The 72,089-nt window shown below is 41.2% G+C and overlaps 2 protein-coding genes across 2 annotated transcripts; one reads left to right on the top strand and one right to left on the bottom strand.

Moving 5' to 3' along the window:
- Nucleotides 1–16,502: 16,502 nt before the first annotated feature.
- On the bottom strand, nt 16,503–50,387 carry LOC125431301 (1,4-alpha-glucan-branching enzyme-like). The gene is made up of 7 exons (XM_048494065.1): nt 50,332–50,387; nt 45,275–45,402; nt 44,312–44,496; nt 42,279–42,409; nt 31,758–31,875; nt 29,757–29,822; nt 16,503–18,683 (listed from the first exon to the last, which is right to left on the bottom strand). Exons 1-7 carry the CDS (start codon nt 50,385–50,387, stop codon nt 18,627–18,629), a joined length of 741 nt encoding a protein of 246 aa, XP_048350022.1. The 3' UTR covers nt 16,503–18,626.
- A 2,640-nt stretch (nt 50,388–53,027) lies between these two features.
- LOC125430813 (1,4-alpha-glucan-branching enzyme-like) lies at nt 53,028–57,456 on the top strand. The gene is made up of 3 exons (XM_048493055.1): nt 53,028–53,408; nt 54,065–54,175; nt 57,263–57,456. Exons 1-3 carry the CDS (start codon nt 53,322–53,324, stop codon nt 57,440–57,442), a joined length of 378 nt encoding a protein of 125 aa, XP_048349012.1. The 5' UTR covers nt 53,028–53,321; the 3' UTR covers nt 57,443–57,456.
- Nucleotides 57,457–72,089: the final 14,633 nt, after the last annotated feature.

The following is a 72,089-nucleotide window of genomic DNA, read 5'->3' as shown; positions in this document are numbered from 1 at the left end:
CCTCTGTGGCAAAGGAAAGAGATGTTTGGCAGCTGGAGAGCAGATAGGGCAAGGAGATACAGTGTGATAGATGGAGTTGAATTTCACAAATTGGACTTAAGTGACCAGAAAGACCTTTGGCTCCAGTTCTCTAATACACTGGTTTAAATAACTGCTGCATAGGGCTGTGTATCCTTTTAGTTATGGGCTCCTGCCATCTCCCAATTAACACTTTTTGGAGAAAAATTCAGTCAAGGCAAACAGCAGTAGTTTGACTTCATAACTGGATCCTTACTGCTTAAGGCATGACAGGAGAACTCACTGGGTTTTAAAGTGAGAGTAAAGGTTGACTGCAGCACAAAGCCCTCAGTGCTCTGACCTGCATATTGGAGAGACCTCCTTTCTTCCCTGCGGAGTCACTCAAGCAAGACCAGCTGTCTTTGTCAGAGAATGAATTGTTGGTAGCATGTTCTCCGTGAACAGCACTGAACATTTCAGCTATACTGTCTATTTCTTTTGTCTAAACTGTTGAAAAGTGAAAGCACCAAGGCATGCCTGAAAATGCATCCCATTTCTAAAGTTTTAACCTCAAAAGGCTGGGATACAAACAGTGAATGACTTGTTTTTCTTATTATTCACTTTTAAATTTCTATTTCTTTTTATATGGGGTAAACATGTTATGAATTTATTGGATTATTTTGCACATATATGAACAGGGGATTGTTTGATGGAAGCTGGAAATCAGCAGTATTAGCAGTTCATAGAAAGGGGAAAAATTATTAATGGTATCACTGGTTTGTATGTTGAAGGAAGAATGCAGACCAGAAAGCTATTGCTGACAAACTGCTTATTACTCCTATATATATATTTAGGGGACAAATGTGATACTTCTTGGCTGTCTTCCCGAGAGCCAATAGTGCCTTGCTTTCTTCTAGACTACCTCAACTCTTTCACAGGGCCTTTTTTATTTTCAAGGTCCCACTGAACACATAGGGCTCTTCTTCAGTGCTCTCATCTTGGCCTGGATCAAGGAAGCACTTTCAGAGTTTCAGGGTTCTGGTCTCGCTACTGTCCCCCCCTCCTCAGTCTTAGTGTTTGCCACTTGTCCTTAGTCATGTACAAGAAGTACAAAATACTTAACCCAGGATGTAAAAGACAAGGTCCCAAAAAAGTTTTTTCACATCCCAGTGAAGGGTTTAGCCATAATAGGCAGATGATCCAAAGCAGCTGGAAAAGGCAATCTAGGCAAAGCCTGTTAGCAATATGAGCATTCCCAAAAGAGCTTTGGCCCATTTTCTGTGACCGTGGGCCAGAAGGATTGCATGAAAACTGCATCTAATGTTTTCTCTGCCCATAAATGTTCAATTAGGCTTCCAGGTTTTCACTGCTGCTCTGTCAACTGGTGGGAGGGAAAAAACATTTTTTAAATTGCTGTTAGCCCACAACATTACATCACTTACAGGAAGAACCTAGAAGTGATGTCAGTCTGCTCTAGAATTGCCAGAAACTCTATGTTAAAACTGACAGTGCCCTCCATGTCTCTACCCACATGCACATATGCATGTACCCACATACACACACACAGAGTGCCAACTACTGTACAGCTCATGGCATATCATGTGGGGTCTTGAATTTCTGTGATCCTCCAAAACCCCTTCCTCTTTCAAATCTAGGTAATTTATGACCTCCCATGGTATTTTAAGCCATACATTCTCTTACCTTCTTCAGAATGTGGTTGGTGTCTTGTCATTCCTAGAAGTCTGGATCTTCTTCCTAGCTGGCTGGATTGCACATTAGATTGTGTGTGGTCTTGCCAACTTCTGTGACAAAGGTGTCTACTTTATGAATGGACTGTTCTGAGTTCTGTAAAAGTGTTTTTACTGGCCAGACATAAAACAAGCAACTCTCTAAGGCTCTTTAGGTGAAGGATATGAACAAAATTACTGGAAAGGTAGGAATGCCCAGGAAGGGCTGAGCGCACGTCCGATAATTGGCTGAAGGGGTACGCTGAATATATGGCTTTAATATCAGCGGTGTACCCTCTAAGGTCATGGCATCTAGTTGCTCACTGGGCCAATGTATTGAAAGCACGCTCCATGTCAGGGGACATTGCAGCTATTAGGTATGATGAGGCATTTAGAAAAAGTGCTTCCCACCGTCCAGGGCTGAGGTGGGACTTGATCCACGATCAGACATGGATGACATGTGCACTTAAGGTCTCCCCGAGCATAGGTGATAGGCAGAGGAAAAAAGGAGTTGGGCAGCGGGACCCTGCCCGGCTTATCTGCTGGGCTTATAACCAGGGCACTTGCAAGAGAGAAAAATGTCAGTATGAGCATAATTGCTCTAGATGTTTTGAAGCCCACCCCTGGACACAATGCCCTCCAGTCTGTTGCCCTCCCTTTCGGCGTGGCCGGAACCCTGGCTCCGGCGGCCCGAAGAAAGACAGTGGCAGCCAGGGAGGATCCTTCCCCGTCCAGAAGGCGTGATGTCCCGGAGGTACTGCAGTGCCTCGCCCCGTCCCCGGTGCATGTAACTGCTCTGTTACAAGTCTGTTACTGCTCTGTTACTAGTCAACTACTAGTCAGGTACCCACGTCACCAGGACACTTTATATTTGAAAGAAAGCTTCCAGTTGGGTTTCCGCATCCCATTCTCTGGAATCAGGTTGGCCACTTCAGCTCCTTTGGCACTCCAGCTGTTATGGACTACAATTCCCATTAGCCCCTGCCAGCATGGCCAATTGGCCATGCTGGCAGGGGCTGATGGGAATTGGCCAATTGGCCATGCTGGCAGGGGCTGATGGGAATTGTAGTCCATAACAGCTGGAGTGCCAAAGGTTCGCCAACACAGGTATAGGATGATTCAACACTTATCATACCTGAAATGGGGGGTCAGTGAATGACTTCATTGACCCGAGCATTTGCTCTGTGCGTTATGCCACTTTGGACAAAGTGGTGGGGCTCATTCGGAGCATAGGCTCAGCATCTCTATTGGCAAAGTGTGACATCCAGTTGGCATTCTGACTGTTACCCATACACCCTGAGGATTTTGAACTTTTAGGTTTTCACTTTGGAGGAAGTTGGTATGTGGATAAAGCTATGCCGATGGGATGCTCCATAGCTTGTGCTGCTTTTGAAAAGTTTAGCACTTTGGAAGTCCCTGGCCTACCGGGCGTATGTACGGCCTCACCTTTCGTTATGATTCTGTTTTATTTATAGTTCCGGCAAGATGCCATTACCAAGTATGGCTGGTGGGCCACAGCATTGTGTTCTGGGCTGGTCGATATGCAGCAAGATCGGGATCGGGTGCCAATTTGGGGCTGGGTGCTTCCATTACCACCTGATGGCTTGCAAGACGAGGCATGACTTGGCATGCTCTACTTCCCTGGTTGCGTGACAGTTCTTCGTTTCAGCTTCTCTGATGCAGTTGTTTTACAGTTAGGAGAAAATGACATTCCTGCCCTGAACGGAGTGGCATTGCAGAACCTTATGAAGGCTGACCTGAACCTGCTGCATTGGAAGATGCCGAAGACCAAGCTGTGCTGGTCCTGCTTATTGGAATGCAGGGCATGGAGAGATGCTGTTACTCCAGCCGAAGTAAATAAAGCCAGGGTGAAGGTTTGTCGGTCCGCAGCCCGGGTGGTTAAGGATATGGGAGGGGATGTTATTCCCCATAGTGACATATCCTATGAGCTGGAAACGCTGTTTGGGCCTAATGGGGTTCACTTGTCGGATTGGGGCCAGAATATTTGGCTTCATGATATTTGACACTCTCTGTTGCAGTGACTTCATGGCATGCACTGAGCCAGTGACTCCGGCCTTTTGAAGCTGGGGTGGGAGCTGGTGTTACCATCTCGGTGGTGTTGGGCATAAGAGCACATCCTATTGGGAAAGGCAGTAGCTTGTATGCTGGACCTTCCCGCATTGGGGGGGGCTCCTTAGGAGGTCCTAAGTAGTGATAGAGCTTGACAGGGCAAGCCTTGGGGCCGCACCAAGAGCTCGCTACCTGGCAGGAAGGGGTGTCACAATTTGGGTTTGCGTCCAAGTGGCAAGTAGTAACTTCCTGTTCCTGTTCCCCTTGGGGGGGATGTGCCGGATGGTGTTATCTGTCTGAAGGGCCTGAAGGGTCAGCTGGGGCTGCCCTATAACCAGGTTCAGCATTGCTGCCTGGGGGCCAGGATGTGCTCGGTTATGCTCGCCCAGCTTCATGGTTGTTATATTGTTAAATAAATTTGGGCTGCGGCTGATTTTATTTCCAACAAACAAATGGTTGTCTGTTTTTAATGCAGTGAGTATTCACACCTTTGCATGCAACCCCAGAGCAAAGGGCTTTCAATGCAAGTGAGAAGTAGAGGTCAGTTGCCATTGCTTTCCTCTGCAGATGCTTCCTTGGTAATCTCCGACAGAAGTACTGACCAGCCTGCTTTCCTTCCCAAATGTTTGTAACAATAGTAAAAGGATAAATTTCATATTAGAGAGTAACAAGAAAAGGGCTGAAAACAAAATAGTATTATAATGAGTTTACATAGATTTAGAATTGGAATAATGTGTGCATTTCCAGTAATCTCTAAAACTTTATGGCATTGCTGGAAAAAGTGTAGAAAAGAGCAATGCACATGGCAGAGGTGCCTTTTACTGACTTAGACCATTTGTCCATCACATTCAATATTGTTTACTCTCACTGGCAGTGGCTTTTTGTCATCTCAGGATGAGACCTTTCACACCATCTACTTACTACCTGACCCCTTTTAACTAGAGATGCCAGGAGTTGAACCTGGAACCTTATGCATGCAAATCAGTGCCCTACTACTGAGCCATGGCCAAAGGTTTATGTTTGGGGAATATGTTCCAGGCTGTGCATGCAATAAAGAATGTAGATGCAATGTTTTCTATCCTGCACTGAGGGGTATACAACAAAACTGATGAATGATAAATTCAGCATAGAATTTACTCCACTGGGAATTAACTTCTGCAGTTCAGTAGAGCAGGATATAGTGATGGCCAGTAGGCTAAGTTATCAATGCCTATTAGCCATGGTAGCAAAAGAGAACCTGCAAATTATGTCTCTGAACCTGAGTTCAAGCAGAGGGGTGGGGAACAGGACTATGGTGAACCTTTGACCTCTATGTTCTGCTTGTAGAACTTCCATGGACTGCTGAACTAGGTGCCCCACTCATCTGATCTAACAAGGCTGCTCATGATATTATTTCTCTTAGATCTTTTCTGGAAGAAACCAAATGTAACCTGCCACTCAAAGTCATACAAGTAATAATTACATTAATGTCTTTAAATTGTAAAACCTGTACTTCACATGAAAAAGTACAAAATCAAAGTTGACAACTTGGATCTTATAGATCTTGCCACTCTACAATTTCTGTCATATTAGATAAGCACATTATTTGCCTTAGCAAGCAAAGGAGCAATGAGTAAGCAAGGCTATTTAAATGAAATGTCACTAAGGAAACTAAAAATACTTGCAGATTTACATTAAGTTTATGTAAACATTTTAAGTACCATTGCTATGAATTTAACTGAAGTTTCAATGTTAAGTGTAGGGAAAAAAAGTAAATATACAGGCTGTGGATTAAGTCAAGAAAACACATGGAAGTTAAATGGCTATGCTGACAGAGACAGTGACTGGGCCTAGGTCACCAAGTGAGTTTCAGGCCAGGGAACAGATTTGAAGCTGAGCCTCCAGTTTTACACTTGAACACTCTCTAGTTAACCAATAAAAAGGGTGTGGTCTATGGACAGACTTGAACCAGGGTTCTACATATTGACAATATGTTTATCACATCTTTCAGTTTATTGATACAAACATGAGGTGGCTTAATGGCACTGAAAAACAAAACATGATTTTTTTTTCATTTCAATTATATTTGTACCCGCCCTATCACCGAAGGGCTCAGAGCGGCTAACAACATGATAAACAACACATTTCAACAATATAACAGTAATAAACAATAACAGTAATAAAATACATAAGACTAAATAGAACCAATTTCAGATGGCAACTTGGCACTTCAGGCTATACAACTTCTAAAAACAAAAACAGCAGGATTAACAGACAATTCAGGTATCAACTAAATCTATACAATATCTAATACATTAATAATAAATCAATACATTATTGAAAGCTGAAGTCAATACAATAATAAATCAATACAATCTTGAAAGCTGAAGTCCCAATTAAAATGCTTAAAATGCTTCATGTACTGTCTTTCCAAATCTCATTTCAGAGACTGGACTCGTTTTTAAATTCTTCAGCAAATAATCATTATTGGTAACATTGTTCCTGGAATAGCCACATGGGGGTGTCAGTTGAGTATGTGTAAATGATAATGTACAGTGATTTTGTATGCAGATGGCATACTCTGAGGATTTCTAATGCTGCCTAGTTACAAAACCTGGCTTTCCACAGAAGAGTATGAACAAAATACATAAAGATCTTCTCCTCTGTCAGGCGAGGCTTTAGTGGTCACGTCTTCTCTCTTAATCTTCTCACCTACCAGTCTCCACTGTGCTAAGTAGTGCCTGTGAGATGCAAATGGTAGGAGTACATGCTAAGCATGACATAAAATCTCTCCAAGTATTCAAAGGTGAATTGAGCTGAGTTGTTGAATTTACTGTGTGGCTCCAGATTAGGTTGTTTTTCACTGAGACCTGAGGCATTTTTCATCTCATATTTTACAGATCTCTGCTCATTTTTAAGGGAATAAACATACTAGGATGGAATTGGGGCCTGAACATCAGAGAAAGCAACACACCTTTTAACTCTGAACTGGCGAGAGGCAATGTCTCAGTGGTCAAACATCTGTTTAGACTACAGAAGGTCCCAGATCAATCCCCTGTGCTTAAAAGAGCCAGGTATTAGGAGATGTAAAATACCTTTGCTTGAGACGATGGAGAATCACTGCCAGTTTGAGTGTGTAATGCTGACCTGAATGGACTGAGGGTCTAATTCAGTATAGGGCAGTTTCATGTGTTCAGCTAATTAATCTATGGTCACTGTTTACTCTTTTTGTTGCCCCCCCCCCTAATAATTAGGGAATAATGAAACTACTGAAAAGGTGAATCAAATACTCTCTTTTCTTTAATATAATATTCTGTACCCACCTGCTAAACATTCCAACAGTTGGTAACCTATGAAAAACATTGAAAATTGATGCAATTCTGGTACCTTTCTCTCTGCTTTTCACACTTGTATGATGTCAGAGCAACTCCAGGGATGAAACGGAGTTGCCAGACCATGCCTGACAACTGGTGGGAGGGCTGGGGATTCCAAGTTATTGAACAAGTCCTGCTCTTAGGGAAAGGTCCTTTAAAAATTGCAGTTTCAATTACTGAAAGCACTGAGTTCTCTTTGTCACTGTAAAATGTGCCTGTTCATTGTTACTCTGCAGTTTGCTTGTGCATGGTGAGCAATATTCCAGTCTACAGCAGTTACTCAAAGTTTCAGCAGTAACACACAATTTCTATATCTGCTGCAAAATTGTATAAAACCCAACATACCTTATCTGATGTGTCGTTATCACTATTCACCAGCCTTTCCCATTTGGGTACTGTTACCCAAGATATGCCGGGGGGGGGGGTATGGTAACAGTGTAGCATACTTAATTCATTTTAAAATCCTTAATTTATATTAGCAAATGATTCCTCTGGGATTATTTAAAAAAACAGAAGTCTTGCCTTACATGTTGATTAGTTCAAAGGGTCCTTGTATATTACTACTCTCATCAAGTCATGACAGATTTTTTTTTAAATGTCCTGGAGGACTTTCAGGGAAATTAATGTGTACATGCAGTTTTAGAAGCGCTAGCAGAAAATTAATTTTTAATGATAAAATTGCTCTCAGTAGAGAATGTTTATTTGTAAAGACTACCAAAGAATTACAAAGGAGTTAAACTGTGGCAGTCTAATTGAAATTAATGGGAGTCCACACAGATAAAACTCTATACACTGCCCTGAATATTTTCAAGGAAGCAAACTAAAAGATTACATCATAGACATCTAAGGCTCATGATTATACATTTGGACCCAAGCCATTTTCAGGGTTTCTGTTCCTTGAAACAATATGCTAACAAACAATTGAGATCCAGTGAGTGGGTTGTTCTTGGGACATATATGTCAAATACATAGATTTTATACTGACACATATCCCAATAGAGACGTGTTTATTTATTTAGAAAATGTGAGTGGCCCATTCCGCACAGACCAGGAAACACAGGTGTGGGATGCTATATAACCTGTGTTTTTTTTGGGGGGGGGGGACACTTCACACGGGTTTTATTTCCCCCAATCCAGGTTTTTTTTAAAAAAATTGCTAAACGAGCAATCTTTTTGAAAAATCCCAGGGTGGAGCCGCTCCCGAGCAAACGGCCTGGCAGGAGGCACTTTATTTCCCTCCTTTCAACCTCATCCTCCATAGTCAGGGAGAAGCTGCCCACCATTGCCCGGCCATTGCAGGGAGGCCCCTTTTCCTTTTTAAAAATTCTGCAGCTTGCAGCTGTGTAGCTACGCAGATGCAGTCGGTCATATGGTGGGATATCGGTATGGCTGTGGAGGTTCATTTCAGCCTGCCTGCATAGCTATGCATGTGTTGCAGAACAATAAAAAAAAGATGAGTCTCTGTGTAAAGGCATGACAACAACCTGGATTGTTTCCATGGCCTTCAATCGCTGACTGCACGAAATGCATGTGAATGGGAAAACAGGAAAACGGGTTTCTTTATCAACTTCAATTGACTGTAACGACCCAAAGGACCCCCAGAATATTATTTATATATATTTCTGCTTTAAAATCATATTGGCAAAAGCCAGTTGCCAAAAGCACTCCTATGGGTGTAGGTAGCAGCATGTCAAAAGGTCAAAACTACTTTAACAAAAGCTAAGATAATGAGTTACTCCAGCATAACTTGGAGGCCTCATTTGAGTCACTAGAATGCTTGATTACCACACCTTGCTATAGAAACTGTTAAAGCCAACTTGCTATCAGATACTGTCATTTCCCTATCTCTTCTGGGAACCCAGGTCAACAACAAATAAGTTACTTCTCTGCATTTCCTTCCCTTTGTGATGACTCTCCTAAAACCACTTATCCCATCCTGAATCAATCAGCCTCATTCAAATCTGAATGCTGAAGGCAGAGACTGTAAGAGTTACTTTGCATAAAGCCATTAAGAGCAAATGGCCCCATTGTCACGGGTTTAGCAGTAGATGAGATGACTAATGACCTCAGCACCCCCAAAGTCCAGCATGGGAAATTCCAGAGGATTTAGAAAAATAAAACTTAAAACTCACTTATTCCCACCCCTTCCTGGGCAAAAGGGTATAAAAGTTCAGTTCACCCCAACACATGTGCTCAATTCTGGCCTGTGCCTCTCTTGGACTGGTTGGGTTGAGACATCTATATCGGCCTTCGCCTGGATTCAGATGCTGGTCATTTGAAATCCTTGCCTTCTACAAGATCTTCTTCAGCTGAATTTAGGTAACGTATTACCCTGAAAATCCCCCTCCATTTCTATCATCCAATCTATCTTTCAAACCTGTTTATATCCTAGGAAACTTGAATGTATGTGCCTTTGTGTCTTACTGAGTGTGTGTATTTTTAAACAAATTTATATAAAACATTTAAATTCAATTTGGACTCTTGCTTCTCTGTGGAATATTCATTGCCAGAATTCCTTCCCCGTATCATAAAGTCTAAAAGATCTCCTCTTGGCCCCTCTCCTGATCTGCCAATGTGAGTTCATTCCCCCTTGCTACTTTTAAAAACTATATGTGTGCTGTTACACTTTTTAGCAGCTGGTGGAGAATCCTATCCCAAATCCCCTTCCCCTGTTAAGGCCATAACATTTCCTTTATTAGGCATATCAGTAAAAATAAAACAAAATACAGGACAGAGTGGGTGTTAAAACAGGACATAAAACTGGACAAAGCATATAAGGTTGGTACAGAAGAGGTGATCAAGCTTCCATTATGTCTTTGACTTGAGCACTTCTAATAAAAATTCAGCGGTTTTTCCAGTTATCCCGCCGTCGCTATTATTCAGCAGGTGAATATTCTTTGTATGCTCCAAACAACTTTTTTTATTCCCTAGAGCCGGGACAAGTAGGGAGAGTCTAGGTTATGCATACCTTAGGCAAGAAAACATAATATGCTCGAGGGTCTCAACAATATCCTTACAATATGCACATGCTCTATCTTAAAGTGGAATATTCAACTGTGGGCCCTTAAGAATGGCAGAGGGGAATGTGTTACATCTAGCTCGAGCAATGATCCATCTCTGCCTGGGCTCTGACAGTTGGGATAGATATTTAGCTGTGAGGCTAATTTCAGGATAGATTCCAAATTGCAAGAGAGAGCAAGATGTCCTGGCTGCACTCAACAGCAACTGGTATTCCTGGTCCAGTAGCCCTCTTTTTAGGGACAGCCAAATTTCATTTGCAGATTGCATAAAGAAGGTTTCTAAGGAGAGACCTAAAGAGGTTATTTTGGCCTCTATACATTTCCACTATTCAGAGGATTAAAGTTCAGAGGGGGCTAAATGGGTGAGGCTTTCGGCCTCAATATTAAAGCAAAGATGAGACCAGAATTTTAAAGTTGTCATCCTTGCTCTGGTTTCCAACAAGTGCTGCCCTGATTTGAGACACAGAACAGCATATGGAACACAGTGGGGTACCCCAAAAATCTTGTAAAGAAATTTGGATTGGACTCTCTCTACAGATTTATTCCAAGCTCCAATCCAAAGGGGAACTCCATAAAGGGGAACTCCATAAAGGAGTTGATGTGTCACCTTTGCATTGAAGACATTTAAGGCCACAGGTATGAATTCATGTCCTTTAGAGAAAAAGAACTGCACAACTGCGTAAACAGAATTCTTACATCCCCTGATTGCTGCCTCTCTATGGTTTGCCCAATCTGCATTAAAGTGGAAGTGAATCCCCAGGTTTTTAAATATCTTAACTTGTTCTCTAGGCCAATGCTGTTAAGAAGCCAAGTGCTGGGATTAGGCCTACTGGAAATAACCATTACTGTTGATTTGGTTGTATTTACTTCAAGCAGGTTGTTGGAGCAGTATTCATTAAACTTAGTTAAAAGATGTTTTAGATCAACCTTAGATCTTGATAGCAGAACCACGTTGTCTGCATAAAGCAGAATTGGTAACTGGGTGTTGCCCAAACTGGGACAGTGCGAGTGTACTTTCTTGAGAGTGGGTGGTAAGTCATTTAAAAACAAATTGAATAGAACAGGGGGGTTTCTTTATCATGAATGCAACCCATTGTACATTTGCTATGTGGAAGGGACCTAGGGCTACTCGAAGCTGCTTACACTGAATAAAATGAGACCATTAAAATACAAGCCAAGGGATAACAACAACATAAAATACACACCAAACAGCTTAAAATGGTATAAATAAAATGATCCTTGGGGCAGAAGGCAATTATAAAATATTTGAAAGATAAAACCTCTTAGTGTCTTTACAAGTGATTGTAATGAACAGAGGCTGTATAGTTGGTAGCTGCCGAGCAACCATTCATATGTGTATGCCTAAACTGGTTTGAATGGGACTGCAATGTCCAGTCAGCTTGGAGAGGGCTGATAGAATGTTGAGGGAAGAGTTGGCATTGTGTGCAACTGGAATTCTGAACCTTTATGAAAGCAGATTGATAAGAGTTAAGAGCCATATCTGGGAGTGAGAAGATATGTTGGTTTAGTGGCTGACTCTTAGAGGAAGAGGGGGTGAATAAAATATAATGAAAGCCAGTGTCCAGACTTGAACTGACTAGATTAGAAGCCTAAGTGTTAGCTAGTCTTATCTGGTTCAAGCCAATCTTTTAGAAAAGTGGAAATTGGCTATGAAGTAGTCATCATTCAGTGCTGAAATATCACTGAGAGTCTCTGAAAATTGTTAATTTGTATAATTCATTCCCGTGTTCTGCACTTGGGAGGAAAATACTATTTTACCTCAGCCTGAGTGAAAGTGTTCCATTGTGACCTGCTCATCATTCTTATGGCAATTTAAACACTTACTGAAAACATATAGAAGAGCAAGTGTGCACTGTACATGGACTGTACTTCTGTTCACTGTAACTTTCACTCAACCTATCCTGCCTCCTGGAGCAAGTTTAGTCACCTGAATGTCCAGGGATGACTGATCTGCCCTTGCATTCACCTGGTGGAAGGAAGCTGAAAGAGGTGTGTCCCTGCAAAGGAAACAGTGGTGGAGAATGGCTGCAGTTGGTAAGGGAGAGACTGAGGGTGAGGCAAGTGCTGAGGATACAGCCAGACCCTGAAAAAATACTAGACGAGTTGCAGCAGCCAGTGGAGGCAGTGATGGAAGTGCAGCCCAACTTTTGGTTGCCACTGCAGAAGGAAGGTAGGCCCCAGGGAAATCAGCAGGGTGAGTGAGCTGACAGTCAGAGCAACAAGGAAGAGGTTGACATGGCAGGTCTGGCTTATAAATCTTGGTTTGGGGCTAAGTCTAGATGTGGGGAGGAGTGGTGGCATGGAGACTCATGGTAGCATAAAACACCAGGCCAATCATGCCAGTCCTAAAAGGTTCCTGGGTGGGGGGGGGCGAGGGAAGCTCAGAGGTCAAGGGACCCATCATTCTGAATTGGCCCCAAGTATCACCTATCAAGATTTTTAATGAAGGGGGATTGTGAGAGCCCAAGGTTGGGCTACCTTGGAAGCCCTTTTAAAAGGCCATCTTCTGCTGCCGCCTCCTCCTCCTCCTCCTTCTTTATTCGACTTAATAAACTGCTCTCCCCAAAGGGAGCTGGGGAAGATGATATTGGCAGTTTACTGCACAGAGATTAGCACTCTGATTAAAAGGATGACAGACGAAATGTTTATTAGGGAATTACATTTAGGATAGGTAAGAGGGGAGAGATAGTGTACTTGTACCTTGCTAGCTAAACAGAGTCTGGTACTCCCACTGAAGTCATTCTCTTCATGAAATGCTGCCCTCCTCAGGCTCCACACCCAAAATCTTCAGGTATTTCCCAACCCAGAGCCAGCATCCCCAAAATGTCTGAGTCATTGGGTGAACATCAGTTCAACATCAGAACATATCAAAGCTGTCCAGTATTAATCTGATTTCTGAGGTTACTGTAGCCAAAGAAATAATTATATGCAATTTAAAAAAACAAATAAAAATAACAAAATAGTATTCACAATGGTGTATTTACTAACAGTCCATAAATGGTCTTTCAACCTCCCTCCTTTGTTTGGGATGGGTGCATGTTGAAGCCAACTGTTTGACAAATACATTCTAATATTCCTTTTAAAACTTAAGTTGCTCATTATATCAAACTAGCAGGGCCTGGCCATGCGTTGCTGTGGCAATTGTCCTTCTCATCACAGTCCGCAACCCACACAGATGTCCATGCAGGTCCAATGATCCCCAGCATAGCTTTTTGGGAGCAGCAGTGGAGTAGTGGCTAAGAGCAGGTGCACTCTGATCTGGAGGAACTGGGTTTGATTTCCAGCTCTGCAGCTTGAGTTGTGGAGGCTTATCTGGGGAATTCAGATTAGCCTGTGCACTCCCACACACACCAGCTGTGTGACCTTGGGATAGTCACAGATTTTCGGAGCTCTCTCAGCCCCACCCACCTCACAAGGTGTCTGTTGTGAGGGGTGAAGGGCAAGGAGGTTGTAAGCCCTTTTGAGTCTCCTACAGGAGAGAAAGGGGGAATATAAATCCAAACTCCTCCTCCTCCTTTTCCTCCTCCTCCTCCTCCTCCTCTTCTTTTTCTTCTTTTGGGGTGGTCAAATGGAATCCCTCCTTCCCTTTTCAATTCACATTATTATATGGTGCTGTCTTGGTTTTTAGTATAAGGTAACCCTTTCCATTTCACAACAGAACTGTCCAGAGTGCGAATCCCGCTGTCCATGAGGCTGGTTGACACGCACAGTCCTGGCTTGGGTAAGGCAGAACTGGGGCAAGGAGGCTATCCTAGTCAAGCAGCAGAGGCAGGGTGGTGAGGCGCTCAGATCGAGGCCAGCTTCCTGGGTTCTTAAAGGGCCATGTGCAAAAGAAGCGGAGCCAGTAGTGTTGGTTCGCCCCCACCCCGCGGATTTTCTTAGAAGAAAAAGGCAAACTCCAGCTTGCTTTTAGTAAAAGAGAGCTGTGGCGAATATGGGTGAGAAAGTGGGTAAGTGGTGGTTGGATGTGAGGGAGGGCAGAGTGAGGTGTGTGAGGATGAGCTGGATGTGTGTTGTGTGGTAGCAGTGGGTGAGGCACAGAGAGTGAAAGTTACCTGCATGTGTGTGTAGGGGGGAACCCCACCTAACATCTCACATGGCAAAGTGTGTATGTGTTTCACTTCCACTCATATTACCTACCAGTATTACCTATTTACTGTTTTCACTGCTCATCTCTGGCCATCTCTGCAAACATTCTAAGGGCATACCAAGGCCTCAGGCCACAGACAGGCTGCACGAACATTCTAAGGGTGACAGTTAAACACAGCCAACTGCATGGCCTGGTGCGCCAGGAAAAAGAAGTTTTACCTGGCTCAGGTATGGACTTTTGGCAATTTGAAGGTCCGATTACCTGCCCGCAACAGGGAGGGACATCATGTGAAAATTTGGGGGCGATCCGTCCAGCTGTTTCAGCGTTAGGGAGTCACCAACAAACGGATGGTTAGCTTTTTATATATATAGATATTAACAAAAGTTTTGGGCCAAGCTAGAACTGCATATATGCTCTTCACATATGCTTATTTTAAATATCTAAATAATGCATCAACAATTAGTGCATTAATGGGCAAAACATTAAACAAAAACCTTTTAGTTTCCTGTACATTGATTTACAGGCACTAATTTTAGACATAAACCAAGAAGAAATATAAAGAGAAGGGTTTTAAATCTGATCATTTTTACATTACAAGCAAAAGAATTTAATGTATTTCCTGAGAGCAAAGCCTCCAGCAAATGGGCTGCCACAACTCTGAATTAATTTCAAAGGAAACACAGACTACAGTGCACTGGAGTAATCTATCCTGAACGTGATAGTGTCATGGAATACAGTGCGAAGATTTTGGTCACTGCCCAGTGTTATCTTAACAAGTATAATCACTCTTATTTGGAGGAAGAGTTTTCCATCTACCTGCATTACATACAATTTGCTGTGCCTTTACTACTAGTGGAAATGAATTCTACTGTCAGTTCCACTCAATGTCAGCTCCTACTTTCCTAAAAAGCTCTTGTCAAACAGAAGGTTGCCCCCTCTGTTCACGATAGCCATAATACATGTAGCATGCTTTTCTATGACAGAGGCTCCCCCTTATGAGCATTCCCACTTCTATCAGGCTCCAACTTGTGAGCATTCTGGAGATGTTTTGAAATACATGAGCACTTTTCAGACCTTATGCATATGTGGAAGTTGTGAAACTGTATAAAAGTACAGAATATCTGGTGTGACAGGCAGCCTTTACAACAGATGTTACTGTAGCTGGATTACATATGAATCAAACTGCTCTTACAAGATATCAGTGATGTGACAAATGTTACATAGTAACATCTTCTTCCATACTTACACAAGTAGATTACAAGTGACAACAGTTAAGTGGGGGTAGCTATTTAGGGATCAGTTGTCAAAGAATGTTTTTTTAAGCCAGCAGAGGGCACTATCTGATTATTTTGAACTTTATTAATTTATACCCCACAGTGGCTTACATCATTCTCCTTTCCTCCATTTTATTCTCACAACAAAACTGTGAGGTGTATTAGGATGACCATGTGTGACTGGCTCAAGTGAACTACCATGGCAGAGTGGGGTTTTGAACCTGGGTCACCCAGATTGACACTCTGACACTCAAAACCACTACTCTATGTTGACACCATGTTGAAGGATTCAAGCTTCTGTCACTGATTGACACTTGGAATCCAACACAAAATTGACTAGCAGCATCAATGCATGTTCTAAAATGGGGTAGGTAGCCTTGTTTGGCTCAAGCACTTAAGAGAATGCAAAATCTATGTATGAAGATGTTGGTGAACCATCACTTTTATGCACCACCCCCACCCCAGAAGGCTGAGAAGCTAACATTCCCTATCCCCCTAAAGATATTTAAAGTCAGAACAGCAAGTCACAGAGTGGGGCTTCCTCAATGCTTGAGTTTTGCTTGCTGTACTCTATTTAAAGAAGCCTTGGTAACAATGAGATAAGAAAGAGGAAGCAAGTGATGAGATGTGGCAGGTGGTGAGAGACAGACAGTAGTGGCAAGTGGCAAGGCGTGGCACTTCTTGTTAAGCTGCCGCTATCTATATATAAAAAGAAACATTGTACAAAGCAATAAATGTCAGTGTTACAGCACTGTGACATGAAATAAAGTTAGGATTTGTATGTGTCAATCGTGTGAATCTGACAGATGCATTCTTCTGTTGTTCGAAGCAGAAAAGAAATAACTATTTTACAATCTTGTGTTACTTCTGCAGATGCCAACAGTTCATTCTTGAAGTTTCTCTTATGCATCAGTAATGCACAGAATTAAATGATACCAAAACACCATAAGCAATTTCTTACATTGGAGTTTATTTGCAATCTTACAATCTTGTCGTTTGTAATCACATTACATATTTATTGCTTTTCTCACACAGAAGTTTTGATATGGACAGTTGCCTTGCACTGTATTCACAAGCCCAGAACAAGGTCAGCAACGTATTCATAACGTATTAATAAAACCATTAACATAAATATGCCACAGATGCAGTTCTGGGATTGAAATAATTTAACAACTGGTTGTTTACAAGCACCATTTTAACAATTGGTTCTGCTGCCAAATCCCACCACTGCACAGATGTTTAGAAATGTTTATCTCACCTCCATATTTAAAGGATGGAAAATAATTACTGATTGATTGTGGTTTAAAAGGTAGAAATAGTAAAGTATATAGCTCATAGTTAACAAAATGGTATATGAAAAACTGGGATATGACTCAATACTTGGCCACATGCTGTTCCCCAGATATCGTGAACTGATTACAACAGAAGAAGCTAAATGTATGGATACTCTGAATTGTTGAGAGCTTTAAAAGCTATTTGTGAGATCATGCAAGAGATTCTCACAGTTAATTAACACATTGTTACTGTTGCTTTGGTAACACCTCCTTGTATCTTCCACTTATACTACTCTGGTAATAGTTGTGTTGGCAGATTGAAGTTCTCCTGAGGAAGATACTACCATGGAAGAAGCCATTTGGCTCTGGTCTGGGAAGGAGGCTACAGGAAAGCAGGTCCCATGCTGCTATGCTAAAGCACAATTTGAGTACATAAGCTTGGTCTAAAATGACCATCATGGTAACAATTATAGCAAGGAAATTTGTATCACAAGTGTAAAGTGAATACTGGCCTATGTACTTTGAAGTTTACAAAATGAGATAAAGATGGATAATTAAAGAACTGCTCAATAGTAATTTCTTTTGTAGAGATTTTATTTGGTGTATACTTTTATTATGACTACATATCAAACACTGACCATATAACAAACTTAAAGAACTTTGTGATTCTAAACATAATTCCATACACAATGTGATTCCATACATAATCTTTCCACAACTGTGTAAAATTTTAATTCCATAATTTCAGAATCCAAAAAGAAATAATTTTCATGAAATGATATCACAGCTTGCAAACAATACATTGTTTAAACCATCATTCTAAGTCATTACCTAGCTTGATGAAAATACATTTTCATCACTATTTATTTCTAAATATCAAAATGTATGTTTTCCATTAAAATATGCAACATCATACCTTTTGCGATTATGGCAAATTTACATGTTTTGTGGTTCCATCTGAGCTATTTCCCATAGCACTAGTGAGATGGCATGATAACTTTTTATAATATTTCTAAGAAGTGTGGGGCCTTTATAATCCTAGATGACTTTGCCTTCATTGTCCAAGACCTCCCAGGACATTATTCTCAAGGTACTTAGTTTCATTTATTTTCAAAAATCTAATTTAGAAAACATAATTTTCAATGGAAATTCCAATATACTCTGTAGAACAAAAGTTAATGTTTACTGTAACATGCTTTTCATACAAACTTAGACACATTTTAAATGAATTATCTATGGCCTTACAGAATGACCTCAATAAAAGCCATTTCATTGCCAGTCTCTTCGATTTCACAGCTCCCAAAAACCTTAAGTGCAAAACCTTTTTCTTGTCATTGGTTTAAAGCAGAAAATCTCTAAGCACCTTTTAAATTTGGAATCCAGAGACTCCAAGAGGTTTATAAGGCTGCCCTGGTGGCAACAAAAAAACTAGTTATAAGTATTTGGAATATAAAATTATTGTCTAATGAAATACAAACTTATATACTGGATTGGAGCAAATTGTTGAAATGGGACATAATATTCAAGGATGGCAGCTTTTTTGAAGTCTGATTCTGTAATGTAAGAGCTAGAACAAGGAGTTTTCCAGTTAACTAATACATGTTTTTCCATCCTAAGTATTTCACAAAATGACAGCTTTTAATCATAAATAAATAATAAACACATATTTGAATATCTTTGAATTAACATATCTTCATATAGAAAATTTTCATATAGCCAAACGGTAAATCCGGATTACCTCTGTCACCAAATTCCTGCCTTGCACTTGAAGAGAAATATCTAGTCATGAGTTGGAAGTTTTCATTTTGTGAGATCCATATTCTCAAGAACAATGGCCACCCTGCTTGGAATGTATACCTACAAGAAGAATGAAAGCATTTTACAAACCATACTTAATAACCCTTTCAGTTTGGGCAAGTTGATAAATCTAAAGAACACACTGTTGATTCATCTGAGGATGACACAGGGACTTGTCAGCTTTGCTCTTGACATCTCCAGCTCTGGATTGGAAGACAAGCAGGTGGAATTACTTTTAGAACACTGTCTTATGTGTACTACCAATGTCTCGAAGACAGTCCTTAGATCATGGATGTCAAACATGTGGGCTGGGGGCTGTATCTAGCCACTTGAGAGAACTTATCAGGCTTGTGAACCAGTTGAGACAACTCCCACGCATTCCCAATCTGGTCTCCAGACTCGCCAGTCCAGGCACTCTTCTCCCTTTCTGGCCTGACGAGTTCACTATGGGCTCACCAGTCCAGGCATCTCTCCACCACACTCCCAATCTGGCCTGGTGAGCCTGTTGTGGGCTAGCCAGCCCAACAATTTACCCCACCCACTCCTGGTCTGTCCTGGTAAGCCACTCTCTTCCCTGTGCCAATCTGGGCTGGCAATCCTGCTGCGGGCTCATCAGCTGAGACGGCATATCATGAGTCAGTCCTTGGACACTGAGAACTCTGCTGCAGAGTCTGAAGGCATGGTGGAGCCAGAGCCGGCTCCTTACAAGGAGGTGCAGGCAGCAGAGTCAGCTCCAAGTCCTTCCCTGCAAGCCAAGACAGAGCCTGATGCCGTGCAGCTGGGAGAACCATCAGGAATCTCAGAGGAGCCGAGTGATGAGCCAGCTGCCTGCATGATCTCCTGCCTGTGCCTTGACTTTGAACTGTCTTGACTATATCTGTGCCTGCTGCCTGTCCTGACTCTGGACTGGTTTCAGCTATGCATTTGTCTGCTGCCTATCCTGACTCTGGACTGACTGACCACACCTCACATGTTACCTGCCTTGACTCTGGCTCACCCGGCCACATTGTAGACTTGCCTGCCAGCAGCACACAGTCACCCCTCTCTGGTACTCACCCTCCCCTCTCTGGTACTGACTGGTAACATGCGAGGTGTGGTCAGTTAGTCCAGAGTCAGGATAGGCAGCAGACAAATGCATAGCCTAAACCAGTTCAGAGTCCAGTGCTAATCTGGGCTGGCAAGCCTGGTGTGAGTTTACCAGCTGAGGCAGGCCCCCCAGTATTGACCCCCCCCCATGCTGTTCTGGGCTGGCCAGCGGAGGTAGCAACCCCCCCTCCCGGGCCTAGCCTGACCAAGTCACATTTATGTCATATTTGACCCTTGTAACAAATGAGTTTGACACCCTTGCTTAGATGGTCCCATTAAGAGTCATCCTGAGGAACAGAGACACTCTAGACTGGATATTTTTGACAGCTTTGTTTCTTCATTTTCCAGTAGCACTAAAATGACATTTTAAGGCCTCTGTAAGCCACTATTATAGGTGGATGATAAACACTAAATAAATGCACATCTGAACCCAACCCACAACCTACACATTGTAGCTGCACCAATGAATTTGAAACAGCACATATTTATGAACTATATCAACAATATGAACTGACTTTAGAGTGCAATTAAGGACTGTTCATCCTCTCCAGATTCCCACAAGGTAAATGAAATGCGGTACCTTCACCACTTTCCAAAGTTTGATACGGCAAAAGGGTTTAAATGCAATCACCACTAGAGGGTTCTGTGTGATTTACAATTATAGAATTCAGACAGTTGAGGACATCCAGGTCGATATACTGTACAGTGATAAATGACGAACTCTTACCACTGTATTTGAGCTCTATTGTGTTTTGAATTAAAGCTGCCCCAGGTCTGTGATGTCACTTTATGCAGGTAAACATAAGATATATGACACAGCAAGGCATTTGAGAGCCTATGTGTCTATACTGCAGAAAAGGGATTTATGGCATGAATCCTTGATCATGAGAAATGCGTTCATTTTCATTTGCAAATCATGATTATATCTTCTTACAAATAAACCTTGAATCTGATACACTGACATTTTTTGCTCTCTAAAGAAAAAACATTTTTTTCCTTAACAAGGGGAAATGATTCAGTGACAGCACATTCCACACAATGCTCCAAGCACAGATTAGACACACAACTCAAAACATGACAGATATGTTCTGTTTACCAATTACCTTGATATGTGGTGGTTTACACACTGCTGAATGCAATTGATCACGTAAGCTGAACTCAATAACAATGCAATTAGAAAAGAGTCAGCAGATGACTAAAGATTGCAGGCTTCCTTTCTGACAACGTCGGTGTTTAAGACTCCCTCTGTTCCTGGCATTCCTAATATAATGCTATTTTCAGCCATGTTATCTCCAAGCGAGAGCCTGACTGACGGCATGAAAAGCTTTTATAGTCGGCAACCAGAATGCAAGGTGTAAAGCAAACAGCTTTAGGAGAAAAGGAAAAGAACAGCTGATCTTCATCGAACCAGACTGTAGCATGTCCAATGCATCTCGGTTCTTGCAAGTGAACAGCATTTTTTCCCTAAGGTTTCTGTGATAAATAACTCCTACAAATCTGCTCAGCAGGAGAGGAAATACAAAATCCTGTTGGCTCAACTTAAATGCCTTCAAATTTATAGGGAAAGAAGTAAAAAATGATAGTTGTGGCTTTTTGTGCATATTTACCACTGTAGATTTATGTGCTTCAGAAATCATTTCTTAATCTTTTAGGTAAACAAGATTGCATGGATCTAAGCAGTCAGCAGATGAAAACAAAGGAATTAGAATCACAACGAAAACAGCTATACTAGAACTGAAATTTCAGGTTATAAACAAAAATAAAGAAGAGTTTTATCAATTAGAAGTGTAGATAGCTACTGAGATGCTTCATGGAAAATGAGTGAATGTTCTCAAAATTTGTTTGAAAAGTGGAAAATAGCACCTGCACTGCTTAAAGGAGAGGGCAGCACTCATGCATTTGTAATCTGTGACCACATATGTGGAAGTGGATGCATGGCTTATTAAGTCCTGCCGCATATACCCAGGATAGAAAATTTGTACTTAAAGAAACAACAACACTTTGCCTTACACAGTAAAAAAAAATAAACCACATTTATTTGTTTGGAATGTTCATGTACATGAGGTGCTTCTATTCTGAAAAGTACTGCGGCATAAAATTAAATCTTAACATCAAAGGCTTATAAAAATTCAACCCACAATCCTTTAAAATCCTTTATATAATATAAAAAAGGAAAATATCAGAGGAAGCAAGTATCCAACTTGAGGTCAAACACTGCGAGTTTCTACAAGTCACATAGACTTACAATTGAGTGGCCCATCTTTTCCAGCGCTTCCAAATTATCTAAAATTCTTAACTATTCCCACCTTTCAAAGATGTTTCTTCTTGGCCAGACATAATGCCTAACCTTTCAACAAATTATCCTGCAGATTTTTAGATAGTCCAATTGAACAGGGAGTCAGCCTGTGTGGAAAGGCAAAGGCCAAAACCCTTACATATTTTTTAATTCAGATGTGAGTTGCATTTCTCTATAAGATTTTCTTTTATTACTCCATTGATTTCACACTTGCCAGCATGTTCACATGATTATCATCTAATTCTAATATATTTGCTGACTGGTAAAGATAAGGCTGTTATCCTATCTGTAGCTCATTATTTAACAACTACTTTGAAGATGTGTCCAAAGTTATAATTAGCTTATGCCTAAATGCTTATTTGCATGCAAGGGCTCATATTGCACTGGAACTGGAATTGAACTAGAGTTATGGAAACTTATGAACAGTTATGACTACACCAAAGAGAAAGGATGGCAATTTGCTTTCAGTTTCATAGCTAAACACTATTCTAGGTAGCAAATATGTGCCCTTGAGCCTAGTGGTTGGGAAATTATCCCATGAGACAAAGGGAAAGGCTGCAGTTCAGTAGTAGAGAATCTGCTTTTTATGCAGGTCCCAGGCTCAGTCCATGATACCTCCAGTTAAAAGGATCAGGTAGTAGGTTATGTGAAAGACCTCTACCTAAGACCACAGAGAGCCAGTCTGAAGACCAGTCTGAGTCAGTCAGCACTGACCTTGATGGGCTGATAATGCGATTCAGTATAATGCAACTTCATGTGTTTATGTGATTAAAAACCTTCAGATCCTGATACAAAGCCCTCAGCTAACTGGACTGGAGAGAGCCAGTGTGGTGTAGTGGTTAAAAGGGGTGCACTCTAATCTGGAGAACCAGGTTTGATTCTCTGCTTCTCCACATGAAGCCTTTTGGGTGACCTTGGGCTAGTCATACTTCTTTCAGCCCACACAAAGGCAGGCAATGGCAAACTATCTCTGGCCCCTTCCGCACACGCAAAATAATGCGTTTTCAAACCACTTTCACAACTGTTTGCAAGTGGATTTTGCCATTCCGCACAGCTTCAAAGAGCACTGAAAGCAGTTTGAAAGTGCATTATTCTGCATGTGCGGAATGAGCCTCTGAATGTCTCTGACCTTGAAAGCCAAAAGGGTTGCCATAAGTCAGCTGTGACTTGATGGTGTGGGCGCACACACTCACTCGTGAATTGTGAATTTAAATCCCTAATAAATCAATCTATCCTGACCATGCCCCACTGAGTACGTTGAAGAGTAAAGACCAAACATAACACTGTCTAAAAACACCTAATCTTAACTGTGTTTATATTTGGGTTGGGGAAGGCGGAACCAGGATTGATCTCTCAAGGGGAAGATATGTTTATTTGGTATGACTATATCCAGCTATCCAATATATTCTCTCTTATTTTCTAGCATTCTGAATTATTCCACACGGCTATATATCTATTCCCAAATAACTTATTTTTAAAGTATGTAGTCTTAGCAAATAAAACAGATAAAACCTGATCTCTGTTCCAGAGAGAATTTCTGGAGAATTGCCAGCTGCTTAGTCACTCTACCTGGAAGTACTGAAGTAAAAGGCACTGGGAATACACAAGTCAACTGGGAGCAGTCTCTCCAATACTGAGACCTGTTTAAAGGTAGTAGGGGTGGCTAGTGTGGTGGCTAAGTTTGCAGATGATACCAAATTATGTAGGGTGGTGAGAACCACAAAGGATTGCAAAGAGCTCCAAGTGGACCTTGATAAATTAGGTGAGTGGGCTAAGAAATGGCAAATGCAGTTCAATGTAGCTAAATGTAAAGTGATGCACATAGGGGCAAAAAATCCAAACTTCACATACACGCTACAGGGGTCAGTGCTATCAGTCACAGACCAGGAAAGGGATTTGGGCGTCTTAGTTGATAGTTCCATGGGAATGTCAACTCAATGCATGGCAGCTGTGAAAAAAAAGGCAAACTCTATGGCTGGGGATAATTAGAGGGAAAGGAGTTGATAATAAAATCCTGCAAAAAAGGGGATTGTCAAGCTGCCCCTTTATATAAAGCAGTGGTGCGAATCAATCGCGACTTGAGTATCAGAAACCAGTGTTCTGGCTCGCTACTTTCACATCCTCAAAAAAAAAGCAAGCATATCAAGAGATAGAAAAAAGTGCAGAGAAGGGCAACGAGGGATGATTGAAGGATTGGAGCACCTTCCTTATGAGGAGAGTAGCTGCAGCCGCTTGGGACTCCTTTTTTAGCTCTGGGAGGAGATCGCCTGAGGGGGATATGATTGAAGTCTATAAAACCATATGGCGCATGGGGTAGAAAATGCTTACAGAGAGAAATTTTTTCTCTTCTCTACAATACTTAGGAAAACTAGGGGGCATTCATTGAAAAATGCTAGGGGAAGAATTAGGACTAATAAAAAGGGAAAACACTCTCTTCACGCAGAACGGTGTGATTGGTGGTTTGGAATATGCTGCCACAGGAGGTGGTGATGGCCACTAACCTGGATAGCTTTAAAAAGGGCTTGGACAGATTTATGGAGGAGAAGTCAGTCTATGGCTACCAATCTTGATCCTCCTTGATCTCAGATTGCAAATGCCTTAGAAGACCAGGTGCTCAGGAGCAGCAGTAGAAGGCCATTGCTTTCACATCCTGCATGTGAGCTCCCAAAGGCACCTGGTGGGCCACTGCGAGTAGCAGAATGCTGGACTAGATGGACTCTGGTCTGATCCAGCAGGCTAGTTCTTATGTTCTTATGTTCTTAAGGTACTGCCTGTTCAAATGTGAAATTGGCCAAATATTGATACCAGTTAATATCATCTCCCAGTGGTGGCAGAAACAAAACTGCCAAGGTTCATAGGATCAAACTCTGAGCACAGACAAAAGGGGAGTGGGGGCTAGCATTCGGATATTCACCTCACCTCTTCCATCAACAACTTTTTATTAGTTATAAAACATCTATCACTGCAGCAGTTGTTATAAAAATTACAATACAAAACTAAGTCCCTAACAATTGATTACAAACTAATAAAACTTGATCTTCTACAATGCTTCTAGCTGGTGTGAAGTTTGTTAACATTTTACTTGGAAGTTAGAATCTGGTACTCTACATGAGGCCTTACCTATGCAAAACTAAGATGTAGAACACAACTCCAGCACAATTATAATCCACTTATATAGATAACAATGGGAAATGAAAGTCACATTTATCTTTGATCAGGCATCAGCAAATAGAAACACTCTAATTAAAGATAATCTTTTATTATTATTTTTTAATAGCAAAAAAAAACCCTATGTGGTGGTAAGTGCTGCAGTGATGATTAACATAAGCATGACCTTGAAAAAGAAGCAGGGATAAAACAAAAATAGCAAGGAAAATATTATTTAGATTAGTGACAAGGGGATAGATATGGTACTTGTATAATCACCATGAATCTGGATTCCAGCTAGACTTCTTGGGATTTAAAGCTGTTAATGGCTTTGAAACCTGCTCCTGTACGACAGAATGCACGTGTGCCCATAAGCCATTATCCTAGCTACAGAAAGCAAATTCTCAGTGTAATGGACCTTACAACTTCAATTTACCACTACTTCTTGCTCACATATTTTAAAATGCATTGTACTTTCACCCTTTCCTTCTCTTCTTCCAGCATGCAAATTGGTGCTTCTGCATACCCTATATTGGCTCACATATACAGATTTGTGATTTTATACTTAAATTTTATGCAGGCTTGTGGATTTCACATTTATTCTAGTGCACGGAAACACATAAACGCCTAACAGACAGATGGGCTTTGATATATGAGGCCTTTCATATGGAGCCTTAGATTGAAATGCTGAAGGTATTTAGGAATGATAAAATCATTGCCAATGTTTAGACAGCCTTGTGAAGGATATGTGGTTCTGTTCTGTTTTGCCATTTCTGGAGCATTCAGAACTTGTTCAATGTGTGTGTGTGTGCGAGAGAGAAGAGCACTTATGTTCGTAATGCATATGCTGCCAAACATGGTTTCCTTGTGTGACTGGTTTTACTTGTTACATGCTAATATGTTCCATAACATCCAAACTAGAACAATCTAATGTAAGAGACAGGCTACATAAACGTTTCTGGCCTCTGATTGGCAATGTATCACTAAATATGAGTTATTGGGGGACAACAATGGGGGAGAGTCTGCTGGTGACTTTCTGGAGACAAATGGCTAGCCAATGTGGAAAACAGGATATTTTATAACTTAGTCTTTTGGTCAAATTCAGCTAGTGGTGACAACATCAGACATGAACCAGAAAGATACAAATTAAGATCTCCAGTGAAGCTGACTGGACAAAACACTCTGTCTTAATGTCTCACAAGATTGTTATGATAATGGAAGAAGAAATGGCCAACCTTAGCTCGATTAAAAAAAAAGGACAAAAAAAGTCTTAAGAAGTAAGTTGCTTTGGGTCCCCACTGGGGTAAAAGACAGTACACATTATATAAATATAAATAAGCCTAATAATTAAAACATATTATGTACTGTCAAAGGCTTTCACAGCCATAATCAACTGGCTGTTGTGGGTGTTCCAAGCTGTGTGGTTGTGGTCTGGTAGTTTTTGCTCCTAACATTCTTAACTGTGCTGCTTCAAGAAAGATCAATGTTGCACTTACCTGTAACTGTTTTTCATACAGTGGTCTTCTGTGCAGACATACATGAGTCTGTGCATTCACAGGGCAAGCCATGATAGAAAATTTGTCAGCTTCATAAGATCCTTCTAAAAGTCTCCAAGTGCTCCCTCCCCCTCTCTCCTGCATTAGATGGAAAAATCTCACAACCAATCAGAGCTGAGGCCAGGAGGGAGAAGGGAGAACTCTCCTCAATTCTCTACCAGCCACCTCACCCAAAAAATATCCAACCAATGGCAAGTACAGCATTGATGAGACAGAGCAAAACTGGGCCAGTGGGAGAGTATGGGTATCTGCAGAGAAGACCACTCTATGAACAACAGTTACAAGTTGTTCTTCCAATTTGTGGCCTTCTGTGCAGATCCACATGGAAAAGTAGCAAGTTAAACCTGCAGGAGGTGTGATATGAATGTTATGCAAGAGAAAAACCCAGCATCCATGAATGGACAGGTGTAATGAAAGAGAATGCTTACCGTTGCTTCTCAAAAACAACAACGTGGGTTGGAATTTTGTTGATGCACACAAGAATTCAGAAACAAAAAACTTTTAAGTAAAATATTTTTGGGCCGTTTATTGAGTGGCGCACCTGCTCCATAAACGAAACTGAAAATGCATAAGCAAGGTAAAAATAACAGTAGCATAGCTTTCCTTACAACAAATGCAAGCAAAGGAAAAAAACAAGGAATATAACTGATAACTGACTGGCAGAGATTAACAGGTTGAAAATACTTAAGATAACAGGCAGGATATCAAAACTGAGTAACAGCAGTGAAGGTAAAGACGAAGATAAAGAAAGAGAGATAGATAATAATGAGAGTGTTGAAAGGCAATTATACGCAAACTACTAGTCAGGTGGCATAAACAGACCAATAATATGTTGTCAAAGGATTTCATGGCCAGATTCAACTGGTTGTGGTGGGTTTTCTGGGCTGTGTGGCCATGGTCTGGTGGATCTTGTTCCTAACGTTTCGCCTGCATCTGTGGCTAACATCTTGAGAGGTGTATCACAGAGGGAAGTCTGTTACACACTGTGTCAGTAAGAAAGGAATGTTTAGTGGGGTATATATTGTTCGTGTCCCAGGGTAGGGAACCAATCAGTAAGTGTTTGGGTGGAACTTGTTATGCAAAGATGTGGTTGATAGTATTGTATTGCGGGTGGGGTTTATCAGTCCACAGAGTGATTCACATTTTCATGCCCTGCAGAAGCAGCGGTATTGGTGAATGCAAATCCTATGTATGGGTGGAGTCCATTGTTCATGAATTTAGCATGCCCTTGAGGCTTGCTTTTTGTGTTTTTAAGTACTGGTAGCCAAGCTTTGTTAATTCTCAGAGTCTCTTCTTTCCTGTTGAAGTTGTCTTGATGTTTGTGAATTTCAATGGTCTCCCTGTGCAGTCTGACATAGTAACCTTCTGAATTGTCCAGAATTTCAGTGTTTTCTGCAACAAAATGTTATGTCCAGTTCTTTTAGTTTTAAGACATGTTCTGCAACTGCAGCATCTTTTTTTCTTAGGGGATGCTATTAAAATGGACAGTGTTCCTTTCTATGCTCCTTAATAATGTAAGGTCCCTGAATGCTGCTTTTTTTGTTCCTGAGTAGACCTTCCCACAGCTGCAGGGTATGCGATAAGACTCCTGCAGAAGTGAGAGCATAGCATCTGCTGTATTTTCCTGGTTGGTTTGAAGATGGTTTGTAGGTTATGTTTCTTCATCACCTGAGCCCTTTGGGGACGGGGCAGTATAAAAGCTCAACGTATAAATAAATAAATAAATAAATAAATAAATAAATAAATAAATAAATAAATAAATAAATCAGTTTCCCTATTTGATCAGTGATTCCCTTGATGTACGGTAGAAATATTTTTCCTGTGGTGTGCTGTTTCTCCTCAGTCCTCTGGGTTTCTCTTGGTCTTAAAGCTCTTCTGATTTTTGTCGTGGAGTAGCCATTAGCCTGCAGAGCCCAGTCTAGATTATTTCATCAGGGAGGAGGTGAGGTTCACAAATTCATTCTGCACGATCTGTCAGGGTTTTGTTGTGGATGGTGGTTTGAGTTTTTATGTAGATACCGGTCTGTATGAGTTGGTTTTCTGTATACTGTGTGGCCCAGTTGATGGTTGGGTCTGCGAAAGACCAAGACATCTAAGAAAGGCAGTTTTCCTTCTTTTTCCACTTGCATGGTAAATTGGATGTTTGGGTCGATGCTGTTAAGGTGGTCCATAAAATTCAGCAGTTCCTCCTCACCATGGCCCCAGATTGTAAAAGTGTCATCTACAAATTGGAACCAAGTTGCGGGTACATAATACAGCCTTATGTATTTATGGAAGTTCTTACCAGAAGTGATAAAAGGTAGTTCTAGGAACTGTGGAAAACTCTATGTAAAACCATAATTTCCAGTAATTTATAGAGCTACCACTTGTCATTTCCAGCAAGAATGTCCAGTAAATACATACAGCTGCATTTCTTTTTTAAGTTTTCTCCAGGTGGCAGACAAAACCAACACGATGTAGGAATTGAGCAGGGAATTATTTGGAGAACTGGGGTTGATTCCCCTCTCCTCCACATTAACAGCAGATTCTAATCTGGTGAACCACATTTGTTTCCCCATTGGGAAGCCTGCTGGGTGACTTTGGGCTGGTCACAATTCTTTCAGAACTCTCTGAGCCTCACCTACTTCACAAAGTGTCTGTTGCGGGAAGGGGAAAGAAAGGAGTTTGTAAGTCACTTTGAGACTCTTTATGTTAAAGAAAAGTGGGGTATAAATCCAACTCTTCTCATTTTACATGCAGCCCTACATGGAAGTCTATGAATTACTCCAGAAGCATTCCCCTCTCCAACACTCTTAGACAGTGAAAAAAAAAACACCTTTTGGCAGTTTTATGGATTTAAATTGAATCTCTGTCTACCTTTCAATAAATCAGCTTTGTTAGCTTATCAGCAGTCCTCATGGATAACACTAATGATGAGGTTCTCGCACAAAATGGCATCTGATTCTGTCACATGCAGACATACAGACAAACACACATAAACGAAGCAGGATTTTGCCTATTGTCTAGCGCTGCTCTTTTAGGTGAGCAGAGTTTTGCCTAAAACTTTACCTCCAGGTGGTGTTTGTGCTGCTGTCCTCGGGACTGGCCTTCTTTTTCACTCTGTGAATTGGGCTGCTGAGGGACATAAATGAAAAGTGTGACCCACGTTCTTGAGTTTAATAACTGAATGAGTAGTGCAGTCACCATGCTACACAGCTTGTAGCTCTTTTCAAACTATATTAATTGCTTGACAACTTGCTCCCCCCATGCTTTCATTCACATGCACTTGTTTAGATCTTATTTTCCTTCTGTTTAATGTCTGGCCATGTTTATTTTCTACTTTGCATTCACATAACTGTGGTGTGCTAATGTTCAGTGCTAGTGTGGTGGTAGATGGAGAAATAGTACAATATTGGGATTTTTTGTATATTTTGCCAACATTTGACGTAGCCTGGTAAACATAGAATTCTGTGACCTTAGTTTCCTGCTATGCTGAAGCAGGTAAGTATTTCCCATTTCATCAAAGACACATAAAAATATAGTTACAGACTCTTTGGGACTTCATTAATGAAATTTAAATGCTGAATTGTATATACTAGGGGCAAGTAGAAACAACTTTATGCTGAAAGGAAGTGTATTAATCCAACATATAACTTTGTGAAGGGAAGTTGGAGAAATACAAGTGCTGAGGCATGAAGGGATACACTATTCCAGACAGTTCAACCTGGATGTGCTAACAGAACTTTCCTTTATGTTATAATTGGCAGTGTAGCCTTTGTAGCTCTGCTTACTACTGAAATCCAGACTGATTGCATCTTAGGCTCATATGAGGATATGAATTGATACAAAAAATAAAACAAAGCAATAGTTTGGTTCAGCTGCATTTTAACTTATAGGGCCAACTATGGGGCTATTCTAGCATTTCAAGGATTTGGACGGGATCATCAGAGCAAACCAGGCAAGCAGTTTTTGTACAATCACATCACTGCATTCAATTCAACCAATACTTGCATGCTTTTCTCCACGGTAAGTTACAAGGGTTTAGTTAACTTGAACTGAGCCATCAGTTAAGCTTTCAGTAAGCAATCAAACATCCACTTTACTATAAGTCCATGTCAGGTTGGTCAGCCATCATCATACTAATAAATGTGAATTGGTCTTGAAGATTTTTATTTGATTGAGATTATTACCTTGAACATGCTGATAAGAAGCAGAAAAATAGTAATAGTAAAGAGCATACATGGGTTAGATGCACTGGTAAGAGGCATCAGAAATAAAAATAATTTCCCCGCATACTAAAATGTGTTTTTGAAATGTTGTCATGAAGAAAAAGACAGCTGGTTATTAATGCTCAAAGGAATATGTCAGCTCTGGTTGAACCATAATAGAGAAAGGGAATACAATTTTTTTTTAGAACTTCACAAAATTTTATAACTGTGATTCCTTATTTCTGTCTAAGACCTTACCAAAGTCACTAGCATAAATAACAGGTTGGTCCTTCTAGCTTTTTCTACTGACAAAAGAAGGAAGAAGATCCCCATTTGACCACTAAAAAGACTATGAAGGGAATTGTGGGATTTACATGGACTAAGCCAAGTAGACTATGGGCTCCATTGAGCAGAGGAATTGGGCACAATCAAATGGAAAAGTAGGGAGGATCCAATCTAGAATGTTCATGCATTTGTGTTTATTTGCACAGCCAAGATTTAAAAGCAACATAAAAAGGAGTCTATATGAAAACTAGCAAGGTTAACATGCATATTACTTGCACAAAATGAAGCAATACACTAAAACTGTTCCATGATTAGTTCTTTCAAAGAAACCTTGCATGCCCATCAATGATCTTGGATTAAAAAGTTAAATATTTACAAATGCCATTATTGAGACATCACTTGTCCAAAATTCTATCATATTTACCAAAAATCTTTATTTTAGTTTAATCTTAGATTTTCACACGAACACCAACTAATATCTTTTTAAAAACAACATAAAATGCAAGTATTTATTAAAGGATCTTAAATATTCTGTTACAGCAGAAATACATTGCATAAATAGAGAAAACATACTTACCAAAATTGAATTGGCACGATAGTTATGTGAAAACTGCTGAGTGAAGAATTCTGTATTATGATCCAGTCTGTTATGTCCTCCATATTCTGGTGCATCAGAATCCAGTGCAATTTTATACTTAAGGCAGCTGTCAAGGTCTTTTACACCAAATACAGATGGCACAACTTGCAAACATCAGACATAATTGAAGCAATGATAAAAATAAAATGTTTGGACAAACTAAAGGCCATAACTCTATTTAACAACCAGAACTGCCTCCACTAGTGCTGGTATCTTTTCTAACAAAGTGACTGATTACACGAAAATGGGTCTCCAACCACTCATCTAGTCCAGACAAACAGCACCAGTCCTGTTTTCTTGTTCTCACTGCCTTTAATAATGTATTCACAGTGTACTCACAGTATCAGTGAGATGTTCAAAGCCCAACAGACAAATCACCATGAAGTCCTCTCAACTACAAGGCACTGGTATCATGCCAGCCTCCTTCCTTCTCCTGCTGGTTCCTTAGCATAATTATCAATTGTTCTCTGCCCTCTTCTTTCCACCAGACATACTCTTATAATTTAAAAGGAAAGGAAGACAGGACCAACTCATCAAGGTGATGGTGCAGACAAAGCTTCCTTGGCAACCTAATCCTATGCTCCAAAACTTTAGGTAGGCAAGAGGGATTCTGGCACTGTCTGTTCCATTTTGCTGGATGGTGCAAATCTCTTTATACCATCTAGCCTGCACCTGTAAGGGACATGGGTATTTACTGTGCTTATAAGAGAGTCATAGAAACACCATCACAGTATCATGCTGTAACACATGGATTCATAGTAGTATTTGAATATTAAAACCTTTCCTGTGACTATTCTGGCATGCCTTCTGTATCCAAGAAAGAACACAATCTCATGACATTAATTATTCACTGGAAGTGTTAAGTTGTAATATATCTGCTAATCAAAAAAATGGTTTCTCAATTGTGTATAAGTGAATTGCTCTGTGAGGTTAATAGATTATAAAACATTAAATATTAATGCTTGGGAAATTACAATCACACTGGCCATTTCAAAAGATGCTATAAAATCCAGAGGTAATGTCCAAATTTTGCAAAGACATCTTATCGGGCCCAGAAGTCAATAAACAATGGTTCCTTAAGCGAACAGAGGAGCTGAATTTTCTTGCAATCCTCCCCCCCCCAAACAACCAATAAAATAAAGCTTTTTAACATAGAGTATAAAGCAGCATGTTCTAAACAGTGTTCCAGAAACTTAATTTTGAGCTAGGAATATGGTTTTTTTTTCTGACGGAGGCCTCCTCCACTAATAGGATTAGAACAGAATGAAGTCATGCTTGCTCTTTCGATGTCTCAAAGTGCTCTAAGACTTCATTGTTTGTTCAGCCTTTTGATCAAGGCCAAGGCTTGCAAAACTGACACAACTGACATCACTTATATTTTCTGCATAACTCTCTTAGCTCAAGTTTATGGGCTTCACTGAAATTTGACATTCCTTTTATTTATGCATCCAACTGCCAAGAAAAAGTCTTGAAATACTTCTAAAACTTTAAACCAAAAGAATAGCCATTTATAAAAACTCGTATGTTGCACAATTCCAAATGATTCTTGTTGGGAGGAGAAAATAACATCTATCAATTATATCAACATGTTAATCTGGAATTTCACAGAACAATGCTATATTTTGTATTATAAGGTTAGATTCATAAAACAATTTAAAACAATGCTTCATCCATTTTTTCTGATAGTTTGAGGTTAAAATATATGTTGTCAGGTAGTTTGTTGGAAACAAGGTAGAGATTTAATATGTCAATACCAAATTGTGCAGAATCATATCACTTCAGGCTATGCTTTTCTGATTTGATGTTATTCATCTCCTTAACTAGGAAGATTGATCTAAACTAGGAATTCCCTAAGTGGGCGGTATTGCCCCATGGGGGTGGTGGAAACATCAAGGGGGCAGTGAGGAATTTTGTGGCAGTAGGGAGGGCAGCAGAGAATGTTGAGGTTGCAGGGGGGCAGTGCAGGGATTCCTAGGCCAGCTGCTAGGAAAAAGGTCTTGTCCTTCCATCTTGGTAAGCAGCACCACCACCATCCTTTTAGCTGTTCAGCGGCTAAAAAGCCCCCTGGTGGGGGTGGCGGAGATCAGTTCTGTTGGTAGGGTGAAGGCAGAAACCGACTCCTCAGTGTAGCAGATGTGCAGTCTGCTTGGGCATCGAGGGAGAAGAATGAACCAAGAAGGCTGTTGCTGGTATTTGGAAGAGAAGGAGCACTCCTTTGGTGGGGGAGTGAATGAGTAATCAGCAACCTTTGGCTGCTACAGGACTTAATCTGCCCTGGATTAATTTAGCTAGTCAATTCTCCCCCTCCAAATCAGGGACCTGAATCCAGCGTACTGCCTGGTGCCCAAAACACATGCTAAGGTCCATCTGTGGCAGCAGCCCAGCTCTCTGCTGCATCTGACTGGGCACCTCCAAGCTCACAGGAGGAAAGCGAGCAGGTAGTAGAAGCAGGAGTGAGGGCGGGGAGTGAGTGGCAGGCTTTTGGGCTCAGAGTTTCCCTGCTCATTCTCTCCCTCTTCGGTTTCTTGCCCACTCCCTTTTTCTCTCCCCCCCCCCCTTTAACCTTGACATTCAGTGCAGCAACTCACTCTAAGAGGTACTTACTGTTATTGCATGGGCAAAGTGCATTAATGCATTAAGTTGTGCTACTTTTCACAAATCTTTAAGTATCTATTGAAGCAAGAACTGCCTTAGGCTCCTTTGCCTCCTTGCTCCCTCCCTCTGTCATATACTTAGTTGAAAATCATTGCCAGCATTTGTCAATGACCCTTTTATAGCGGACAATGAAGCACTCCTTTCCATGACAGACAGCAACGGATCTACCTTGCAGCTGACCCCAAATGAGGTCAATTTTTATACTTTAGGCAAAGATTGGTTACAGATAGTAGGTGAAATCCTTTTCGGTTGCCCATTTCTGGGATTTGGTCAAATGTGTTGGATAATCTCCTCGTAGAGATTACATCTTTGCACAACAACCAGAGTGTGCTGAGGCTGAGCACAGGAAAGCCTCCCACGTTCTGACTTGGCCACAGTAATCCACGCAACGGTTACCTCCAGATTGAATTATTGTAACTCACTCTATGCGGGCCTGCCCTTGAATCTGATCCGGAAATTAAAGCTTGTGTAACATGCTGCTGCTCACCAAAGTTTCTAGCAGGGACCACATTACACCTGTCCTTTACCATCTTCAATGGCTGGGTCATTTTCAAGGTTTTGGTTTTGACTAAGGCTATGAGCGGTCTTGGACCCACATACCTTAGGGATCACCTTTCCCAGTATTGCCCAATTAGGTCTCTCCGCTCCTTGTAGAACCTACTGGCAATCCTTGGCCCAAAAAATATTTGGCTGGCCTCGATCAGGGCCAGGGCTTACTCTGCCCTGGCCCCAACCTGGTGGAATATGCTCCCATATGATATCAAGTATGAGGGACTTGAGTAATAATACAAGGATAATAAACGATGTTGGATTTTGCTGTTTAAGTCTATTTCTTAGGGTTTTAATAAGGAATTTAGTTGGTCTCTTGCTTCAAAACAAAGTATGCTTCTCTGCAATTGTCAGTTTTCCTGCTTTGATACCATGGCAAACACAGAGATAATGTATTCATCTTTTATAGTCAAGGAACTGAGACATGCTCTTTGCATTCCTGGTTATCTTTATTGTTCACCTCATTGAATTCCCTCCTTCCCCCACCTTGGCTTTGGTATATATACGGAACATGTGCACAAAGAGACAATACAAACAAACTGCATTATTGAATAATGCTGTACTGTATATAAAGGGATCCACATGAACTCAGGCTTCCCCATGGCTTTTGACCTTATTGTCCATGAATAATATCTTCTGATCTATAGATGCATAAGAAAGATGCATCTATAGATCATTATCTACATCAGAACTATTATAAGCATCAAAGAAGTACTTAGGCCAGGCTTTAAAGAACAATTTTTGCTTTGCAAAAGTCTCTCTCTCTCTCTCTCTCTCTCTCTCTGTGTCTGTGTGTGTGTATACATACACACACACACACACACACACACACACACACACACACACACACACACACACACACACACACACAGACTTTTGGAAAACAGTCATACACATGGTTTTAAGCTATTCTTAGCTTTTTTAACAGTTTTAAATGTAAACTATATTTTCCTTGATATAATGACTCCAAATGCTGAAAAAATCAGAAAGACTCCACAATCTTACAAACATGGCATTCTATTTTATAAATATGTCCAAACAAACCTTTGTTTTATTGTCAGAAACCTCACAGAGACCCATAAAGAACAACTTCAGTTGCTCTCTCTGGTGTCTTTTTAAACATGGCACTAGCAAATGCTTCTACTATGTCACTGTAGTTTATGAATGTGAGGGTAATGTCTCCCTCTGGCATTTCTTGCTTGGCTTTTGTGATGTACAGTATATGTTAAATGTAATAATTTATCATAGTTGCTGAAAGCTTTGATAGCTTTAATGATTGCTTTAAATTTATTTACCAGCAAATAAAATGTTTATAGCTTTGTTAATTTTAAGGATAAAAAGGAAAGAGATGATATCTTCCTAACCAAGAACATGCAAAATTTTTAATTATGGTCTTAGACACAATTTTTTTTCTGTTCTACTTTATAATTTCTTCATTTATTGTAGCAACATTACATGCCAACATGATCGAATGAAGCTTTTCAAATGCAGGTTTCACTTTTAACTGGTTTTTGAAAGCATCTAAAAAACCCGGCAACAGCGAGATCTGTTGCTGAGAGCACTTCTTATACTATGTCTTGCACACAGAAGTCACTTGTCTGTATGGTCAGCATCTAGTCGCACCACTGTGAAAGCATTACATGAAGTAAGGACACTAATTACCACATGGTAACATCAACAAACTAAAATTTTTTCAATGGAGAACTGGTTGTCGCTGACACTAAGGCCCTTTCTGCAAGGGCGGAATATGGCGGCCTGGGGAGGGCAAAAACGCCGTCCCCAGGCCGCCATTTGCACAGGGGGCGCAGTTGTTTCGCAGCCGCGCCGCCCTCGCACCGCCCGACAGGTGCCAAGCCGGCGTTTCCAAACCACGCTTCCCCAGCATGGTTTTTTGGAAACGCCGGCTGGAAGGCGCTGCCGTGTGAACAGCAGTGGCTTCCAGGCGCTCCCCCCCACTCCCTCCCTTCACTTACCTGCTCTCTGGCCCTCCAACGCGGAAGCAGGTGCGCAGGGCAGGGGAGGCGTGTCCCCAGGCCCCGGCGAAGCGCCGGAGGGCCGGAGAGCAGGTAAGTCGACTGGGCGACGGCACCCAGCGGCGCCGTCTTCCCGGTTCTTTCTGGGACCATCCATGCGGATGGTCCCGGCGTCATCAGGTTGGCATCACCAACGCCGACCCAAGCCCTTCCGCCTCCGTGCGGAAAGGGCTTAAGTGAACATGGGTTACTCAAGGTTTGCAAAGAAAAACAGGTACCCTATCAGAAGAATGCAAATAATTCATTCTGTCTTCTAAGTTGAAATATAGAAGGGAGATGGGGAGATGAAGAGACTGATGATAATTGAGGTGCCTGTGAGGAGAGTCAGCTAAACTGCTGCTTGATCCTGATTCTATTTCACTGTGTATCTTAGTAGTGGATGGTGCTATACTGAAGCAGCAGTTATGTTCCAATGACTGACACAAGTATTTATCCAGTCTCCTCAGTTAATACACCAAACAAGCTAACAACTGGCAACATATGCAGAAAAACAAATCTCACTGATTGTACATTTGTTAAGACAGCAAAATATTTTTAATTTATCCTTTAAAAAGAATCCATACAGAAAAAAACGCAACACAACAAAACCAGAATTCTTACATCTAATCTTAAAAACTGTTTCAAGCTGCAGATATGCTGAAATGAGAAATGCTGAGTCAAGACATTTGATATTTACTTCCTCAATTACATTTGTATATTTACATAAGACAATTTTTTATGTAAAATAGTAACTTTTAAAAACAGATATATGCAGGAACTGTAAGATATTTTTCTCCAAATACTGTTTCTGAAATCAGTTCATCAATTTTCATGACAAATTATAACTCAGATATGAGCAAGTTACTTTTTTAAAATGTTCTCTTGATTAAATATTGAAAAGAGCATGAAGTGTTTCTGTTACATGTATAATACAGTTACAACAATACAGAGGCATATGGGGGGAAGATGGCACCCGGTGACAACTCCTTCTCTGGCCATGCCCCCGAGCCCTACCCCCGGCCTCCGTGCTTTTAAAAGCACATCCCTGGAGGCTGGCTCGACTCCTGCTCTCCCCAGGCTCTGGGGAGGGCAGAAGCCGGGCTGCAGAGATGCGTCTCGGAACATGGATGACCCTAGCCCTAGACTGGTATGCCCCTGTTGTAATATCTTTTGCTCCAAGTCAGGTATACAGGAGTAGAATAGGAAGTGAAAATGGCCCTAGAACAGGCCATGCCAAGTGGACCTATAAGTCAGCACTGCACTGATTGCTCAGTTCAGTAGTGCAAACAATGGGTTTTAGCTCACCCGCAGTTTTCTCTTGAAAACTGGCAAAGAACAGGAAAAGGCAGTTGGTGAACTGAAACTAATGCCAAGTGCCAATGAAGGTCCTGAGCCTAGTCAGCCTGAAGCTCTGGTGAAGTTGCTAGAGCAGAATTATGCTTGTTCCTAACCACAAGTGGCCCTATAGGGCAGTGACCCACTGCAAGTTAAATGGCCAACCTGTCCTTGCAAGTGCAGGTGATATCCATTCACAAAGCAAAGCATGGTATTAACCTTGTTTCTTGCCTCTACAAAAGCAGACCCAATGATGTTTGCTTCAAATGGAAATCTGATTATTATCCACCATATTTCTTACTTACTATGCTTTTTTATAATTGTTAAAACCAATTCTTAAACTTTTAAGTCTCCATTTTATCTTATGCAGACTTAATGACACATAAAGCATAATTAAGTAAATGTAGATGATATAGAAACACAAATAAGTATTTTGTAATCAACTTATATTGCAGAAACTGTAATTGTTATTTATGAAGAGTATAATATGGCATAATTAAGAGGTTTTGTTTAGGAAGAGCTAGTGAAAATTTATGCTCAACTGCTGAGAAATGATGCAAGCATGCATTTATCAAGTATTCAAGGAGGAACTATTAGTTTCCACACTTTCCAGTTTCATTTATGTTGACATCCATCAGAGTATTAAAAATGTAGCTAATCCATCAGAGTATTAAAAATGTCGTCTGCCCTTGTCTATCACAGTTAAAACAGACTTGTAAGAAAATATTTTAATAGCAAGCTGCAATGATTTTTGAGAAGGACATTTTCCTAAACCTAGCTGTTTCCAATAACCTGCATCATGCCATATATGGGTATATCCAAGAGCCCTTCAAATAGACAGAGACTAAGCTAGTAAGATATGCAACTGTAGAAGAACAATTGTATTCCAATACAGCAGTAAGATATAAGGATGTGGCAATCCAATCCTAAACAAGGATCGAGAATGACTGAATGGATAACATCATCATCATCAAACTCATACAACGGACTTCAAAGGGTGCAGCTAGGCCACGGGTCTGCAACCTGCGGCTCTTCAGATGTTCATGGACTACAAATTCCTCGAGCCCCTGCCAGCATGACCAATTGACCATGCTGGCAGCGGCTGGTGGGATTTGTAGTTCATGAACATCTGGAGAGCTGCAGGTTGCGGACCCCTGAGCTAGGCTTAGGACAACAGACTGTGAGTCTGCTTCAATGACCATACAGAAGCTTCAGTTTATTTTTCAGTAGCATTTCAGATTGATTCTGAGAATATTGAAGTCATGCGAGAGACTAAAGAAACTAAAAGGGCAAAAATGAAACACAAGGTACTCCCACCCCCAGTTAAATAACAGTGTTATTTTTATGAAAAGAGCAGCGGAAGGGAGGAAAAACCATTAGCTGTGCAAAATGAAGAATAGAATTTGGGCAGAATGTTACTTTGCGATGTGTTGAGAAGCATGGAAAGCAACCTAAATGGAGGGTGATTGCTTGCAGTGGCCTAAGAGACAGGGCAAGTTCTAACATGTTCTAACATGTTCTAACATGTTCTATTAGTGGTGGTTTAGCATTTTTCTTACTAGTTCAAAGTTCCTCTCCATCAAATCCTTTAAAAGAAGTGTAGAACATGTAACCACACATCCTTTTATGCTATGTGGCAATGTAAACATTTCACACTGCTGCCTCAGTCAGACAGATGTGCCAGGCATATCGGCAATGTTGGACTGGTTTCTTGTGGCCTATGGGGGAAGTGCCATGCAGATTATGCAAAAAAAAAAAACTTCTTTCAGGGAAACAGAGGAAGATTTCCAGAAGGTTCTAACAGTTGTACTCTGTATGTATGTCTGTATAGAGGCCAGGGAAAAGGGAATAAAATATGCTAGCCTATAATCAGATGGGCTCATATTGCTAGAAATCTATATTTCTTTCCGAACTCTTTTTTAAAGTAGAGATATTCTAATTCACTGATATTAGCCTCAACATATAAAGCACCCTGATGAAATCTGGCATTTTGCTGATCCTAAATTAAATTCTTTGTCTTCATTTCATATAAAAGCTTGAGTTCTAATAACCAGGGACAGTTACATAACAGTACTTCAAAGCAGGGAGTTAACCAAGTAGCTACAAAGAAACATCTTTGCCTTGGGCAATCACACTCCAGTGACTCATTCTAGTGACCTTATTTGTTCATTAGAAGCTTGAGGTACAGGTTGCAAATGTCAGGGAGCTTAAATTTACATCTTTAAGAAGTACAACTACCTGAATTTTAATGGCAATATCCCAGAGATTCTGCCCACATCTAGCATTATTTACTTAGCACAGCTGACACATTCTTCCAATGCCACTAGGAATCTGCTTTTAACACCTTCACTGTAGCAATTAAGTTGTTTTGATGCTTTGTGCAGTGCATGAAACAAGAAGGCCTCCCCCCTCCTGTACAATTAAAATAACTTTTTAAAAATTCAACATATTTTTCAGGCACAAATGAACAACGGCAATGACATTATTACAAACACTGAAGGACAAAAATCAAGACACTTCTCTATACACAGAAGCCATTTCTGCAGGATTCCAAAGCAGACAAGTTTCCAATTTACTTACTATCCTACCCTGTGTACCAAAGCCATTCCTCTGCTGGGGGAGGGGGGGGGGATCTGAGAAGAAGTTAATGCTTTTTGAAACAGGATGTGATGGATTCATTCCTAAAGAAGACTACCATGGTACCAAGATCTTAAGCATGGTGATTGAACAAGTGGTGGCTGAACAATGTCAAGCTTTCCTGGATGAAGTGGATTGTTCACATCCTTTCTAATCTGGTTTTCGGCTTGATTTTGGTACTGAAACAGCCATGGTTACCCTGGTGTCTGCATAGAGGAACAAAGACAGGGGGCTGTGACTCTTGATTTTCCTCTCAAAAGCTTTTGAAACCTTCTGAACTGCATTTCTAGGCTTGGATTGGGAGGCAATGTTTTGTGATAGTTCCAGTTCTACCTGGAGAGTAGTTTTCAGAATGTGTTGCTGCAGGACTACTTCTTAACCCTTGGCCTCAAGCCATTAGGTTCTTTGTCTTCATGCTATAAGTGAATTTGCTTGCCATGGATAGAGTGAAAAGTGAAAACAGGGCTAGAGGAAATATGTTCGTACAGGAAATCTTGCTGCGGCGAATGTTTACCTCCACCACGCAGCAAACACCTTGTGCCCATGTGTACTTTGTCTCATGAAGCAAACACAAACCATGGCATGTAAACATAATATGCATTTACAAGTATGAAATTGTTTCTGAAGATTCACTGTCACAGAATGCACAAAATATTAACAGAACAATCCAAACTGTTACAGCAGGCGGAGATAGAATGGTGAAGGTGAAGGTTTTTTTGGAGGCGCAGGGAGGGGGAAAAACAAAAACCCTTCCCACCACTGGAAAGTCCTCTATGGGGCATTACATAAGTCCTCCATGGAGCACAAGTACATTACATAAGTGGCATAAGCTAGAGCTGTGGATCAACTGGCCGCAAACCCAGGGTAGAAGCCGACTAATGTTGGCTTCATACCTGGGACTGCCCTGGCCTACCCTCCCCATCCCAGTTACAGATGCCAGCACAGCTCCACAGCACTCTGGCCTTCTGAGTTTGCCCACTGCAGAGCTGAGGGGAAGCAGGCCGCTGGCACATTTGCTCCCGTTGCTGGCAGGGCTTCCCCTTACATAGTGTGGGTGTGTGTGGGGGCAAACACACCAGTGCGGCCCTGCACCACTCCCTGTGTGTGTTCTCTCCCCCACATCTGGATGGGGCTAGCTGTGTTTTTCTTTTCATTAAAGTGTGATATCAAATGTTGAACACATAATACCTAAAATGTAGTTTATAATAAGAACAACAATCTCATTCATATACATTAAGATTTTATATGTTACCATCAGTAAAATAAAGGATATTTTCCTGGTGTTTGTACACCCACTCTGTAATCTGTAAAGCTTTTAGATGGGTGGAAATTGAATATAAACAGGAGACTCGCTCTCTCAAAAGCAATGACTTTGTTTGATTCATGTTTTTCACTCACATAAGCCTGAAAAAGATTTTTAAAAAGATTTAATTTGAGTCCATGTTGCCACCATTCTGAGTTCAGCCAAGCTATTGTGAAGAAAAGAAAAAAAGTTTAACTGTGCCCAGCACTTTTCTCAAAGCATAAGCCTATAACCTAAAGATAATAAAACTACCGTTTTAATTTTTAAAGAGCTAGCTAAGCTGAAAAAGGAAAAAAAGGAATAACATGTCAGTTTATACATTTCACTTCAGGTATATAAAGAAGAAAGTTTTTTGGGGGGAGGGATTTCCTCACAACGACATGTGAAGATAAAATTATTTCAAAGGCACTGTTCATTTCTCCACAGCTCTTTCAAGTATGTATTTTCCTTCTTGTCTAGGCAAACAGATGGATTGATGGTGATTTAATGCTGATAGGATTTAATTGTTGACAAGAATATTAACAGTTGAAACTTGCAGATATTCCTTAAATCATTTTAAATGGTTAATTGCTACTCAGTTTCTCCGTCAGTTTCACTTCAGAGAAGGAACTTGGAAGGGGCAGGTACAGGAAGTGTCTAAAAAAACCGCAAACAACTTTCTAAAACATAGGTGACATTACAGAAGGCCAGTTTGAGAATGATAATGGGTAAGGGAGAGTCCCATGATGTTGTTCCCCTTGTGCTATTTTCTGGCTATCATGGAGATTTCCTCTGCTGTGGCACTCCCTTCCTCTGATGCACTTCTGTGTGCATAAGAACAATGATTTTAAGAACCCTTTGGACACACTGAACAGCTAGTGGCAGAGAAAGCAAACAGCACAGAAGAGCAGAGCATACACTTGGGCCAGAAAGGATAAAAGGAATAGTGTGAAAGGATCCCTGCCTAAAGATGAGTGTTGGGAGTGGGGGTGTTAAGTTTGTACATCTGAATGCTATGGCCTTTAAATGCTAGACTTTGAAGTGAACCAGGAAGATATGCAAAAACCTGGTGTATACGTGTGCCATCAAATCACAGCTGACATGGTGACTCCATAGGGTTTTCAAGGCAAGAGGTGGTTTGCCATTGCCTGCGTCTGCATAGGCTGAGAGAGTTCTCAAAAAACTATGACTGGAGGTTATTATAACACTAAAAAGTGTTTAGAGAAAGAGAAATACTAAAGAAAAAACTGTGAACCAGGAAACCAAGAACCAGTATTAGATTAGGTAATGGCTCCAGGGTCAGCAAGAATAGAAGACAGATGTATTTTATGTTCATCTCATCATAAATATTGTCAATTCCCTTGAATATTGAGCATTAACAAAAGGAACAGGCTCTAAGAAGTTAACCAACCACAACTTCAGAAAAGCCACAAACAGAGTGATAGCATGGTTGACTAACTATGAAATAACCTTTATAGGAACGGATCATTTATGGAATTCTATGTCTTCGTATGCTATACAATGTCAAGAAGTGAGACTTCAAATATCTCTTATGGTAGTCATTGCAATAATTTAAGGTTGCAATTCTTCCTGTTGCTAACACAAGCGCTCACACCCATGCTGGCTTCTTAGTATTTCTTGTACCTGTTATTGCTAAGAATTTACACAACCCTTTTTGGATGGTTCCATGTCACTCAGTAGTTCTCACAATATACCTGTAATTCAATCAAACATTATCTGACTTAGCAGTAGGATCTATTGTGGTCGTAGGAGCAAGAAAGGGAACAAGAGCAAGGAAGAAGAAGACCTGAAGGAGAAAAATAGATCCCAAATAGAAAGAAAGGGAAACATTTCAATACAATAAACAGGATATCATTTCAGATTATATATGACAAAATGTTATGGGCTTTATACAGTACATAATGTTGATTAAAATGTCTGCATGCTATTTCTTTGATACTAACATTCTAAACATACACAACGTTAGAGACAAATGCCTAACATTTTTACTATATATAGTTTACCTGTGGAGATGAAAGCCAGCCACATCTTTCTTCCAATTTGTTCATATCTCTGTCAAATGCATTTAGGAATCTGTAGCGAAGAAGTTGATCATCAGCTAAATGAATCTGTCTCCTAGCATAATGGTAGCTTTCATTATTGCCTCGTCTGGGGAAGTCTAACCATTCTGGGTGACCAAACTCATTACCTGTATTTAAAAAAAAATACAAAGGCATGCATGCAATACAGATGTATTTGCAACAGTTGTCACTAGTTTAATTCATTATTCCAATAAAATGTCGTAGCTGTAATTTAGAACACTTAGAAATTCTGATAGCTAATTACAGTAGTAAGTATAGATAGATGTGACCTTATAATAGTTAAATATCACAAACACTGAAAAGACTGGATAGAGTTTATAACAATGTTACCAAAAAGCAAACCATTAAAAAAACATAAAGCAAAATTCTTTATTGATAGTGTTCACCCTAGGATGCAACAGGCCCTACTTTCCAAAGTGTTTTCCCTCTAAGAACCATTAGAAATGCAGGTATAAAATTTTAGTATTTCTAACAATTTAAAGAAAGTTCTCTTTTAGTTTCAATACTATTTGGGATACAATCAAGAGAGATAAAGTTAAATATGTTAAGATGTGGCCTCATCCTTGCCAGGAACTGTTTTGTGGGGTGGGGGTGGATCTGGGAAGAAGCTGCATGGGTGCAGCTGTGGTCAGCTGGAAGGACCCAGCAGCATCCAGCTGCAAACAATGGCTCATTGGCCTATGGGGACATTATGAAGAAAAAAAAACCTTTGTTCAGGCAGGGGCCTTCCCAGGTGCACCACCCTCCTTTTAAAGCTATGTGGCTATCTGGATGATCCCATTAGCTTCAGCCCTCCCTCCCTCAGTTTTCTGGTTTTGTAGTACAAGATTTATTTTGTTATTTCTCATTAATCATGACTTTGTATAATTTTATGCATTGACCCACATCTTTTTGTATGGGAGAGACTGTGTCTACGTGCCCCCTTTTCCTGAGTGTAGACCTTAAGGGGTCTTGGGGATGGAGTCAGGTAGTGTAGCATCATGCCCAGCTTGGGGCTGTTGCCTGGCTCCACCCTTAGGTGGCAAGAGAACCACACAGATGATTGTGCCCATGTGGGACCTCTGGTCTTGCCATTCCAGGTATACCCCTAGCAGGTAGGCTGGGGAAGAGGTTTTCATTGGTCAGCAGACAAGTCTTCCAATGCATGACTTTGCACCTTATGCTCCAGTGGGTGTAAGCAATAAAGCTGTGGTTTGTTTCAGTCCATTTTCATTGTTGCATCCATGTGTTATCTACCCTGCCGCCTGTCTTCCTCTCCCCTCTCAGAACTGGTTGCTCTTAAGCAGTGGTTCTCAACCTTCCTAATGCAGTGGTTCTCAACCTTCCTTTAATAAAGTTCCTCATGTTGTGGTGACCCCCAACCCTAACATTTATCCATTTTACAGATGGAGAAAACTGATGCAGAGAGTCTTAGGTGACCCCTGTGAAAGGGTCGTTTAACCCCCAAAGGGGTCCTGACCCACAGGTTGAGAACCGCTGCTCTTAGGAATCTAGTAATAATGGCTGACCCAATCAATCAAATCTGTAGTATAGTCTAGACCTGCCTAAGGTAAATGAAACAAAGGATAGATCATGAAGAATAAAACATATTAAAATGGTAAACGTAAGTACTAAAAAGGTTTTAAAAAGTAAAAAAGGGGATAGGTATAAAAAGACACTAAAATTGTTAAATTGAAGGCTATAGCTATCAAGTCACTAAGCCTGCTGTGTTGCACAGATCATCCTTTTTTGAGTATCCTATTTTGAGCACTGTTACATAGAACTGAAACACCCTATATGTTACATCAGGATTGATGTTTGTAAGCAACATGGAGATATAAAACTGTTCTGTATGACCTGGGGATCTATATAGCAGTGATGAAATAAAACTAATATGTGTATTTTTGTAAAACTGACAGTGGAGAAGCACATGTTCTACTGTTTCTGTGTACCAAGATCCACAGGAACATTTTCTCTCCTGATGATAAGGAATCTTCCTGTATCAGCATTCCAGGACAGCAAGGGGTGGGTGGGGGCTGGCACCATGCTAGTGTAATGGCTCTCCATTGTTTAAGAACTTCAAGATTAGTTAAGTATGCAATTGGAAAGATAGAGTACCTATTAGACTTAGTGGCAATAAAGGCTGGAGACTTGACTAAATCCAATTGGCACTCTATATCTGTCTCATGTTGTAATGGCTGACCCCAAAGCACCCTCTGAGTTTTATAGTTGAGAGGAGATTTGAAATGGGATCCTCCCAGTCCCAGATGGACACTATATCACAACAGTCTCTCTTATAAGACTACAAAGCCCTGAAGGTAGAGAAAGCACAATTTATTGATTTTGAGGTAAAGATAGATTAGAGAAAATCTTGCGAAAAAACTGAAATCCCAAAATGGCTTTTGGACTTCTACACCAAAATATTTCAGTTTTAAAGTAGAAGATGTCATACTGCTTCCATGCTTAATCTCTTAAAAGAAGCCAAAACAAATATAACTAGTTCTTGTTCATAAACACACACACATGTGTACATTCTTTCGAAAGGGATGCTCCTCTACTGTTTTAAGGGAGCAAGAAAAAACCCTGCAACCAAACGATCTCTAAGGAGAAAACAGTCTGTGAAGAACTACTGATTCTCTTGTCACTGTATCCTGACACTTAATAGCTAAAATTTCCATAGACCATGAAACCTTCACCTACTAAAGCACTGAGGGAGTCTTTCAAAAAACAATTTGTGATAGGCATGAAGTTCAAAGTTTGATAGTGAAAGGAAAACAAAGGGATGGGAATCAAGAGTTCCACATAAGGTCTCCTGTAAGCCTAATGTCACTACTTGAAGCTTAGTGAAATGGGTCTTTCATTTCTTAACTAATCCTTCTTTTTTTTTTCAGATGGAGATTGAAAGGACTGAGCTTGAGAAAGGACTGAAAGTAGAGACTCTATCACTGATCCCAATTTGATGAGTGATTGCAAGACTTGATTGAAAGGTTAGCTAAGGTCAAAAATACATGCAAGTCCCACTGAAAAATCTCAGAGATCACTCCCCTGCCCCCATTTTGCTACTTGGGGCAGCTACAGACTAGTGCTAGGGCATGTTTAATTATGTGAAAACACACTATGATTATGCAAACAGACTCATCTAAACTCATTGGGATGTATCTGAATGATAGGTTCCTTGCTTGCTATCTATGAGCAGGGAGTGTGCTAAGATGGCAGATTTTTGAACATCCCTACCAAGAATATATGCATTTATATTCTCCTAAATTGGTGTGGGAATATCCTCTTGCACAAGTAGTGTTTCTCTACTCACAGAGGAGGTACAATGTTAGAGTTGCCTGATCTTATCTTTTGGTGACAATTATTTGTTAATTAAACATTTATTTTCCACATTTTTTTTTGGTTCAAGGTGGCTTACAATAATAATTAAAACATCTCCAGCTAAAACCAAACCTAAAATTACAAGCCTCAAATCCCTCTTCTTTTTAATCCTCTTCATTACAAAGAGACAACTAATTCAGATAATTTTCAGGGATACAAAGAAATGTTATGTCAAAGAGCTATCAAGTGGTAAAAAAGGGACCACTTCAGAGATCACATTTTTAGGCATACAACTAAGATGTTTCCTGCAATTCAGAATCCACTGAAGACAGCAGCAAAGTTCTCTTAGATTTAACTTATTATTATAGTAGATTTCACAGCTGCCAGATCTTTAGCTGGTTGTTAGCCTTTCATTACAATTTGAGCCTCACCCAGAGGCCTAGGAAGTTGTAATGAATCGGCGTAGTATTCGTTTGGATCCCAACAGGGCAGCCTTCTGAATTTGACAGATATTAATTTTATCAATTCAAAGATGTTTAAAGTGCTGCCATAGTGTTTTTGTGATGGCATCCAGCATGCCAATTACCATTGGGATGACCTCAACTGGTTTGTACCATAGACGCTGAAGCTCAGTTTTCAAATCGTGGTATCTAGTGACCTTTTCAATGTTCTTTTTCAATGACCCTGCTATCACTGGGTACTGCTATGTTGATGATGGTCACTTTCTTGTCCTCGATCACGGTGATGTCTGGTGTATTATGTTTCAACACTTTGTCCGTTTGGATTTAAAATAATAAAACATTTTCCCTCAGCCCTATTATACTTCCCAGAAGATGAAGGAAGTCTGGTATTTTAAAACCTTCCTTGGCAAACTTCTTTTATAAGGCACACCAAAATAATAATACTGAGGTAGAGATAACAAACAGAATAAAATATACATTTATCAAGATAGGAGATGGAAATGGGAGATAAATAACTTGGAGAAAGGAATGAATAAAGCAGCAGAAATACACACACACACACACATATATATATTTACAATAGAGATCTTTGGCTGAGAAGCAGTATTTATTTTCATGCACAGTAAATAGGGCCCTTTCCGCACAGGCGGTAAAGAGCGCCCCAGGGATGCTAAAAACAGCGTCCCTGGGGAGGGGTTCGCACGGCCGCTGCTGCATCGCACCACCGTCAGCCTCGCAACCCCTGAGGGGTGTGAAGATGCTATTTCCGAACCTCACTCCCCCAGCGAGGTTTTTTGGAAGAAGCGTCTTCCAACCGCTGCCGTGCGAATGGCAGCAGCTGGAAGGCATCATTTCCCTCACACTGTCCCTGAACGCTTACCTCGTTTCCTGGCTTCTGGCTCGTCGCAGAGGCCAGGGGGCTTGTCCCCTGCGACTCCAGAGCCATCGCTCCAGCCTGTGGGGGCATGTCCCCTGGCCTCTGCGACGAGCTGGAAGCCAGGAGACGAGGTAAGCGTTCAGCGACGGCGCAGCCTGTGCAAAGGTTGCACCGCCACCTGCTGCCCTCCCGGGACCGTCCGTGCGAATGGTCCCGGGTGTGTGTGTCAGCATTGTATATGCCGCTGCACCCCCACACCGTTGTGGTGCAGAAAGGGCCTATGTTTCTTCAGATTCAGTAAGCTTGAATCCTTTTGAGTTACTTAGATGGTTCTGTTACGTAAGATGTTCTGGCTTAAGGATTGTTCTGTTACTTAAGGATGGTCTGTTACTTAAGATGTTCTGACTTAAGAATTAAACACACTGGGTTCTATCAGCTTTGGTACATTCATTTCAGTACCCTCAGCTCTTACAGATAGAAAACCCTCAAAATAAACAAAAACCACTCTCTTTAGAGGAAATCCAATGCAAAACCAGCAGAACTGGAATTCTTCTTCCCCTTTCTGGAAGATTTATTCCTCCTTGGATATATCTATCTATCCCTACACACACTGTCTCTTTCTCTCTATACAGGTTGAGCTCCTCAATAACCTAACCACCAGATCTCCTAGTCTGTGTATATTTGCTTTCAACCACAGTACACAGGGCTGTCACAAAGTAGAATCAGACAAATTTACTTCACTAACTGAGCTACTTTCTTCAGAGAGGTTATATGCTAAGTGCAACAAAGGCAGATAGTTGCTCACTTCAGGAACCTAAAACTCCAAAAGCCTCTGAGATAGTTTTACACAGAGAGATAATCTACTCCCTCAGTGACATCGTCTTCTATGACCAATCAGAGTGCAAGGTTGCCTCAGCCAATCAGGTGGCTTCTCTGTTCACAGGCCTCTATGACCCCTTCTGCACATGCAGAATAATGAACTTTCAATCCACTTTCAATGCATTTTGCAGCTGTGCAGAATAGGAAAATCCACTTGCAAACAATTTTGAAAGTGGATTGAAAGTACATTATTCTGCATGCGTGGAAGGGGCCTAAGCCTCACTTTGAGTGTAAACAATAATGGCTGCAAACACACTTTTCTCTGCAGTCTGTCACACCACCCTTCCACAAGTGGACTTAGGGTGGCTTAAAACGAACAATTTACAACATCAACACCATCAATACAATTAAACCCATAACATTCCCATAAAATGCTCAATACCTTGGCACCATTAAATTGGAGGATAAAAATCAATCAAAATCAATACCATTCCCACATCAAGGGTGGCCAGAAGGATGGAAAACCTTTGCAATCCTCAACCATGGACCTGGCCAAAACTACAAACTCAGTTTAGTAGTAAGTTAAAAAAATTTTTTGAGGCTGCCAACACTCAGGCTCCTTCCATACATGCAGAATAATGCACTCAATCCACTTTCAATGCACTTTGTAGCTGGATTTTACTGTGTGGAATAGCAAAATCCATTTGCAAATAATTGTGAAAGTGGATTGAAAGTGCATTATTCTGCATGTGCGGAAAGGGCCTCAGACATCATACTCCACTGGAATTCAATCAAATTGTGATGACTTATCTGAATGCTACCTTAATTTCTAATCAAAGCAAATGTAAAAACTCTATCATATTTCTTTATTAAACTCAGAGTTGTTAAACATAATTTGGCTTAGTTCTTTTGTTTACTGCTAGTAGTTCACAACATAGCACTGGTCTAAAGTGAGTTACCTTATTATACTTTTGTCTTAATTTTATATTAAGAACAACTCTACTCCATTTCAGTGAAAACTATGCATACAGTGGATTTTACTGCACTTAGCACAGTTTATTTATCAAAATATTTGAACACCGTGTAGCAAGTCCTATTACCCTCCTAAGTATTCGTGGCAGGCTCAAGAAGCCTCCTAATTGTACTGGACACATTTTCCCTCCTTTTCAATAACTGAGCTGTTTTGATAGTAGTGTATCTGATGTTTTATGCTCATCTGCTCAGCCATAGGAACTCCAGAAAGGTGAAGACAGCCAGTGTGGTATAGTGGTTAACAGCAGGTGGACTCTAATCTGGAGAACCAGTTTAGATTCCCCACCTCTCCACATAAGCAGTGAAGTCTTATCTGGTGAACCAGATTTGTTTCTCCATTCCTATATTCCTGCTGGATAACCTTGGGCAAGTCACAGTTCTTCAGAAATCTCTCAGCCACATCCCACACACTAAACTCAGAATATTTCAAGTCAGACCAATTCCCTAACTGAAATTCCCTCAGATATTTAACATACAAAGTTAAAGGACTTGGTGTTAACTCACAGGAATCTAAATACAAAAGCTTACGAAACTTTTCTTCTGAGAGAGATAACTCCTCCCTTGTTAGTGAGTAGACCAATAGCACAGCAGAGTGCTGGTTACCGAGAGTAGGAGAAGCAGCCTTAGGACTTAGCTGCAAGACCAGGAGAAACACCACAAGAAGCAGTTACTCTTCAGTGAAGTGTAGTTTATTTTAGACAAAGTTCCTCACCAGAGACTGTTGAGAAAACTCAGCAATGAAGGAATAAGAGGGGAAGTCCTCCTATGGATTAAAAACTGGTTGAGAAACAGGAAACAAAGAGTGGGTGTAAATGGGAAGTTCTCACAATGGAGAGTTGTCGGGAGTGGTGTCCCCCAAGGATCCGTTTTGGGACCAGTGCTCTTTAACCTATTCATAAATGACCTGGAAGTAGGGGTGGGTAGCGTGGTGGCCAAGTTTGCAGATGATACCAAATTATGTAGGGTGGTAAGAACCACAAAGGATTGCGAAGAGCTCCAAGCGGACCTTGATAAATTAGGTGAGTGGGCTCAGAAATGGCAAATGCAGTTCAATGTAGCAAAATGTAAAGTGATGCACATAGGGGCAAAAAATCCAAACTTCACATACCACGCCACAGGGGTCAGTGCTATCAGTCACAGACCAGGAAAGGGATTTAAACGCCTTAGTTGATAGTTCCATGGGAATGTCAACTCATTGCATGGCAGCTGTGAAAAAGGCAAACTCTATGCTGGGGATCATTATTAGAAAAGGAAATTGATAATAAAACTGCAAAGATTGTCATGCCCTTATATAAAGCAGTGATGAATGCGACCGCACTTGGAGTACTGTGTCCAGTTCTGGTCGCCACATCTCAAAAAAAAGGATATTGAGGAGATAGAAAAAAAAAGTGCAGAGAAAGGGCAACAAAAAAAGGATGATTGAGGGGACTGGAGCACCTTCCCTATGGAGGAGAGGCTGCAGCGCTTTGGGGACTCTTTTAGTTTGGAGAGGAGGCTGACTGAGGGGGGATATGATTGAAGTCTATAAAATTATGCATGGGGTAGAAAATGTTGACAGAGAGAAATTTTTCTCTCTTTCTCACAATACTAGAACCAGGGGGCATTCATTGAAAATGCTGGGGGGAAGAATTAGGGACTCATAAAAGGAAAACACTTCTTCACTCAACGTGTGATTGGTGTTTGGAATATGCTGCCACAGGAGGTGGTGATGGCCACTAACCTGGATAGCTTTAAAAGGGGCTCGGACAGATTTATGGAGGAGAAGTCGATTTATGGCTACCAATCTTGATCCTCCTTGATCTGAGATTGCAAATGCCTTAACAGTCCAGGTGCTCGGGAGCAACAGCCGCAGAAGGCCATTGCGTTCACATCCTACATGTGAGCTCCCAAAGGCACCTGGTGGGCCACTGCGAGTAGCAGAGAGCTGGACTAGATGGACTTTGGTCTGATCCAGCTGGCTTGTTCTTATGTTCTTCTTATGTTCTTAACTGGTTGTGGTAGGTTTTCCAGGCTGTGTGGCCATGGTCTGGTGGATCTTGTTCCTAACGTTTCACCTGCATCTGTGGCCAGCCATAGATGCAGGTGAAACATTAGGAACAAGATCCACCAGGCCACGGCAACACAGCCTGGAAAACCCACAACAATCAGTATTATATGAACTCCACGAAGGGGTTCAGGCATATGTATATGCTTTTTTTCCATCCCATTTTATTCCCATACCATACCTGTAAGGTAGATTATAAGTGATGCTGGCTAGCCTAAGATCAACCACTGATCTTTGCAGCAAAAATGAAATTTATCTCCATGTCTCCTCAGTATATATGATTGTTACTCTCTCCCCCTTCACTTGGCCCATAAGTTTTCTTAATTTCAGGCTACAGGTTTGTTAACTCTTGTCAGATAATAATTTTATTTGTTTTGTATATTTTTCAAGGATGTTTCTGGAATGCCAGCCATTGCTCGACCAGTTATGGAAGGAGGAGGTGGATTTGATTACCGGCTAGCCATGGCCATTCCTGACAAATGGATTCAGGTCAGAATTCTTATGTTCCTCTGAGTTTATTTTTATAAATGTCAGTAAAATCTTTACTATTCAGCACTTAAATAACCAGAAGGCAAGCTTCTCAGTCACCTTAGCCTTATGTTAGTGCTCTGTGCACATCAAGAAAATCTGGTGGAGAGATGGTTGGGGGTGGGGGGTGTCTTCCCTAATTCACTTGGTGGAAAAAATGTTTTGTTTATGCTTACTCCAAAGACCAGCATAATATGTAACAATTATGATTCTATTTCATATGATTCATGTATTTAGTGGCTTGATTTTTGAATGAAACTTTGTACATTCTTACACTTATCTAAACTTTGTCAATCCTTGCATTTAGCTTTAAAACATATATTTGCTGGGTTCTCTGTCACCCAGGAGCAATTTTAGGGGGTTGTTGGGGGAGGATGAAGGAATTGCCTTCCTTGGCTCACAGATATCTAGACAGGGTTCAAGTTATTAATTGTACATCTAGAAATTATGTAGTTCCAGTACAGTTCAAATAAGGGCATTTGGGACATCAAAAGTTAGAACTTTGAATTTTGGAAATCTTGGAATATTAATGTTAGTTTTCTAATTTCATAGCATGGACAGAAATGCAATATAGTGCAACAGAACCAGAACTAATTTAGACTGATTTTCTTTTCCAGTATCTGAAGGAGTATAAGGATGAAGAATGGAATATGGGCAATATAGTGTTTACACTAACAAACAGGCGCCATGGAGAAAAATATGTTACATATTCAGAGAGTCATGACCAGGTACTGGAGCAAAGCTAAGAGGAAAAAATGTAGTTCTGAAATAATGTTGGAAAAGCTGGTATATATTTTGAACACATTCTCGAACAATGCATTGTGTTGCTCTCTTGGAAATGTTCAAAGGAATGAAACTCCAGAGCAATCCATGAATACCAGTCTTGTCAGTAAGATAAAAAATATTTGGCATTTATATAGCCCTTATGGAGTGCTCCTTATATTCTTACTTTTATAATTGCAACAACCATGTAAAGGAATACGTTATCTGTATATTATACATGGGAGACTGAAGCTGGGAGGGAATAGACTTTTCTAAGCCCATGTGGTGAGATTTGTTAGGAATGTTATTTGAAACAGAATTAGGTTTCACAAGTCAGTCTCTTAGTCACAGCTCTATGTCAGAGGTTGAGTCCAGGACAAAATTTCCACTGATAGGTGTGTTTTTTTCACTGATTCCTCCCTCTGATTCCTCCCTCTGTCATGCCATGTTATTCCTAAGGGTCTTCTATACTGTAGCAGCAGCACTGGAATAGGAAAGGGGGTTGTGTGCTGCATCTAGAGGAGAAAGGAAGACAAATCTTGATCTGTTGATAGAAATTCTTTCTGACAGTGAAGGTTTTCTGTGACATCATGCCCCTGTTTTTTAACCATAGCAAGGATTGCTGGGTACAGTAAAGATGCTGCAAAAAAGTAATCTCTGTTGAATGTATGTGTACTTCTCCAGTAAAGAAATGTATTTATTATTATTGATTTCTCTTCAGACATTTGGAACAGGTTTTGCATTCCCATAGATACACATCTAGGCATTGGACTCAGTCAAGCAGAGGTGACTGTGAGTTCCAATAATGGTTTAGCCAGGGTGTTGCACCTCTTCCCTGTTGTACTGTTACTTTTAGACTGAGATGCTTCACAGATTGATATTTCTTGTAATAGGCAAAGACCATGATTTAATTTAAAAGGTGACTAAATAAATAAATTGGTTGAGTGAACTGGCAGCTGTGATTAGGTTTTTATTATAGATTTCAAGTTTGTGTTGAACTCTTTGGATTAGGATATTTGCAGTACTCCTATCAGTAAAGAGATAAATCAGCTTATCTCTGACCCTAGCATTTAGCAGTCACTGAAATGTTATTGGACATCCTCAAAAAGTCCTGAAGGTCATTGAGGCTGGAATACAGACCCTGACTGAATAGCCCAGGCTAGCCTGATCTTGCCCAGTCTCAGAAGATAGGTAGGGTTGACCTCAACTGCTTGGATGGGAGACTCCAAAGAATATCAGGGTCAAGACATAGAGTAGGCAAACCACCTCTCTTGCCTTGAAAACCCCACTGGGAGTAACCATAAGTCAGATGTGACCTGACAGTTGTGTGTTTTCATGGGGAGGGAGGACAGGCTTGAGTGGCAAGGGATTAGAGTTTAACTTTCAGGCATGTTTTACTAATAGGTGTCATGCAGTTTTCTGCCAGTTAAGATACTTATTTTGAGTTGATATATTTGTACTGGCTTTTAAGCAGGTGTTGTCAACCCAAGTCATTGGCATGTGTTGGATTATAAATATAGATAAAGTTTATTTTTTTTCATTTTCTCTAAGATACATATTTAAATATTTGTGTGGAAGCAGATGTATTTATTTTTACATGATGACTGCTTTGATGCAGGAATCCAAGTCGAAACATTCCTCTGCCACAAACTCACTGAGCAGTCTTATACAACTCTACTTCTCACTTTCAGCCTATCCATTTGCTTTATGGGAATAATACTGGTCTAGCTTAAAAGGTCAATTGTCAGCATGGAAAGTGTTTTCTGTTCCAAGAGTCCTATATAGATGCTAAGTATTATCATTTTGAGGCACTCATTTGAGTATATGTTGATCATACTGAATCATTGTAAACTGGCTAACTAAATGAAACCCAGACATCTTCTGTGAAAATACTTTGTAAATCACCTAGAAATAACATATTTCATAATTACTTTCTTAAATTTACTATTTTGTTAGAATTGACATATTTTGTGGGAATAATTGTTGTAAGGCAATTATTGATTTTGCATGCATGGAACTGAATCGGGAGTGCAATTCTAGAGGAGGAATTGTGGAGCAGTCACACCACCACCATAGAGGCCTATTGCACTGTGTCCAGCAAGCCAATAGACATGCCTCCCCAGCCTCCAAGGAATTTCTCTATACTGCTCCATGGGCTGTGCCTTTTTGCCAGTGTAGGTCAAATTGGAGTGTTCTCAGGCTGAAAGGATTTCAGAAGCTGACTAAAACCAGCCCACCCCAGAAATGCCTTCTTCAGCCCAGTGTAAGTTCTGTGATGGAGGAGAGCTGGTGCCAAAGTGGAACTGGTGCCCAATCATTGTGCTGCCATGAGGTCCTCCAACACCAGCATAATCAGCTCTATGCTGGTGTAAATGACCCTTAGACAAGGGGCATTTACTCTGGTGCCAGGTCAACCCCTCCCCCAAGATTGCACTGTAAGTCTCACTCTGAAATCTTATACTATATTTTATACAGATTCAAAGGTTTTATTAGGGTAGAGGAAGTAGGAATGTTTCAGCAGCTATCAAAGTATTTTATATGAAAGTGTTAACACAACTTCTTTATGGGGCACCTCTTTGTATCACTGCTAATAAGATTATGCTTGAAAGAGTCCAATCAAAATTTTTAAGAATCATATTTCAAACTCCTCCAGGAGTCTTAAATTCCGCTTAGAGGCATGTTTAGTTACCGTGGAGGCAAGTCTATGGATTGCCTCATTTTCTCTATGGTTAAAACTGTCCTTCTTCACAAATGGCCTTGCTTACCTTGTCTTATTGGATTCCTTCATTTTCCAATGGAGCAAGGCAGTGGAGCAGAAATTGAGATATTATGGCATTTCACAGCAATTCCTTCAATCCATGAACTATACCCAAGCAAAGGCACTTGTTAAACAAAGAGTTTTAGATGTGGAGAGTATTTCATAATGTCCTGTATGTGTTTTTTTTTAACTTTTTGGAGAGTATGTTGTTTATGAAGATCAAATCTCCTTTCTATCCCAAGAATCAGTGGCATGCAGAAAATTTCTGTTCACACACCTTTGTTTATTTCCCTAGGCCCTTGTCGGTGATAAGACTCTGGCATTTTGGCTGATGGATGCAGAGATGTATACCAATATGAGTATTCTCTCACCTCTCACTCCAGTTATTGATCGAGGAATACAACTTCATAAAATAATTCGCCTCATTACTCATGCACTTGGAGGAGAAGGATATCTTAACTTTATGGGTAAGTGATTCTGGATTTCACCACAATGAAATGAACTAGCTTTACAACATTGAGTTTTTGGGCTTTATTATCATACTGAAAAGCTAACAGAAAAGGTTTGAGTGTGTTTTTCCCCCTGCCATCTATTAGTTCATTGTGAGACAGCAAAGTTTATTTAGCTTTTTCCTTTGGGTTTGTGTCAGTTCAGATCACCACAGGAACTTCTCACTTCCATAACATCATTTGTCTTATTATACCAGTTCATCAGCAGAAGGCAGAACAAAGGTAAACATGGACAGTTGTCCTGCATAAGCATAATTAAAATGCATAATACGAATGCTAAATTGTGAAACTCTCATTTACTTCTGTGGGATATATAAAAAAGGAGAAGCAGCCTGTTCCCTTCAGGCTGAAGTTGCCCTGGTAGCTCTGCCTCTGGCTCACAGTGCCAATTGAGCTCCAACCAGAGCAGAGGGTTGTTTTTGTTGTTGTTTCTTTCTCTTTTTTAAAAAAAATCTACACATTTTCAAATGTCACATTTTTAAAAATCTGGGATTTGCCCTTGGCCCCAATCTCTCTTTTTTGCAAATTTGGATTTTTCTGAAATCATATTGGTTTTCCCTGGTTGGCAGAATGCCATTGGTAGCTGCTGCTGGCCCTACTGAATTGATTTTATTATCCATTCAAGGAGCTAGATCTTGACTGTTAGATACAGTGATGACTGAGCTAGCTTGTTCTTAATTTCCTGTCAACCCACTCAGTTGTAACGGATCATAAATCTGCATCTCATAGTCTGACAGGAATTTTTTCTAGTAATGACATTGTTGCTGCTATAAATATCTAAACATATTTCAAATAATGCTGGCAGTTGTAACTGCATTCATATGGTTTCTGAAAGATCACAGTTCTGTTCTCATTCTTATATTATTTCATCTATAAAATAAAGCTGAAAGTGTTTTGGTGTTTCTACCAGATTTACCATGATAGCACAATCGTATCATAATCAGTAGATTATGTTATGACTAATAGCAAAGCCCATTGTGGGGGAGATGTAATGGGCCCTACTAAAAGGTTGAAAAGAAAGCATCTCCCTCTGCAATGGGCTTTAGTGGGACTGCAGTGTCCCCTAGGCCCCCTCCCACTCTTAGTGTGACACTTTATGAGTTTCTGGGTCTGCATCTCGGGGGTGAGAGAGGCTGGAGAGATGTGGGCTGGGGTACATTGGAAGATGAGGATAGGGGGAGGATGGAGAGGAGTGGCTTGGGATGGGGGTTGGGCAGCAAGGTGAGGGTTGGGCTGGAAGAGGATGGAACCAAAGGGCTTGGGATGGCAAGAGGTTTGAAAGGGGAGGCTTGGGATGGGGGAGGGGGGAAAGGTGAGGGTTCTAGTAGGACAGTGTGGCAAGGTAAAGCCTGGGCTGGGGGGAGGGCCGTAAGGTAAGACTGGGGGGAGGGTTAGAAGCTGTGACTAGGGGTGGGGGGGGAGGGTGGCAAGGGGTGGAGAGGATGGGGAGGATGAAAGGGGTGAATCAAAGTGAAGGAGGGTAGGAATGGGTGGCTAGGGGTGGGTCGCAAGAGGTAACTAAAGTTGGATGAGGGTGGCAGTGGGTGGCTAGGAGTGGGGGAGGGTTGGAAGGTGTGGCTAGGGATGGGGTTAGATGGGTGGCAAGAGTGGTTAGAGATAGGGAAGACGACAAGGGATGGCTGGCTAAGGGTGGGGAGTGGGGGAGGGTGGCAAGAGGTAGCTAGGAATGGGGGAGGGTGGAAAGGGGTAGATCAGGTTGAAGGAGGATGGTACGGGGCAGCTACAGGTGGGAGAGGGGAGAATTTAGATAGTGGGAGGGGGAGGCAGGGAAGCTTTGCAGGGCCCATGGAGGGCCCGGTTGGAAAGTTCTGGGGGCAAGGGAAAGAAGAGGCTTACTGGGCCCCCGGAGGGCCCAACTGGGATGTCATAGAAGTGGGGGGAAGGGGAGGTGTTTGCTGGGCCCATGGAGGGCTCAGGTGGGGAGCCCTGGGGGAGGGTGGGGAAGTGGAGGGGCTAGTCAGGCCCATGGAGGGCTGGTTGGGTAGTCCTGTGGGCGGGGAGGGAAGGAAAGCATCTTGCAGAGCCATGGTGGGCCCATCTGGGGAAGGCTTTGTCAGGTTGCAGAGTAGCTGCTCCACTGCCTGGCAATGGTCAATGGGAATGCAGGACGCAAAAGGCTTGGGTCCCTGTGCGTCCTGTACCATAATTGGCTAAGAGTTCATCACTGGACATTCGAACCCTTAGCCAATTGTAAGATAAAGTGCAAAAACCTTAACATATTAAATATGTCATATAAATAGAGGTCACATTTGCACACATAATTACATTGACACCTAGCTTGTATTTTTTTTAAAGTTGTGTATTGTTTCTACATATCTTCAATGCTATACCAGAATTGCAAAGGTATCCTAGGCTCAAAAAGATTGGGGACCCCTGTCAAGCAAGCAAGCAAGCCTTTATTGGCATAGACAACAGTACAACAATAGTAAAAAAAACTGATTAAAAACATATATAGTACAGGAAATAAATGTTAAGTGGAGGGAAATCTACTGGCATTTAGTAATTTCCAGGAGAAAGTCTGCCACTATCATACAGAGAGAAGGATCAGGATTGTCCAGCAAGTAGTGTCATATCTTTAATGGATAAATAATGAAACAATATTGCTTCAGAGTGAGATATGGGTGTTTTTTTTCATACAATGCACAGGGGATACATTGGTACTTAGTACCTTTTGTGTTATCTTACAGAGCTCTCTTTCTTCCTTTTCACTTTTTTTCTTATAGTTTGCATGCAGCCGATTGAGAATAGTATTACGTTTATCTACCTTTAAAGGGTTGAAACAAACTTAAAAAACAGAACTGGGTTGGCAGGATCATATATGTTTCAGTATTAGTGGTTGGTGCTAGTCTGGTTTTCCATTTACTTGTTTGCCTCAGGACAGTCGGTGTTCAACCCAAGTGAGCTATGAAGTGGCATTTTTCATAGCTGCCATAAATTCTCTAAATATTCTACATAAAAGGTGACATTTGACCACATGAATCTGTCTTCTTCAGAATCAATCCACCAGTATCAGTGACCAGAGCTGGAGCGAGGGGAAACAGCGCCAAGGGCACGTGTGCGCCCCACCCTCCTGCCATGTCCCTGCCTGTCCATGCCATGCCCCCACACTGGCACGCACCTGGTGCATCATGCACCCCCTGCTCCATTGGCGCTACACCACTGTCAGTGTCAATATTGTCTAGTCTGTCTGGCAACAGCACTCCAGAGTCTGATGCAGACGTATCCTACTATCTAGAGATGGTTGGGACTGAGCCTGGGCCTTCTGTATGACAAAAATATTTACCACTGAGCTAAGGTCCCTACCTAATTGATTCTTTAAATACTTACTCAGCAAGCTTAGACTTGATTGCAACAATCTATGAATAATTACTTTACTTAACAGAATTTTTTACATATAAAATGCTGCTTTTGGATCCCTGTCTATATTTAATATATGGGAGGTAGGAATTATTTTTTGCTGATCTAGACTGTGATAGTCTCAAGGTATTTTTGGAAAATTTGGTGAACAAAGCAAGGTTAACCATGAATTTGGGGGAGGGCTTCTACTTCTTAGCAAATAAACATATATATTAGACCAAAGATAGATATGACAAATCCCATTGTGGTTCAGCTGCTGGAAGCTAGATCATTTTCCCTTGTTTTATTCAGAGACATCTATTGATTTGTGATAGATTACTTTTACATGTGTAGTGTTAAAGCAGTATGATAAATTGTGTATTTTGCAGTGTAACAGATCTGTAGGAAGAAATGTTTAGCAATAGGAATTCTAATGAATAATTTCATTCCCTCTGTATCTTGCAATAGCAGAAAATGTGACAAATTCATGCTGGGACTCGTTTCTTTTGAAATCAATAGATTTTTAGTCTTAGCACATTTAAAATAAAAGGGACTGAAATTTTTTCTGTCTGAACAGATTATTAAGGAGCCGCAAAAGACTGTAGTATAAGAGGCTTTACCCTAACATTTTTTCTGGGAAGAAAATAGTGAATAGAAACTCTGATTATGTATGTACACTGTAAGAGGTATTGAAATTAGTCTCTCCATGTAGACACCAGAATATAGTAAAGCTAGAATTCTAAGGGAGATTTTGTAATCCATTGCAGCATGAGTGAAGAACTCAATCAGTCCATGAATTTCTTATACAGATTCTGAACACTGATGGAAAAGAAATATCCCAAAACTAGATGATGAAGGTCATCCAGCAGTGTGGCTTTTCCCTTCAATCAAATTGTCCATCATTAACTCCATCCACATTACACTATGACAGCATATCTCTACCATTTTGCCTACCAATTCTTTTCTCTGCTAAAGTGCAAAAGTGTAGACTTGGATTCCTTGAAGCTTATACAATTTTTTTAGAGTGCATTTGCATTCATTGCTGCAATGAGCAATATTATCAGATAGTACAAGGCAAGTAGGAAGAGAAAAAAGCAGGGAACAGAGAGCACTGTTCATTTTAATAAACCAGTGGCTTTTCTACTGAATACTTTCCTCCCCAAATGTCAAGGTGATACAAAACTTCCTTGTGTCACCAGGAGAAATCTCAAATAGTGCTTCTCTTAGGAGAAATTGCACATACATATGTAAACATGGGACCAGCTCATCTGCTCAGGAACATTTGAAAACTGACAAGAAGACCCACTTATGTTGGAGAAAGACTTTGCAATTCAGAGGTTAACAGCCAGTTCTGTTTTTCTGATATGCAAAGTATGCATTATCTTTAAAAAGTGTTGGAACTTCAGTGCAAAGGTACTCCAAATAGCAGAACAGTTGCACCTCTGTTCCTTATAATAGCCCCCCCCAAAAAAAACCCAAAACATAATAATTCTTAGAAAAAATAGAAAGGTGATGGGGAAAGAACAAAAATAATGGATTGATTGTGTTGTTTAAAACTTTTGTTACAACCATATATAAGAATTATGATAATTGTGGTACATTTCACTAGTGTAGCTCTATCCTGAGTCTGCCTCTTGGATAAAATCCCTAAAGATCCTCTTCTGTTATAAATAATTACTTAGCAGGGAGCAGATTTATTCATAGTGTTACAGGATATCATTCACTACATTACAGCAAGAGGTGTCCCTGGGCATGTACAGAATATACTTCCCTCACTACTAAGTAACTACAACCAGTATTCATTTATCTGAGTTAGAGAAGGAAGGCCACCCAGTAATAGGTGTGATTTCCAAATTCTTACTTCAGAAACTGAATACTAAGAGTGTAGTTCAAGGGGGGCCGAAACTGCATTGGAAGCATCGTGAGCCCTACATCAACATTCATGCCCTATGCCATAACCATGCCCACTATGCTGGTGTTGGACCTTCCTGTTGGACCTTTGCGTTGATGTACAGTGGCCGAATCTGGAAGTGCTGGCCCTTGTGTTTATGGACCTGTGCCGACGTCATGGAAAGTGTTCTGGGGGCATTCCCAGGGTTCTTTCATGCAGGGAACACCACCTACCAGTGGCATGAACTTAAGTCACTGAAAGTGTGGCATAAGTCGTTCTTCACAATGGGCTTACTTCCTGGGGGAGTAAAGGTTTTTCCCTTCTCCCCTGTTGCTCTCACAACCAATTGCACTGACATTGTCCCCAGCCACTTCTCTACCCTCCCTTTTAGATTGGGCTGTAAGAACTCACTGGGCTCGTGAAAAGTTAGATGAAGAGGAATCAGATGGGGTGGGTAGTTGAACTCCGTGAGGGTTCAGAGCTTTCAAACACAAGAATTCACTGCATTTGTTCTGTTTTTTGGGGGGGACGGGAATCACCAGAGAGTTGTAAAATGTACAAACAATAATCTAGTTATCTGTAGGATTTAGGTTCACAAAAGTATTAACACAAGTTTTCATTGATGATTTTCTACTGCATCATGAGCTCCATTCAAGATGCTGATAATGACTTGTAAATTCTGCAAGGGGTGAAATGTTGAGTAAATCTTACCAGATGTGATATAATGTCCAGAAAGGATACACTGCCAAATTATTTATGATTCCAAATCCAAACAAGAGCATCTTAATGGAAGAATTTCTGCAAAATATTATGGCTAGCTACCCTTCTAGTTTTTTTAGTCCTTAATCCAATTTCCTAATGCTTAATCCATTTTCTTAATCCTTAATCACCCTGGTTTTCCTGGTATTTTGGAGAAGGCAGTCTTTTATTCTGCCAAGACAGAATCCAAGTTTAGATAGACATAGCATGCCTTTTATTTTAATGTTATGCATTTATATTATTATCATTAAAATCATATTTTAACACATATGTAGATCTATGTTCTTCAGATCGTTATGAACTCAGAAATATAACTGTTCTATGATATTACTTGCTCTCAGTGATCCATCCATGTGTATGTGTGTTTTCAGAGGAAGAAGGGGGCATGTGACAACATCCTGTTGATTTCAATCATAAAAACCTCCTGTGTGGTTTATAGTAGCAATGCACTGCTAGTCTCTCAGATTAGGGAGCCTGACAACCATAATTCAGACTGTGGCCAAACTTGCAGCTGTTTAGCCAACATTGTTTTCATTTTGCCTGGTTTGTGCAAATTTAATTTATGTCTTTTCAGGAAGGGAATTTGAACATAGAATGAAAGTGATCAGGGTGATTTAAAGAAAGTTGACAATATGGAGGATGTATTCTACCCAAAGAAATAGCTTAATTAAAATCTTGATTTTATCTGAGATCTCACCCAATGTTCATTCTGAATTCTGAAAAGTATTCTACATTGTGTGAGATACTTTTTTTCCCTCTTGAACTTATTATCATTTAAATTCACTGAATAACACTTAAGTTCTAGAATAGGAAAGTGGATCTCTCTATTCACTATTTCCATAGAACACAATTATATGAAGTATATGTGTGTATCATACCTTCTCCCCTCCCCTCCCGTCCCCTCCCCTCCCCTTCCCTCCCCTCCCCAGTGATCACAGTAGTGTTGGATACCAGTCTGCTTCTTTTCAGAAGATCCTAAAGCTATCATGCTTTACTGCTCAGAGCAGGATGAGGAATCGTGGCCTAAACTGAGCCTTCATAAATTAAACCAAGCCTATCCTTCATCTATCATTTCATTTCTATCATTTCAATTATATTTGTACCCCACCCTATCCCCAAAGGGCTCAGAGCGGCTAACTACATGATAAACAATACATTTCAACAATATAGCAATAACAAACAGTAACAGTAATAAAATACATAAGACTAAATAGAACCAATTTCAGATGGCGGCTAAACATTTCAGGCTATACAAATTATAAAAACCAAAACAGCAGCATTCACAGACAATTCAGGTATCAACTAAATCCATACAATATCTAATACATCAATATAATCAATACATTAACAACATCAGAGTAGCAATACACAACAATCAAGTAGAAATATATTGATACATTTCCAACCAAATGTTTCCAACGCATCCATATATAAACTTCATGACAATACATAATCAATAAACTAATTTAAGCAACAAGGCAAAAAATAACAGTACAATATACACTATAAAACATTACCAATAAACTAAAACTACCCTGTAAGACTAAACTACCCTTCACTATAACTGCTGCAAGAATAACCTAGTAGAGCTACCTAGTTCCTGCTCTACTCCTGACAACATATAAGAGAAACTACAATCCCTAGCTAAATACAAGAGAACTAAGTCACAAATACAGACAAACAACTCCTGGTAGCCTATACACCTAATATTAAACTACATTTCGGCAGAGCCAGCGAAAGTGGTGATGTAAATGTTCAGTACAGGGAGGCCAGCAGTTCTTCTGGTATTTCTGCCACCAACTCTGTTGTTTAATCTGTTGTTGGCAAGCTGTTGGGAATCACAGTCAGTATAGTGCCCCAAAGGCACCCCCCAACCACAAACAGTACAGACAAGTTTAAAAACGTCCACCATTGCCACCATGGGAAATCCAAGTCCATCACTGCGGGAAAACCTCTGCCACCAGTTCTCCTTTGCTCGGCGCCTTACTCCTCGATGTGACAAGATGTACCTCTCACCAACTTGCACCCACTTGTACCATTTCGGTGGGGCTCACTCTCGTTGTTGCAGGGGGGTCTCTGCCACTGACCTCCTCCCATTCCACTCACTAATACAGCTATCACCACCAGCATCTTGTATCTGCTGCCGTGAAGGGAACTGCCGCCGCAGTAAAGCTCCTGCCACTAGTTCCCCACTGCTCAGACAATTGGGGGGGAGGCCTACCACCAGCCCCCCCCAACCGGGCTCCCCACAGATCGAACATGAGGTCTGTTACTAGTCCTGGGCATCAGTGGCTCTCAGCAGCAACACTGCGAGTCAACTACACAGATTTTTCCAGATGTGGATGTCCCATAGATTCATGCAAAGAAATTTTTGTAATCTTTTTTTCTTTACAAAAGTTATATTCTGCCTTTCTGCCCTCATGAAGACCACCAAGCAAACAGCAAATTAAAACATACATAGTAAAATCACATTTAAAAACCATAAACTGTTCCCCCCCCCAAAAAACACATTGTTAAAACAACTGAAACATAGCTAATATACATAGTGACATAAAAACAGCCATTAAAACATTAGTCAGAAAGGAGGAATCATGGAAGGAATACCAAATGAAGCAATAATGTCTTCAACCACTGATGGAAGATAGTAACAGAAAAAGACAGTTGAATCTTCTTGGAAAGAGAGTGTCCGGGCGCGGCCATGTCCTCAGCGCCCGGACTCAGCACAGCAGGCAGGGCAAGGGCTGGCAAAGGGAGAGACAGCAGGATAACAGCTGACAGAGTAAAAGCCAGCAGAGTGAGAGTTGGCAGGGAGGGGCCTCTCACAGCTGAACCGGCTGTGAGAGACAGTGATGAGCTGCAGCTGGGCCAAGAAGAGAACAAGATAAAAGAAGGGAAATGGGCCTCTGGAGCAGCCGCTGCAGCAGGGACTGGGGAGGGCGTTGGCAGGGGAAGGGGGTGGTAGAGAGGCGAGGAGCTTAGAAGGGGCTGCTGCCCAGCGCTGTGGGGGAACAGGCTGGGGAACCCCGGGCTTCACACCAGCTGTACACCCACCCCACCCCTGTGAAGCATAACAGGGTGGGGCAAGGAAGCCGGAGATGGGGAGAAACATTCAGAGGGCTCTCTTCTGTGAGGCAACAGAGAGAGGGAGAGGGGTCAGGCAAGCCGGTAGCTCTGACAAACAGCACCGGGACCCCAGGCCAGGGTACGGGAGGAGGGTACAAGGCGTGTCCTAACGCAAGGTGCCCTGTGGGCAAGACTGTTCCTTGGCCCTCAGGGCCAAGCTAATGTAGCATCGTCTGGGGAGTCCAACCCCCAGGTCAGGGAAGGTGGGTCGGTACAGCCACCTGCGGGGCTGGGGCAACTAGGGGAAATGCCACAGGTGGTGGAGAATGCGGGCAGTTTAGGAGTTGGCATTAGACTCTTGCCGCATATTCCTCGACCTCCAGGGTGGGCCCCAGCAGGACGAGGGTGTTTGTGACTGGCGGTGCTTAAAGCCCTGCATCCAGGGCCCGAGGCCCCATTGCCGGAAGGGAAACCTTCAGAAATAGAAGGGGCAATCGATTTCGCTCAGTTTGGGCAAGGGATGGCCGAACACCAGGCCAAGTTAACTCGTGAGTTGGCCCAGATACAGCAGGACACACACATGGCGCTGATGAAAGAGGACATGCAGAGGCAGGATGTGCAGAGTGCGGCTCTGCATGACCTCACTCAGAAAATGGGGGAGGTGGCGGGAAAGGGCGCCGGGGGCGTCCTAGGACTAGGGCGGCTCCTGCATGTCCCACTGACCAAACTGTCAAGGGAGGATGATGTCGACAGTTTCCTGGAGACTTTTGAAAGGACCGCAGAGGCCACGGGGTGGGCTAAGGACCAATGGGCTGTCTTGTTGGTGCCCTACCTGACAGGCGAGGCACAGGTCACGTCCGCCCTACGTGGCGGGATGCCTTGACTACCCAGCAGAAAACGCCATCCTAATAGATATGACATGCCTCCTGAGCTGCTATAGACAGAGGCTTCGTTCTCACATGTAAGAAGGGAGACAGGCCCCAGGTGGTCATGAATGGGCTAGTACAGGGGTAGGGAACCTTTAACACTCAAAGAGCCATTTGGACCCGTTTTCCATGGGAAAAGAAAACACTTGAAGCCGCAAATAATTTTTGACATTTAAAATAAAGATAACACTTTATATTTTGGGTTTTTTTATCTTTTACTCCGCTCATTCTGAGAAGTGCATGGATGCGTCCGCCCTGCTGCCTGCAGGGCGGGCAAGGATGGGGCCAGCGGCTTGGCCTCGCCGGCCGCCGGGAAAGTGCCCACCCCGCTCCAACAGGGCAGGCGAGAGGGGAAGCCCGCGGCGCGGCCCAGCCGGCCGTGGGCAGTTGGTGCGCCCACCCTGCAGGGCGGGCAAGGATGGGGCCAACGGCTCGGCTTGTGGAGCCGCAGTGCAAGGGCAGAAGAGCCTCATGCGGCTCTCGAGCTGCAGGTTCCCTACCCCTGGGCTAGTAGATTTGGCCATCCGGTGGCTGCTGCCCACCAGCCCGGATGTCACTCAGGTGGTAGACCTGATAGCCCTGGAGCAGTTTACCCACACAATATAGAAGGCCCTCTCCCAGATTGCCACCCACCTGATCCCAAAGGCAGGGGCACTGGAAACAGGGCCCTAACGGGTCTAGTTCAAAATAAATTATACCACTTCTGATTCTGGACCTTGGGACACCCTACAATTTACTTTCTATCTACAGAGAAAACAATAACTGCAGTATGGATCTTCTACATTGTACTTTGTATACTATATGTAGGATTGATTGTTTAGGCAATGGTACATGTAACAAAGTGGGTTTGTCAATTAGTTATCTGTAAGGGAACACAAAGAAACTGTTAAGGCTGTTAAAAATCATGGGGTACATTTAGTTTTTCTTTATACCCACCTTAGTACCAGTTTAGGAGAGATTTTAAAACATAATTTAGTAACTTTCTAAAGAACTGTGGACAGAACAAAAATAGATGTCCTAGCCTTTTTTGCTAATTCATTACCTTATTAATCTTCTCCTGCTTACCTTATTCACTGGTAGTTTCTTTTTCTATCCACTATTAAAATATCTCTAGTGGGGTTATAAGAATAGAAATTATATCCCCAAGAAGTACTACAATAAAAGTCCTATGAATTATGGCAGAAAATGATTTTTTGAAGGAATCTTTTAGTGAATCCGATTCTCAGGAAAACGCAAATGGAAAGTATTCTCTAGATTTAGTTGCACACTGGGGGCTGAGTATCTGCATTCCCTTAAGTTTATCACAGTATCCATGGCTGGTGTCAAGAATCAGAGATGGCTTCAGGAGTCAGTAGTATAGGCAGTTTCTGGGGCCTTGGAAAGATCAACTCCCAACCTGCTCCCTCATAACACCAGCTAAACACCAGCTAAACTGTGCCTGTTTACCTTTGCTGAATTCATGGCTTCAGCAAAGGAGCAGAAGAAAGAAAAAGAACCATTCATTGTGACTACTGTGTTATATTGTCACATGCTGAGGGTAGAAGGAGTTTCTCAAAAGATTAGGACATTCTTTCTCCCTTGAGAGAAAAAGAATGTGTCTGTGTGTCCACACTGCTACTTCCTGTCACTGCTATCTACTAAGGAACAGGAGGAGGAATAACAGGAATCACAAGCTAGGGCTGGTGATAATAGTGTTGTGTGTATTCATCCACCAAGGGAGAAAAAGAGGCCAAGGCTGGCCAATGTAAGTGTTCTTGTGTGGTTGATCCTTTTCATTGGTGCCTTGGCCTTAGAGAGAGCAGTCAGCTGTTCCATACTGTCAAAGCCCCACCCCCACCCCCTGGGTCTCACCTTGCTTACCCAGAGGATACCAGGAGACTGTGGCCAGGTCCTTTAGACCAAGAAACAGGGTTTCTGATTATTTCCCTACCAAGAGCAGGGGCTGTACTAACCACATCTTGTTTTCTGAGACAGAGAATATGTCTGTAACAAAGTCAGGCTTTGTCCAGTATCAAGCAAATGGGCCTTTATACAAGGCTGCCTAGTAAGCAAAAGCATCTTGCTGTTTTAATATCCTGCCAGGGCAAGATTTATACCTACATTAATATTTCACATAACCAAGTCAGTTGTCCCTAGTTCTAATTAATAAAACTCTGTGCTTGGTGTTATTTTTGTTTACTTGAGCTTGCTAATTTTCCAAACAGACTGCTTATCATCCCACTCAATAAGGTTGTTTATGATTTTACTCTGTTTAGATTCTCAGAATGTCTTGCCAGGTTTGTATAGAAGCTTCATCAAGCTGTCAACAGATCCCTTATATCAATTTGCATGGCTTACTGTCCTAATTGGGGACATTCCTTCAATTCACATATAGCGCTTGATAACTTATTAAATGAAAGGCCGCAGAAGGAAGAAAGTTGTTATTTATGTTCTGACTATTTTGGTTTAGGTTGGACAAATTGGGAAGTGAGCCTCATTTGCCCTGACCAAACATGGTAACATCTTTGAGACCCTCTTTGGTTGTAGTGAGTATTTGTACTGGCAACACATGACTCCTCCTCTTTCAGAGTAAGCCAGCCGAAGCTGATCAATGACAGAGTGGTACTTCTGGCCAGAGGTGGAGCTACCAGGGGTGGGGGTGGGGTGCACATTGCACTGGTCGCCTCACCCCTGGTGGCACCCTGCCCATCCCCATTCACTTATCTCAGTGAAACAGTGCAGGCTGGAGAAGCGGCCTGTTCCCTTCAGGCTGAAAACAGCCTGGTGGAAACTACACTTCCCAAATGATCTTGCAAGCCCCAAGGACTCATGGGAAGTGTAGTTCCCACCAGGCTGTTTTCAGCCTGAAGGGAACAGACCGCTTTTCCAGGCTGAACTAAGGTAAAGGGGGGCGGAAAACACAGAGTGCGCACCAGGCGCAGTATGGCTCAGATATGCCTCTGCTTACGGCCTTCTGTCACCTTGAAGAAGAGCCATGAGTAAGGGTGCAGCATGCAGCAGCACCTCAGCCTCTTCTCTATGGAGAGGCTCACAAGCAGCTTCTTGATGGGCTAGCAACCCAAAATCAGACTTGTGTATGTGTGTTTTTCCTTTTTCAAGTACAACCTTTTTCATCTACCTCAGTTTCTCTCTAACCCTACTTCATTGAGTAGCCCTCAGTAGTTACTTTGACTTTCCAATTAATTATCTACTAAACATTTGATTTTGAAATGTATTCGTTGGTTTTTATTTGGTTAAACATATTAAATACAAATACTTTCAAATTTTGGAATGAAATTTTGCAATTTCAAAAGGCTGATTTAATAATCAGGGATAAAGAGATTCATAATTAGTCCTATTCCCATCCCCTTATGAACCTTGACATAGTTGCAAAGTTTAACCACTAGCTGCTTTGTAACTTTAATGTGAACTTTCCACTCTATAGCTTTGTATCTTAAAATATATAGACAGATTAATTCAGTGTTACATCTTTCCAAGGGCTGAAATGTCCTTTCTGTGAGTCATGATTACCTATTAATCTCACTATTTGTATCATCAGTCATAGCATCAGTGATCCGTTCTATAGAAGGGAGGAAAAAATACAAGCCTCAGTTTGCCTTCTCTAGAGAATGATTGACTGATCTGATTGGTTCTGGCTGCTGTGCATTTGTCATGCCCCTTGTGTTGTGCCAGAGGAACTTGCATTTTCATGTTTGAAAGGGAATTGTCATTTTAGGTAGGTTTTTTTTTAATGTTCACAACTTGATCTTGGGAAAACAAAAAAAAACATTGCTGGAACTCCATATGTCTAAATGGATGGCCCAGGCACCATACTACCTGTCCTAAACACCAGGTGAAAGCTGACTAACATTGGCTCCCCCTCCCCCCCGGAACACCCCAGCCCACTCCCACCCCCATGCTGACATCCAATCAGACACCAGTGTTGTTCTGTAGCAGCCTTGAATTCTGCGTTTCACCACCCTGGAGCTGAGCAGCAGCTGGACACCAGCGCATTTGCTCCCTTCACTGGCAGCAGTACCTCTTATGCAACAGAGGGAGGAAACGTGCTGGCATGAGGATGTTAGAATGCCCTTTATGGGAAATCATTTTATCAGCTGAAACACTGTCCAACTTAACCAGCTTTCTGACTTTAGGAAATGTGTCTCATTTCTTAATACTTGCTATTAACGTTTTTATCATTCCAGCAGGCAGTATGAGAAATATCAGATTTTGAAGGGGTGCATATTCTCTGTCCCTTAACCGTATATAGATGATATGCCATCACTTTGGCACTTCCCCCCTTTTATTGCTTTAAGTTACTGTTTGTATTAAGAAATAAAAATGAAACAATGATTGTTTCTTTGTTCAATGAGCCATTAAATATGTAACAATCTAGAATACGTAATAAAAGCACTCTTACTGTAGTTAACTTGATTGCTATAAATTTATTCAAAGTATTATCAGTTTATGTAATTACGGTGTACTTTAAAAGCTATGTTTTATAAATCAGTTATTCTAAAAGTTATTCTAAAATACCTCATAAGGGGGGAAAGCAGATTGCAATGAAAGACATTTTATTATGTATAAGCATTTTCTTTTTGAGACTCTGAAGTGAGTCTTTGTAACAAGTTTTTTAAA

The sequence above is a fragment of the Sphaerodactylus townsendi genome, linkage group LG04 (genome assembly GCF_021028975.2).
Source record: "Sphaerodactylus townsendi isolate TG3544 linkage group LG04, MPM_Stown_v2.3, whole genome shotgun sequence".
Lineage (NCBI taxonomy): Eukaryota > Metazoa > Chordata > Lepidosauria > Squamata > Sphaerodactylidae > Sphaerodactylus > Sphaerodactylus townsendi.
The sequence above is the reverse complement of the archived record's forward strand: the minus strand, read 5'-3'. Positions and strand labels throughout refer to the sequence as shown.

Excerpts from the sequence above, each read along its gene's own strand:
- LOC125431301 (XM_048494065.1), bottom strand. The coding sequence starts at position 50,387 with ATGGTTGAGGATTGCAAAGGTTTTCCATCCTTCTGGCCACCCTTGATG. Across the intron at positions 42,410-44,311 it reads GCTGGCTTTCATCTCCACAG|GCTTATGTGAGTGAAAAACA; the intron begins GTAAACTATATA and ends AATCTTTTTCAG. Across the intron at positions 18,684-29,756 it reads AGCACAAACACCACCTGGAG|GTATACATTCCAAGCAGGGT; the intron begins GTAAAGTTTTAG and ends TTCTTCTTGTAG.
- LOC125430813 (XM_048493055.1), top strand. The coding sequence starts at position 53,322 with ATGCCAGCCATTGCTCGACCAGTTATGGAAGGAGGAGGTGGATTTGAT. Across the intron at positions 53,409-54,064 it reads TTCCTGACAAATGGATTCAG|TATCTGAAGGAGTATAAGGA; the intron begins GTCAGAATTCTT and ends TTTCTTTTCCAG. Across the intron at positions 54,176-57,262 it reads ATTCAGAGAGTCATGACCAG|GCCCTTGTCGGTGATAAGAC; the intron begins GTACTGGAGCAA and ends TTATTTCCCTAG.